Raw genomic sequence first — 69,671 nt, forward strand, 5'->3', positions numbered from 1 at the left:
CCCTGTTTCTGAGGATTGAGTTCAGTCCTCTGCTTTGCTTTCACTTTCTCTCTGCCTCTTCTTTAAAATTTTTTTTTTTAACGTTTATTTATTTTTGAGACCGAGAGAGACAGAGCGTGAACAGGGGAGGGGCAGAGAGAGAGGGCTCTCTGCCTCTTCTTATCTCTGTCTCTGAGTTCTTGTGTCTGCCATTATCTGTCTCTTACTGTGTTCTTGGTTTTTATCACTGTGTGTCTGTCCTGCCTGGTGGTTTCTCTACCTCTGCTTTTGAGGGCAATGCAGTGGTCTTGTGTCTCAGGGTCTCTCCATATCAGAGGTCTCTTCCTGACAGGCTGTGGTGTTTCTAACTCTTAGGACCACCCCCTATAGCCAGCTAGGGGGATTTTCTGGCAGGAAACCCTTCCTCTTCGGCCATCAGGTGCCTCCAAGGTTATCGTGGGACAGTATGACCAGAACACCCAGCCCTGCTTCTGTCAAAAAACCTGGCCACATAGCTCTGTAGTGATACATCCATGGAAGATTCATGAAGAATAATGTAACAGAGATATGAATCAACCTTCTCTTTTTTATCCCTCCAGCTCTATCCATCTGGCACACAAGTATGAGCTCACAGATGGTTATTGGCATTTCTTCATCCTTTGGAAACAGTCTCTTTCAAAGAGAAAATCTCTTTCTCTAGTGTGAGAAACCTATTTCTATTTTTATTTCCACATGGGCAAGTAAGCTGGACGGCTGACCATTTTCCTATCCCCTACTTTATTTGCTGTTCTTGAAGTTCCCAACTCCTCCAGCCCATTGTCCTCCCCTGCTCCAGGAAGACATGACCATTTGATTGGATCTTCACTGGAAGAATCTAGCTTTACCTCCTGGGACACAAAGGGAGTGGTGGTGCTCCTTCAGGATCCCAGCAAGCCTCAGGACAGAAACCAAATGCTCCTTTGTTGAACAACGAGTTCCTGACTCTTCTGGAAATGAGAAACATCTTAGCAATTAGGGAACTATTTCCTTCCTCACTCTGAGTGAAGGCCGCACTGTCGTCAAAACCTCACATCTGTCCTGGGGACCTGCACAGATATTCCATCTAACTGGTTCAGGATCCCAGGAGATAGCTTGTGAGCTCTCACCCTGCGGGTGCACACGAAGCAAGCCTGAGGTGTGGGACCACCCACACCATCCCTGGAAATCCCAGCCCCTCCCACCTTCCCGGACACTCCTGGTTGTCATCCGGCTGCCCGGGGTGGGGGCTGGGGCGTGGCTCCAGCGTGTTCAGTGAATGGAAGGAGGTGGTGGGTGGAGAGCAGGTAGGCTTGTAGGCGAGCATGAGGGTGGGCTGAAGGAGGACGTCCTGGGTGCAGGATCCTGAGGCTGGAAAGGGAAGAACACACTGGGGAAGGACCAGCTCTTTAAAGGATCTAAGCAGAGGGACTTTCCTTCTGGAATCTGGGGAAAACATTCATTTGCCAGACTTTAATTTTTTGCCCTTCGCTGGTAAGATTTCCAGAAACATCGGTAAAAAATCCTGTGCGAGAGTGTTAGGGAGTTTGTAGGACCGTCAGTGAAGGGGAGGGTCCTTGGGTCCACGACCACCCCTCTCTGTGTGCCTGTAGAGAGGGGACATCACCTACTGCGTGCAGGTGACGGCAGCAGGGGCCACGTGCCACAGAAGAGCTGTGTGCTGGGAGGGCTCGGCCGTGACCCCCGTGCTTGAGGCCGCGGTGGTCCCGGCTCTGAATGCACAATGGTTTCACTCAGTCCCTTCACAGAAACAGCCAGGGATCCAGTCAGCTCCCGGGGGCGCCCGGGGCACAGTGAGTAAGTCTGAAAAGCTGCCGACACAGCGCTGGGAAGCGCAGCTCTCTAGAGCAAGATGATCTCTTGCGGGTGCGGACACCCACCTGCCTTAGGGACAGACCTCGCCTGGTGACTGCTGGCCATCTGCACAGCCCTCCCTGGGGCAAGACAGTGACAAGAATCAAGTGAAATATGCGGCTTTTCCAGCTCCTTCAGTCAAGCTCACCTGTGACAGGCCCCACGCCCAGCATGAAGCATCACCCGGAACACCTGGGTGTGTGAGTCACCGTGACTCTGCCCCCGGTGGGTCAGGCGGGTGGGAATTCCCAGAGCTCTGGGCGGGCACCAGCCTCCCCGCCTCCCCGCGTGGCCCCGCCTGCTGGGAAAGGGCTTGGCCTCTGCTCCCGGGCACCGGGCACCGTGTGAATTCGCATCCCTGGTGCCTCGGTTACCCTGCCGCCACTCCTCCCCGTCCTGCTGGCACCTGCGGGCTTGGCTCACCTGCAGGGGATGGTGGAGAGGGGCAGCTGCTCATTAGAGCAAGAAGGACGGGGAAGCACAGCCATGAGGGAAAGTCTTCCAGGACTTCGTCAGCTCCAGCAATCCGCCTGCCTTCAGGGGGCCACCCTGTGGGAGCCTGAGGGTCCTGGGTAGCCGGTGGCCCACCTGTGCCGCAGGGAAGGAGCCGGCTGGATGCGGGAATGGGGACAGCGCCCCTGAGCCCGCCCCACCTTCCAGTACGGGCTGGTCCAGTCCGCCTTCCAGAGGCCACGAGGTGGGTCCATCCTCCGTTTCCTTCCTCCCCGTGCGCCGGACACCTTCTCTCATTCAATTCCTGTCATTTCCTGTCACTGCCTTCCCTCTGCTTCCGGAGCTGTGGGAGGCCCCATCCCCCTGCTCACCTGGCTGGCCCCTCCCACCCGCCAGGTGGCGCCCTAGAGCTGCAGCCCTGCCTGGGCTGCCCTGGCGGGTGGTCCTTGTGATCAGCCCCACCCTCCCCCTGCACTGCTCCAGCTGCAGAGCGGACACCCACACCCGTGGGGTCCCAAGGTAAGAGAAGGTCTCCGACGGCCTCTGCTGCCGGCTCGAGCCACAGTCTCCGCGTCTCTAGCGCCGTTCAGGGCTCCAAGCGGAGAGCCACGAACACCGGATTCGAACCTCCCCCCCGGGCTCGGGTGGAAGGGTGAGGGCCCTCCTGCTACCACGGGACAGGGAGCGGGAGGCGGTTCAGGGTCAAGCCCGGGACTCACTTCCTCCTCTACCCGCGTCTAGAGATACGGGAGCCCGGGCAGAGCCCCGGACTCCTTCCTCACAGTCACCCCAAGGGCAGGAGACAAGGCAGGGGCTGCCGTCCCTTCCCGCCCCGTCGCTAGCTGTGTGGTCTTGGGCTGTTGTCTTCACTCAGGCGAGTTTCCGTTTCTTCCTCTGTAAAACCCGGGTAATCTCGAGCGTCGACTCTAAAAGGCCCTTGGTAACGCGTGGTCTTCTGCTGTCACTGCTACGGCCACCCTGATCCTCACAACTATTTATTAAGTTAGGGAGCCCTAGAAGGACACTGTGTGTGGACGCTGCTTCCTCTATATTTTATAGGATATCCTTTCCTCCGTCCTATAAAATGGGCGGGGAAAGGGTCACCATCAACCCGTCATCAACTTGCTACATGACCTCAGGCAAGACCTTCAAGTGGGGTGCATTTACCTCCTCCTGCTGCCTCCCGGGCAGATCTGAGCAGAACCTCCTCCCTTAGAGCTGTGTGGCTCTGGGTGAGTAGCTTCACACCTCTGAGCTGTAAGCGTCTCATCTGTTTGATGAACACACTGAAGCCTGCTGGTAGATGAACAGAGATAGAGCATGTGAAGCACTTAGCACAGGAGCTGGAGCCCGGGGAGCACCCAGCACCAAGTGCTGCCAGGCCGACCTTGAGAACAAACCTGGCTTCCTTGGCATTTAGCACTAGAATTCTGGACCTGGATCCCAGGCAGACCTAGCCCGAGTTGTGCATGCCCCAGGCCCCAAGCTGATGCTCTATGTACCCTCCCAGAGGCCTCGTCTGGGTGACCGCCGTGAGTGATCTCCACCTCCCAGACGGGCCCCTCCCCTGGGTGAATTCTCAGACTTAGCTGGGGCGGGCACGTGTTTCCTGTAGGTGAGACCCGTGATGGTCTCCTGTGTCGTCATCTAGGGAATAACCCGCAGGTACTGCGTACCGGGTGTCCCGCGAGGAGGAAGCCTGGAAAGCACAGGTTCACCTGGTGTCCGGCCGTGTTGAGCACCGGTGGCTTTGTAGACGTGCCTGCCTTTCAGGGCGTCTGAGTCTGGCGGATGCTTCCTTCTCCGGCAGTGAGGGACGGAGCCCCGGACCACGGGCTGGTTTCTGACACCCCCCAACCCCGGGGTTTGGGTTTCCTTGGCTGCTTCAGTTCATGATTGTGCTGCACTGGATTCTTTCTGAGTTTTTTTTGGAGGAGGATTCCAGAGGCAGTCCCCAAAGAGGAATGTTAATATGTTGAGCTATTGCAACACTGTTGTTTAACTGTATGGCCTGTGGCTTTCCAAAAGGGCTATTTTAAAGGATGTTCTTGTTTGTTTCCATCCTTTATGTTGCAGTGCCTCCCCTGGAGGTGATATTTGGATGGTAGATAATCACTCCGTAGGAGCTGTGCTGCCTGACTCTGCCCAGGGGGAGGGTGGGGGGTTTGGTCTGAGAAACTTTTAATGACATTTGCATGCTCATCGCCCCCTGCATGGTAATGTCACAGCACAAGACCTGGTGGCAGTCTCTCACCTCCAGAGGTAGTGATAAGACAATCTTCTCACCTTTCTCTGCAGCTTATCTGCACTGCTTGGCAGAGTTCTAGTGCTTTTCTATGCTAGTGGCTCTTTTTTTTTTTTTTTTTTAATGTTTATTTATTTATTTTGAGAGAGAGAGAGAGAGAGAGTGAGCTAGGGAGGGGTAGAGAGAGGAGGAGACAGAATTCCAAGCAGGCTCCACGCTGTCAGCACAGAGCCCCACATGGGGCTCGAACTCACAAACTGTGAGATCATAACGTGAGCCGAAATCAAGAATGGGTTGCTTAACTGACTGAGCCACCCAGGGGCCCTGCTAGTTGCCCTTTTAAACCATGGCTGCTGCTGCTGCTGCTGCTGCTGCTGCTGCTGCTGCTGCTTCCTCTTCCTCTTCCTCTCCTTCTCCTCCTTCTCCTCCTTCTCCTCCTTCTCCTCCTTCTCCTCCTTCTCCTCCTTCTCCTCCTTCTCCTCCTTCTCCTCCTTCTCCTCCTTCTCCTCCTCCTCCTCCTCCTCCTCCTCCTCCTCCTCCTCCTTCTCCTCCTTCTCCTCCTTCTTCTTTTTTATTTTTTTTTCTGTGCCCAAGGCAGAAGGATCTGTTCCGGGTCCCAACATTAATTTGGTGTGTTCCATGGAGGAGGTGAGCTCAGAGTCTGCCTATATCTTGAACTAAACCAAGCTCGGCTGTCTTGATTCTTCATTCCGGAGTCTTTCCATGCCAGCATGCTGCCTTTCAGAGGACATGGTTTTTGTTAAACGATCTCTTGGGCAACATCTCTGGTCTAAGATTCCATGACCGAGGGACAGGGGACAGTAGGCAAATGCTCCTTGTGGAGACTCAGGATCCAGGAGGACTCTGCCCCTCCAACCCCTGCTGCTTTACTCCTGCTGCCCCCCAGGGGGACATGTGTGATGTAGCGTGCTCCAGGGCCAGTGAGGGCTTTGCCACTCCCCAGCCGGGGGTGGGGGCGGTGATAAAAGAGACAAGGATGCAGACTTCAGGCTCTGAGGAGGGTGTGGCCACACAGTGGGTGTCCAGGTCCCCTGGTGGCCCCACGTTCAGCCCATGGATCAGAAAGGATGGTGGCAGTGGACAGAAGATGACCTGTGTTGGAGACGTGGATTCATTTCTCCAGGCTCTGTACCGGGCGTGGAGCCTGCTTAAGATTCTCTCTCTCCCTCTCTCTCCCTCCCTCCCTCTCTCTCCCTCTCTCTCCCTCTCTCTCCCTCTCTCTCCCACCCCCTCCCTCCCCCTACCCTGCTCACACTCTCTCTCTCCCCTCTCAAAAAAACACAAAAAAACAAAAAAACAAAAAAACTGCCAAGTATAAAACACTGGACCCTGTTCAACACAGGCTGGTTCCTCTGCCTTCCGCTGGCTCCCTGGGGCCCCCAACCACCAGGAAACTCAGTTCCCCCTTGTGTGGGTAGAGGGTTCATGCTTCCAGCACCAGTTTCACCAAGAGAAAAGGCATGCCAACGTCTTGGGTCTGCCCACACCTCCTCTAGGCTGCCCCTAGCTGTGTGATGCAGGTGCCTCAGAGCAAGGCCGGGGCAGGTGAATCCCCAGGTTGCAATAGATCTGGGACCCAGAGGCAGGATGCAGTGAAGTCCAGCACCCCTTTCTATTTGTATGTGCACTTACAATCCTACCCGAGTGGCTCCAATAAACCCTGGGGGAGGCAGTCTCGGAGCAGGCCTCCCACAGACCTGCAGTGGCACTCTAGGGCAGAAATGCGTGAGGCACTATAATTACTTAATGCCAAGAAATGCAGGCTAGAAGCGTTGGTAATCCAGGCTCCCTTTGTTCTCAGCCCGGGTTGGATTCCCACCTGCTGCTTTGTTGGAGCAGCTCAGACCCCTGATCAAAACCGGGTTTGCTCTCGCCTTGAGGGCGGCGGCGCGCCCTCTAGCGGTCATTCCTGGTATCGACAGGCTGCCCGCCTTGCCGAGGCCGGTTCTGGCTTTGCGAAATAGCGTTTGGTGGGGGTTCACATCATCTTAGAACGATTCCAGAGCTCTTTAGGAGCGTGTACAACTGGGCAATTTCAAAAAGTACCGCGGAGATGAGGCAGTTTGTTCAACATTTCAGAGGCCCGCCTGGGGCTCCACGCTGAGGATGCAGAGCCTGCTTGGGATTCTCTCTCCCCCTCTCTGTGCTCCTCCCCTTCTGGGGCTCGCTCTCTCTCTCTCTCTCTCTCTCTCTCAAAATAAATAAATTAAAAAAAAAAAAAAAAACAAAGATAACGTTTTTCACACCGAAGGCCAGACCAGGCCCAATGTCCACTAGAAAATGTTTTCATTAGGAAAATGTTAACAGCCCGGTTTAGGGCTTTGGGCAACCCCCCTGCTGGCCAGTCCTGGACTCGTCTGTGGGTTCCCATCAGGCTCTGCGGTGACAATACTGCAGAGGAAGTTAGGGGAGGTGGGTCCTCTGTCCTTGCTTCACTTGATGGAGACCCCGCACCCCAGGATCATGGGTGAAGTAACAATTCTACCCTCAGACAGGGGTGAGATGTGATGAGGTCTCAGAGGTCTATGGCAGCTCCTTTATTTTATTTTTGAGGGAAAGGAGACCAAGAAAAGAAACTAGCTGGCTAATGGTACTTGCTCAGTGCGTGGGGTGGAACCAGACCCCAGTTCCCCAGTGTTCTGGGCACTGGCCCGTTCCTTCATTTATGTATTTATTATTTGGGTGCTTTCTGGTGGCCAAGTTTTGGGCACAGAGTGATGGTGCTCTTGGCAGAGTGCGTCTTCTGAAGCATGAAGCTTTGCTGTGTTTCACGGGAGCAAAATCTAACTGTGGAGTCCACATCCTTCCTAGGCAGGCATTGACACCAGGCCTGGAAAAGGTCCTCAGCCCCCTGGGGAGAAAGGTCCTCAGTCCCCCCTGAGTCAAGAGATGCCTGTAGTCAAGAGAGGTTCCTACAAGTCTGTCTGGTGAGTTTAGAAGAGCCTGGGGAGAGGCCCGAAGCATTACATGAAATGTTCATGGGAACTTGACCGGGGAATCGAGACAGGGACCCCTAAGTTTATTTTCCAGGCAACTCTTCAAGTTCTGTGTATTCATGAGCAGACTGGATTCAGGCTGTGAGCAGGAAATCCCAAACAAAGGAACTTGTTAAGCTATTAGTCTGGAAAAGCTTGGCACAGGGTCTCCTACACCAGCACATTTGTCTTTATTATCTTCTGACATTTCCTGCGTGTAATTAATAGTCACTACTCTTGGGATGGCTGGCTCAGAGATGTGGTATAGACAACGCATGTGAGCAGGATCCAGAGAAGAGCGAAGGGCTGTGAGTTGTAGGAATCTTCGCGGACAGAAGCTCTACCTTGCCGCAGGTGCTCAGAAATAGGTTCTTTAGAAGTAACACGGCGCAGTGAGCGTTTGCTGGGCTGGGCATGTCAGAATCCCTCTTAGGAAATGCCGACCTGGGCAATCTGCTTAACCTTCTGGCTTTCATTTCCCTTCCATCCCCCAAATGGAGCTGCTCATACATAACTCCGTAAGGTTGTTGGTTAATCAAGTGGGATAACCTAAGGGTAAGTGTTGAGTTTAGTTCTTACAAACTAAACTCCTATTTACATATCACCTATTGTGATTATTACGTGAGATTAGGAGAAGGGGATGAGGCTTGTCAGAGCCTGGGAATATGTAAGTTGAGGCAGGTGCTGGGTTTGATGAGAAGGCACATGGCCTTTGGTGGGAAAGAGGCCAGTAGGTTGACTGCATTCCTGTCCCTCTGAGGATGAGATTAGTTTGGAGCATGGTTTCTGGTTCACCCTTGTCTGTGGGTCAGTGAGAGACACTCCCGGGAAGAGAAGCAGGAGGTATGCTAGGACAAATTTCTGAGACTCTTTAAGAAAAAAACAAGAGAAGGTAAAGTGGACAAGATTTTAGGAAAATTCTTTTATCAGACCTTCACCCTTGCTGCTGGATTCATTCAACAAACTTTTATTGAGCACCTTCGATAAGCCACACATTCTTCTGAGCCCTTGAGATACTTCAAGAGCCCTCCTGCCTTCCAGAAGCTGACACATGAGGTCTCAGGGTTCTCTTTTTTTGCCAACCGTCTCCGGTTTATTACTTATTTCTGCCTCTGTACTTGGTACACAGCACCTGTTCCAGGGATTGGAGCAGATCTCGGCCTTTTTCTCACCAAAATGGCAGAAAAAAAGTCTGCAGGTTCCGTGTTGTGTAAGGCAGATAACATCTCTAATTCCAGGTGGAATATCCCCTAGTGGTAAATAGAATAGACATGGAATTCATATAAGCCAGAGAATAAAAGAAGACCCCAGCCCACAGCCCAACCCTGAATATTTACTGTATTTTTCCAAAGTGAAGTGTCTTTGGACAAATGGCAGTTTAATGGAGTTTTGGTTTCTTAGCTTTAAAACAGGAACAGTCTACCTACACCTCGGAATGTTTCCAGGAGGGTGTGTGTTTTATCCTCTATTCTTATAAAAGGGCTCTCAAGCTTCCTGGTGACAGATAGGAGTAGCACATTCGGAGAAAGGAAAGGAAGCTTCAGAAAACAGAATGGAATAATGGAGGCATGGGTCTTGGCCTCTCGGAAGAGCAGAATAGTTCTGATGCTCAGCTTGTGGCCCCGTTTTTAGTTTCGTATTTTCCAATGAAAAAAAGGAAAAAAAGCCTTTTTCTTCACCACGACTTGTGAACTTGTACATCAAGCACCACCACCCCGTATGGAAAGTTTTTTCTCTTTGTCACAAGAAAAACAAATTGTAAGTGTGTGTGGTGAGGGATGTTAACTAGGCTTCTGGCGGTGGTCATTTCACAACATATATAAACAAGGACTCATTGTACTGTACACCCGAAACTCGTATCTCATCACGTATCAATTGTATCTCAATAAAATAAAAAAAAGGAAGCACTTCTTGTTTGGGAACGAGTGGTTGAAGGAAAGTTCTCATTAGATACTACTTGTCATGACTAAAAAAACCAAACAAAACCCACAACATGCCCACAGTGTTGTACGATTTACAAATCAGCCTGGTGCAATATCTCAGCAACAATGGGGGCCCACCCCACGACCCTGTGTCGCCTCAGCTCTGTCGTGGTGAATAGAGGGGCCCCACATCAGTGAAGGTTAGAAGAACCATGAGCCTAGGGAGCTGGAGATGTGCATTCTAGTCTCACCTGCTCCAGTAACTGATTATTTCTCCCAGGAGTGTGTGCTTGACCAGCTCTGTGTCAGTGTCGTCATGGAGAACAGGCCCTGGGGAAGCAGGAGGGACACTGGCATGGGTGTGAGTGACGGCCCAGACCGTAGCTGGTGAGGGCACAGCCACACTCTGTGGCTTTCCTCGGTGCTCGCTTTCCCCTCCCTGTGGAGTGCAGTCCTGCCACGGAAGATCCACAGTCCCTTCCAGCTGTGAATTCATGTGGCTGTCATTTCCTTCTGGAAACCTTCCCCAGACTGCAGTGAATGCTTCCAGTTCGTATCAGAGCAAAGGTGCCCCTTTGTCTTGTGTGATAGGACCCGTATTGTACAGGGAGGATCCAAGCATCCAGAGCTGAGCCCCAGGGGGCGCACCTGCACCCATTAACAACCCACCGACACACCAGCCCTCCACACGCCTCCCCCTCATCCACGGGATTCCTGCCCTACCTTCCCTGGTCCCCTCTACTAGCCTGGAGCAGCCTTCTGCACTGTCCAGGAGACATTTACCTGAGTTAACTTGGACCAGATAGAAGAGAACAGCAAAAAGAAAGAGGACCTTCGTGTTCTGAGGTTCCCTCGGCTCTCCCACCTCTCCTCTGCAGGAAAGCAAAGCCGATGAAACAGTGGAGTGGAGGGGAGAGGACACAAAAATGGGACATTTATAGGTTTGGGGGAACAATGCTTATCAGGAATGAGCACATTTATCTGGTCTACTGAGTAAAGCTGTGGGCAGAGGGTACTGGATACTCTTCCTTTCTGCCTAAAAATAGACAGGCTTCTTGGTATTGGGAGAAGCGGGGCTTGACCAATGACCTGGTACACCGAGGGTGCCCTGGAAAGAGAATCACGAATGGCGAGCGGTTACTAGGCAGCAGGTGCTGCGCCGGGTGACAGAGGTGGGGATGTGCGAACACGTTTCCTGCCTTTGAGAAGCTTTTGTCTGGGCGGTTGGACGCGTGAGTTGGACACACGAATGCACTCTCAGGTGTATCCCCAACAGACGCAGCCCCGTGTGCACCAAGAGACACGTACGAGAACGTTCAGTGTAGCCTCGTCATTGCAACTGTCGACAGAAGACAGCCCAAATAGTGTATTACAGCGCAGTAATAAAGCAAATACTGCATTCCCTCACAGCGACGAGCATACAACAGCCACAGATGATTACAACATGGATGTGCCTCACAAACGTGCTGAATGAAAAAAAATTAAGCCAGATACCACGTACGGTATTGTTGTTTTAAATGGGGCAAGTCTAACTGATGTGTTAAAAGTCAGGAAGTTGTCTACCCTGGGTAAAGAAGGTAGACTCTTTTCTCATTCCGCGAAGCTGTCTTGACTTGAAGAGCAAGCAGCCTAGGGGCACCCGGGTGGCTCAGTCGGTTAAGCATCCAACTCTTGATACAGGCTCGGGTCATGATCTCAAGGTTGGTGAGTTCCAGCCCCGCATCGGGCTGTGGCTGTGCACCAACAGCACGGGGCCTGCCTGGGATTCTCTCTCTCCGTCTCTCTCTCTCTGCCCCTCCCTCCTCCCCTTTCTCTCTCTCTCTCTCTCTCTCTCTCTCAAACAAACTTAAAAAAAAGAGGGGGCAGCCTAGCAGGAGACACAGGGATTCCCCCCGCTGCCGATGGCTATACTGGCCTGTGCGGGGAAGCTGTGCCTCACCTGAGGGGAGTCTTTATAAGGAGGATGGCATTAGAGGCGGCCCTGAAGGACAGCTCTCCACACAGCTTTTTGTAACTGATGATGCTAAAATGTCCAGTTACCGCAGCTACTAATTCTTTTTTTCTTTTTAATGCTTTTTGGAATCCTCAACATTTAAAAAAAACTTTTTTGAATGTTTATTGATTTTTGAAAGAGAAAGAGAAAGATAGAGTGTGAATGGGGGAGGGGCAGAGAGAGAGGGAGACACAGAATCCGAAGCAGGCTCCAGGTAGCTGTCGGCACAGAGCCTGACGTGGGGCTTGAACTCACCAACCACAAGACCATGACCTGAACTGAAGTCGGACGCTTAACTGACTGAGCCCCCCCCCCCCCCCCCCCCCCGCCCCAGGCATCCCTGCAATCACTCATTCTGCACCTACTTGACTTAGGTCCCAGTATCACTTGGGCTTATTTCCCTTAAAATTCACTTACCAAGAAATGAAAAGGAAGTCTTCCCATCTTCTTCCCCCTCCCAGGCTTTCATGACAGCTGTTACCAGTTTCTTCTCCACCCTTCCAGAGATGTTGCATGTATACATAAACAGAGATGCGTCTATATGCCCCTTCTTGGATAAACATCATGACAGACTATACTTTTTACTCTGCACTTGCCTTTTCTATATGATGTACCTTGGAGATTTTTTTTAACTAGGTGTGTGGAGAGTTTCCTGATTTTTTTTATAACAGCTGCATGTATGATTTCTTTTAGGTGGCCTCCCACCTGACTTAAGCCATTCACCACAATATCTGAACACGCATCTTACTCAGAAAATGGATTTTGATGAGAAGTCAGGTGGTGGCCTGGGACTTCTGGACGTGAGCAAGGGTACCAGTGAGCCATGCAGGTGCACAGAAGAGGTGAGGACCCGGAGGTCACTTTGGACATTCCAGAACTAGAAAGATTAAGCAAAGACAGTACAGTGGGTCCTGACAAAGGATACCCTGATTCACTGGCCTTTCTGTACCTTGTAAAAACACCTATGAAAATAGGAGTTAAGGAGGAATTATTTGGGAGCTAAAAGGTCCTTTTCTGTCTTTGCCAACAAAAGGGTCACCCTATAGCTGACTGACTGAAGCAATCATGAAAGAGATACCAAGATGGGTATGTGTGAGGGTCAAACATAAATAAGAAATCTGTCAAAATCTGTAATACTTTTTCTCTGGAGCATTTGTTCTGAACACATCTCTGGATTTTCCCATTGTAAAAAAAGCACAAGCATCTCAATTCTGTCCTTGAGAAGACTGGCTTCCACACCAAGAACACAGGCTAAGTTGAAGACTTCCAATGAATGATTGTAATTCTGAATCCACCTCTGTGGATGGACAAAGTGTAGCTACAAGATACAAGAATTACTGTTTAATACAGATTCTATCATGTATATATCCAAATGTATGGGTCATTTTTTAAAAGTCACCTTGGTAGGTGAAACCATGAAAAGTATGTTTTCTTTTTGCTGTTGAGGTTTACCTGATTTAGAAAAGATTTAAGGTATGTGGATGGTATATTTTTTCTAGCAGCCCGGCCAGCTTTGAAATTGCCGTGAAATTATAGTTTGGAAATTGTTTTCTGTATAGTTCGGAACTTTTATGAGCTATGTTGGAAAGTTAGCTCATTTTGGAGAGAAATAAATGAATCGTATCAGAGTTTATTACCCACCTCTTCCTTTATATGTAGATCTGTGTTTTCCAAGTCACAGACTCAGATGCAACCTTTAAGGAAGAATTTCGTGAATAGCGTTGGAGAATCAGACATGCCATTCCAACAGAAGACCAACTAGAAAATCAAACTCATTGAACAATCTCATTAATCTGGTCATAGGCTCATTGGTTCTTATAATCATAGGGTTGAAAGGACATGAAGGTCAGTTTGTCCCAATACAGAAGATAATTATTCTGGCGTGCATGGTACCCACATAATAGAAGATGGCCTTAAGGACAGATGAAAGTTGCTCATGGATTTGAAAACATTTGAGAGTGGTAAAACATTTTTATCTATTAAAAACCTTGATACAATTGCATAATGATTAGACAAACCATCAAATATAAAAATGGGCAGAGAACTTGAATAAACATTTCTCCAGAGAGGAAAGTGCGAATGTCCAACAAACACATGGAAAATGCTCACCGTCATTAATCATTAGGGAAATGCAATCCAAACCACAGAGACACCACTTCCCATGCACTAGGATGGCCACTGAAAATAATAATAACAATAATAATAATAATAATAATAATAATAATAATAATGATAACCATGGCAAAGTGGTGTTGCTTCCTGACGAGTCGTAGAGTTTGGATTTACCATTTCAGTCTATTTCACGAAACAAAGTACTAGATAGAATTCGGCCAGGAATCCCATCCATCGGCCATCCAGGTGACTCTGAAATAGGGTTCCACTGCTCTCGAATAGTGAGTGACGCTGTTTACTCTTTGCACTGTCTTATTTATCCCATGAGAGTGTAAGTTTCATTCAGGCAGGGTTTTGTGCGGTTGGTTCTTTATTTTTAGGACCTAGAATGGTGTTGTCATACAATAGAAGCTCAGTGAATTGCTGTTGAATGAATTCACCTGTTTTCCAGGAGAGAGAGAATTGAAATCAACACAAAGTGTAAGAAAAAAAAACCTACAAAATAAAGATATGGGAATATTATTGGGAAGATAAGCAAGACAGCCGTTTCAGGAAAAGATTCACTGCAGGAATCAGATGACATTTCTGTCTCATATATTGAAAAAAAAAACAAAAAGCCTTAGCATCTACTAATTAGAAGCAAGGGTCTCTAGGGACCAAACAAGGTGAAATAGAATGGCAGGCTAAGATGAAAAAAAAAAAAAATGAATTGGAAGAGTAAAGAAAAGTTTATGGTGGTGACGCAAAGTTGATACTTTGGAAGTTGAATTAATGGTGTGAGAGTCAAATGTGAGTTGGCATTCCAGGCAGAGGGGGAAAAAAGACAGGCAGGAAAGCTATCAGAGGAGATGAGGCACCACAGAAAGGCAAATGGGCCGACCTCATGGCTATGTGATCCCTGAAAGGAAAACAGAAATTTTTCAAAGAAGAAATTATGTGGAATGGTAACTATGGGAGGTTGGAGGGAGGGAGAAATGGGGGTTAATTAATGATCAATAGGTATGAAGTTTTGGTTAAGCACAATAAATCAACTCTAGAGATCTGCTGTACAACGTTATACCTAGAGTCAACATTAATGTACTCTTAAAATTTGTTGAGAGGCATGTGAAGTGTTCTTATGACAATATAATTAAAATTTTTTTTAACTTATGTTTTTAATGTTTATTTTTGCAAGAGACAGAGCACGCAAGCAGGAGAGGGGCAGAGAGAGAGAGAGAGAGAGAGAGAGAGAGAGAGAGAGAGAATCCCAAGCAGGATCTGTTCTGTCAGCATGGAGCCTACATGGGGCTCAAACTCATGAACCATGAGATCATGACCTGAGCCAAAACCAAGAGTCAGACACCTAACCGACTGAGCCACAGGCACCCCTGATTAAAAGATTTTTAAAGGCAAATTAATTTTTAGTGAGAAATGTATGGGGGAAACCAGCAGAATGAAGTGACTCTTACTGAATTATTATTGCATGCTTGCTTAGCCCTGGGCTCAATGTTTTATTCCCTAACAATTGTTAGTGTCTTATCGTCAAATTCTTTCCTGCCTCAGTACATTTACAATTGATTTTGACCATATGGTTCACCACTTTCCATAGCTTTATTTTTAAAATAAAAAAAAATTTCTTGATATTTTTATTTAAAAATATTTTAATTCCAGTATAGTTAACATATAGTGTTATAATAGTTTCGTGTGCAGGTGATTCAGCAATCCCATATGTTCATCGTGATAAGTGAATTCTTAATTCCTTTGCCTATTTGTCCCATCCCCCCCACCCACCTTCCCCTTCTTTAAAAGAACTAATGTTAAAATACAATTTTAAAATTGTTTATAAATTAGAAAATTATCAGAATAAGCCAGTTAGTAGGGCTTACAAATTTTTCAGATGAAATGAGAATTGCAGTATTTAAATAAAATGTTTGAGGAATAAAGGAAAAAAAAAAAAACTACAAAAAAGCAGGCATCCTGCAAAAGAACAAAAACAGACCTGTCTCGTGTATTTTAGTCCACACTAGATGTCAGATGGGGAAAGACACCTTTGAGATTTTAAGGGAAAAACTGTGTTGAAAGGATTTGGTTTCATGGCTGATTATCTTGCGTGGGAAAAGGAGAAAATCACCCTGAAATATTCAGGGAGTCAGAAAATATTTCATCCAAATGCTGGTCCTGAAAAGATGATAAAATTTACGTTTGTTTCCGTACTACTTTGCCTTTTTTTTCCCCAAGAAGAATGGCAGATGTCAGTTTCTTCCTTTCAATTTGCTGTGTTCAGACCCACGTTCATATGTCCTGGGGGCCAAAGCATGGCTGTGCCCTTTAAAGGTCAAGATTCTATGTCTTTGCAATTCTGTGGATTCCAGAAGTTCCATCCCCTAGCGAAGAGCAGACAGCAGTTGGCTGATTCACCTTCCCCTCTCAAAGTTGTACTTATGTTCGTACTTAATGTTTCCTTGGACCAGACAGGCTCCTTACCTTTATAGAAGCATTTCTTCCTCTCCATGTGTCTGTTTAACCATGTACTGTGATTCATGTCCTCCTTTTTATTCCTGGAGATATAAAACAGAATTTTCAGCATCCACTATCCCAGTGGGATCATCTCATGCTCCCCTAAAAGCAATAGGGGAGTGTCTTGATTGTCCAATTTGGGATCACTGTTCATCAGAGGCCTCACCAAGTGCCTGGTTTCCAACCACTTGAATGTCAACCCAGCCCTTGGGTTTAGACCAAGGGAAAAAATAAGTGGGGTCTCCACCACCCGATTTGGGCTGGGGTAATGGTTCTTATTCTTTGGTTAATGATTCTTACCACAGTACCCCCTTGAAATGATCTTCCCACTGACTTCCTCTTATCCAAGAATCCTCATGGGCTCTTCCTCACGTGTCTTCCTTTTGTCTTTATTCCTGTAGCTTCAAATAAAGAGAAAAGATGATTGATCAGCATCACCAGCCTCCTTTCCTTCTGGCACTAGCAACTCCTTTGGGGATTTATTTCCATTGTCCTAAATCAATTATTTACTTACTTCCTATGATCCTCTATATTAGAGCCCTCTGTGCAGCTAACAATCTCAGATCCTTGGCTAAGACAGGGAGAACATTCGTCATTTTCCCAGAGTCCTACACCAAACTCTCATCTTGTTGACTTCATAGGTCTTTTTTTCTTTTCCAGGCTCACCATAAATTCATCACAGGAGAGAGACCAACCTCCTGCAATCACATCTTTGTCTACTGAGGTACTGTACTTACAGAAATAGCTCTCGGTTTCCCTTCATGTGAACATTCTAATTTTAACTTTTGTTCTTACAAATACAGTTAATTGATTGTCACAAAGAGCTTGGGTTTAGAAGGACACGTTTGCCCCCTGTACTCATCAGGAGTTGCACAAAGCGTCAACACAATTATTGACTAGAGTCGGGTCTAGAACCCAAGTATCAGCATTCCTGGTGAGTGTGATTTCCTCTGCTCGCACACCCACGTCTGTTGGCATCTGGGACTCACAGAGTCACATGCCTTTGCAAGGAAAGTGCCTTTCCCCAGAGCTTGAGCCCCTGTCCTGGCCAGTGTCCATCTTTCTGAGGTTGTGGCCAAGAAGACATTCTGAGAAACAAAGGTGTGTTCTCTTAGAAATGTAAGTGTCGTGTAAGACAAAAAAAAAAAAAGCCCACACTTGGACTTTTCTGGCTTGAAGCGAACTCGGTTAGCAACCTGGATATGTTGTCTGATCGCCATTTGGGTTGGATCACTTAACTTTCTATGCTTATTTTGTCTTAAATGAAATAGGAATCATAACGTGCCCATTACAGGTGCCTTGGATAGATAGGTAGGAGGCAGCAGTGATTCTCGAAGGATGTTCTCAGAGCCCCCAGAGAAAAGAAGAGCAGAGTGGAGGCAAATCACAGAGGGGGTCCATAGGAAGCAGACAGAAGGGGGAAAACAGACTGACACTTCCCTGCTCTCCTGAAAGCCTCATGCCTAACTGCAGCGTCCACTGCCTGGCTGGCTCAGTCGGTAGAGCACGAGAGTTGCATTTAGACCTAACAGAGACATTTTTTCAGACCCCTCTGCCTCCCACCTGGGCTTGATGTCATTTCCCCACAGCCAGGATACAGCCCTATCCCTGCTGTCCTCATAGGTAATGCTAATGTTAGTCATCTGACCCCCGGGAATTGTTTTGGTCTATCAAGAAAGAGGCAGACACAGTGTTAATGATCTCAGTTTCCCTTCATTTGGACATACTAATTTTAATTTTTGTTTTTACAACAAGGGGACTCCCTGGGTCTAGTAAGGTACTTTCCTGTAACCCAAGAGATAAACTGAGTCAGTCCAAGCCTGCAAGGTGTAGTGACCACCACCCGCGTGGACAGGTAGAAAAAACTAGGTGTGGCTGTTATTAAAGTCAAGGAAGCGAAATGGGGATTTGATTGACTGAGCCTGTCCACCTGGCCCCCGCCCCAGCAGACCAGGGGTATGGAGGAGAAAATAGATTCCTCCATGAAGGGTCACCCCGGGGGGATGGATGGGTCACAGGGATCAAAGCTCTTGGAAGGTCCGGAGGTGCAGTGCGAGGCAGGACACTGTGTGTGGAAGGTGGGCGTGGAGGGCAGACATGGAGGCAGCCAGGCGTGGTATGACTGGCCCTGTAAGGACCTAAAGCAATTTCTGGCTAAAGGGTCTCTTCCCACCAGGGGTACAGCTGGTGTCCATAAAGCCTCCCATCCTCAGCATCCTGCATTAAGCAGACTTCTGTGAAAAGAACAAAGCAAGTGTGACAGAGCTGCTGACTGGAACTTGCCTTGAGGGGCCACGGGGCTCATTCCGTTGTCTCCAAGGGGGACTGTAAAAATTACCACACATGGTAGAAAAATATCAGTTGTGACCTTATTCTTCTGAATCCCAAGATCTCTTTGGGTAACATGCTTGAATGTTTTATAGTCTTAATACCCAGAAGTTCTTTCTTATGTTAGATTTAGGACTTTCTTGATGCAACGTCTTTGCCTACAATCAAAGTATGCCTTCATTTATATACATACATATTTATCCTTAGGCACATTTATTTGTCTTTTTGAATGCATATTTAAAATGTAAGAGTTCGGGGCGCCTGGGTGGCGCAGTCGGTTAAGCGTCCGACTTCAGCCAGGTCACGATCTCGCGGTCCGTGAGTTCGAGCCACGCGTCAGGCTCTGGGCTGATGGCTCGGAGCCTGGAGCCTGTTTCCGATTCTGTGTCTCCCTCTCTCTCTGCCCCTCCTCCGTTCATGCTCTGTCTCTCTCTGTCCCAAAAATAAATAAAAAACGTTGAAAAAAAAAATTTAAAAAAATAAAAATAAAAAAATAAAATTTAAGAGTTATGCAGTAACTTGACAGGGTATTTTCAAAGATAAAGTAATTAAAAATCTCCAATAATCTTAACATTGGAACCTAAAATCTTTTGTTTTCTTTCAGACATACTTTGGCCAATTAATTTTACATCAGATATATGAAAATTTGTATCTTGTATTTTCCAAGATAGAAAATTGCCTTGAAATCTTTATCTTATGCATTTTATGTTTTTTATTTGCTTTTGTGTTTATTATACCTAAGGGATATATAACATCCCTTAAGTAGATATACCGTAGTTTGATAAGTGCTCTAGTTTGAAATTTAGATTTATTTAAAAAATTTTCCCAAAACATTTTTGTTATTTCTTGAGAACATTTACCTTTTCTCAACTGAGATAAGAACACTCACCATGAGACATACTCCTATTAAGAAATGTTTAAGTGCACAATACAGTATTTTAACCACAGGCACAATGTTGTACAGCAGATCTCTAGGACTTACTCATTTTGCATAACTATAACTTTGCACCCATCGAAGAGTCAGTTGTTTCTGAGAAGCAGAATAACTGAGTCACTGAGTCAATGGCAATGCTTCCGGGTTTGTATGTAAGTACTAGTTTTCACCATACATGCCCTGTCCCTGAGTATCAGCCTCGTGTGAGTGTGTCTGTGTGTGAGTTAAGTATGGAATACGTTTATCCAGAAAGAAGTCTGGAAAGGCAGCACTCTGGGAGGAGGTCTATGCACCACTCAATGCACCGCTGGGAATTCGGTGGTCTATATGAGCTGTGGAATCTTTATTGTAACCCAGCTGGAACCCAGACACAACAATCTTGCAAAGGATTTTCTTTTTAATTTTTTAATGTTTGTTTATTTTTGAGAGAGAGAGACAGAGTGCGAGCAGGGGAGGGTCAGAGACAGAAGGAGACACGGAATCCGAAGCAGGCTCTGGGCTCTGAGCTGTCAGCACAGAGCCCCATGGGGGGCTTGAACTCGTGAACTGAGATCATGACCTGAGCTGAAGTTGGACGCTCAACTGACTGAGCCTCCCAAGTGCTCCAAAGGATTTTTTTTTGAGGACATAGCATCTCCTTTCTTTGTTTTCTTGTTTTATTGAGATATCATTGACATCAGAAATGATGATCTTTTTTTCTCCCTCTTTCTAGTTTTGAGACATAAGTGATAGAGAGCACTGTGTAAATTTAAGGTGTACAGCATAATGATCTGACTTGCATATACCATAAAATAATTACCACAAGTTTAGTTAACATCCATCATCTCATATAGACAACTCCCCCCACCCACCCAAAAAAAGGAGATAGAAAAGGAATAAAATGGGTTTTTCCTTGTGATGAGCAGAGAGGACTCTTGACTCATAAAAGGTAAAGAAAGGTATAGAAGGAATGATGGATTCAAAATTTTGTAACATGGGTTATAAACAGTTTACTAATAATCACCTTGAGCCCAAAAATAATCACCACTTAGGCATATTTCATGGCAAATTCTGCTATTGCCTCACTATGAATCTAGTGAGTAGAGATTTTTTTTTTTAAGTTCCCATTATTCGGGGAATGATTAGAAGCCCCCAGAGCAGAATCCCAGTGAGGACCAAGGGTAAAGGACCAGGTGTGGGGACTCCTGCCATCCACCAATACCCACGTGACAAATGAAAATTTGGAAAGGTCATAATAAACATACTTCTGAGCCACCAGCAGTAGGCACAGGCAGTAGACTCCCAGGACACAGTAGGTCTTCATGCAGGGTGACTTTCACTCAACCAAAGGGGACAGAAAATACTGTTTGCACATTTTCGTCTCATGAGATTGAAGAGAGTTGTAAGTTCATTTTCCCAGGAAAGCCCAGGTCTGACGCTGACCCTTTATTCCCAGTGGTGTTAATAAAATGCTCTTATAAGTACAGAAACACGACGAAGCAAACTGCAGATGGCCTCCTATCTTCCTCAAAGAGAAAGCCCAAATCTTGCTGGGACCCCTGGGTTCGTTACCACTCTGGCCTCACAGCCGACTGTAGCTCCCTAGTTCTCTTTGCTGCAGTCACACTGGCCTCGTCCTGCTGCTCCACAAACACATACAGCATCTTGCCTCCCTGGGGCACTGGCACTGTCCTCTCTTCCCCCTGGGATGCCTTCCACCCACCAAATGCAGAGGGCCTGCCCCCCCACCCCCCGCCACTCTCTGCCTGTACCCAGGGAGGCTCCCCCACCTCCCGCACCCAGCCCCAAGCCCCTGCCTGACAAGGTGTCATCCCTTCCTGGATTTTTCTTATTCCATGTCATTTATCACTTTAATACATCATACATTTTACTCACCTGTCATGCTTATTGTCTGTCCCTCTTGGTAGAGTGTGGGCAGAGATTTTGTTCATCGCTGGACTTCTGGTACCCAAAACAATGCCTGGGCTGCTGTGGATGCTTACTAGATATGTGTTGAATGGACGAGTGAGTGAGTGAGTGAGTGAATGAATTAATGGATGAGTGAACGAATTAATGAATGGATGAGTGAACAAATGGATGAGTGAACGAACTAATGGATGGATGAGTGAATGAATGAGTAAATGAATGAATGGATGGATGGATGAGTGAATGGATAAGTGAATGGATGAGTGAGTGAATGAGTGAATGGATGAGTGAATGAATGAATGAGTGAATGAGTGAATGGAAACAGCGGCCCCAGTAGAGAGATTTAAGGAGAAAGGTGACACGCTAGACGTGTATTTGCAGGGAGGGCACCAACGCTCCCTATCTCCCTCTCAGCCACCCCAACATTCTGTTTCCTTTACAAACTCCTCACACATACACCTTCCCCCCTTCTCGATTTTATACTTAATCACTATTCTGTCTCTTACGCCAAAGGCAAAAATGAAAGGCTCCTTGAGTAAATGTTTGCTCTCACTGCTTAGGAGACGCTGGCATTAAATACCCGAGGCTGTGTTCCTAGTGGAGTCCCATCTCCGGCCCATGTCCCTCAACCGGACGGAACGGAGACAACGTGGAGGCAGAGGCATCCTTGCCTTTGTTCCGGGGTCCCTGCTTGTTGTCCGGGCCCACCTTCCTTTGCAGGACGACCCACCCCCTTTCCCGTGCTCATCTTCTAGACCCACGCTGTCTCACGTCCCCTCCCAGAGCCCCCGCCGAGTGCTGCAGTGGTTCCCCCATTCTGTGCCTCCCTGAACTGTTAGCATCACTCAGCCAGGTCCTTCTGCTGCCCCGAAAGCTGCCCCTCACGAAGGATTGCTAGCCTTCCACTCGGATTTCTTGTCTCCCTGCCTCTCCCGGAATCCGCATGGGTCCCTTCACGCCCCTGCGGGGTGTCCTGAATGCCTGATCCAGTACAACGTGTCCAGAGCCAACCTGGTCTTGTCCATGTCCCTCCTGCTCTCTCTTGTCCTGTGTGAGCTGCCTCAGTTAACCGTTCTTTTCTGTCCCATGCCCTTCCTTCTTCTCTGTCACCAAACCTGAGAACCCCACGTCATCGGGGACCCAGTTCTTTCCCCTTCCTAGCCATCATCTCCACCTTGGTCGCTGAATGGCTGTTCTGGATGTCCACAGTTGCCATCAGCCCTTACCTGGTATTCCTGCTTCTGGTCTCATGCATTTCTAATCCACCCCCAAGTCTTTCATTAGAAGGAACATTCTAAAATTGAAACTATGATGGCGTCACTCCTCTGGAGGTACCTGATAACCCCCTCTTGTTTAGCAGCTGAGATCTGGAGCATCATATTTATTTTCTTTGACAACTTCTCACCATTTTCCTGCACGCTCCTCATTTGAGACTTGTAATCAATCCGTCTCTTTCATAGTGATGCTGAACTTCTCACCATTTGCTTAGCAAACCATTCTTTCACACCTTCATGCCTCTCTGCAAACTGTACCCCTTGCCTGGGAATCTCTGCCTCTCTCTTTTGCTTAACAAACTCCTACTCATCCTCCAAAACCCTGCTCGAATTTCCCCAGGAATCCTTTCTTAAATCTCTTATATTTATCTGCTCCACATATTGCCTTGGATATATTTACATGATAAAATGTGTGGCATTTTATTTTTTAAGTTTATTTTGCTGTGTTTCTCACATATTCATGTTTCCAATTTGTTACATTTCTCAGTGCCCAGGAACAAAATAGGTACTCAAAAATATTTTTCTCTTTTTTAAAAAAATTTTTTAATGTTTAATTTTGAAAAAGAGAGAGAGAGAGTGATCATGAGCAAGGGAGGGGCAGAGAGGGAGGGAGACCCAGAATCTGAAGCAGGCTCCAGGCTCCAAGCTGTCAGTGCAGAGCCTGATGTGGGATTTGAACTCATGGAACCATGAGATCATGACCTGAGCCAAAATCGAGAGTCGGACGCTTAACCAACTGAGCCACCCAGGCGCCCCTTCTCTCTCTTTTTTAAATGTTTATTTATTTATTTATTTTTTGAGAGGGGGTAACGGGTAGAGAGAGGGAGAGAGAATCCCAAGCAGTCTCTGCATTGTCAGGGCTGAGCCCGATGCGGGGCTGGAATCATGATCCATGATGTCATGACCTGAGCCAAAATTAAGAGTCAGATGCTTAACTGACTGAGCCACACAGGCGCTCCTCAAAAAATATTTTTATTTTTATTTTATTTTTAATTTCTTTTTACTGTTTATTTTTGAGAGAGAGACAGAGTGAGAGCAGGGGAGGGACAGACAGGGAGACAGAACCTGAAGCAGGCTCCAGGCTCCAGGCTCCAAGCTGTCAGCACAGAGCCCGATGCGGGGCTTGAACCCATGAACTGTGAGATCATGACCTGAGATGAAGTCATGGCTTAACCGACTGAGCCACCCGGGCGCCCCCTCAAAAAAAATTTTTTTTTAAACAAGAGAAGGAATGACTTGAATGCTTTCTTGTGAAAGTTTATTACATCCACATCTACTAGCAAAAACCATTGATTTTTGAGGATTTTGTCCACATCAGGCTAAGTCACTTTCTCTAAGGGCAGGTGTAGTGGGTTTTCATCTCTCTTTTAGTTGGAATAACGTGCCGAAACTCTCCAGCTCAGATGACAACACCTCAGCTAGCCCATGCTCAGTCCTTTCTCCAAAAACTCCTATGTCTGCGTTAGGGACAGGACCCAGAGAGCTGGCGAGGGGACCAAACTCTGGCTTCTGTGTCAGCAAGTTCAGTTCTGATGTAAACAGCAGGCGTATTTCTTTTTAAAGCAGTAACCCACTTGTGTTTCCATATAATTACAGTATTCTTGACAGTAGCCTTCACTTTTCTTGCAGTTGACCACTTTGAAATCCGGTTCCGGTTCTGTATAAAGAGAGATCCGACATTAGCCTCTTAAGACCATCTCCAGACTCGAACAGGGATCATCTGAGTCCAAAGGGACACGGCGGAGGTTGCCCGTAGGTAGGAAACAGGTTTGTTTTGTATGTGAGCGCTCACAGTTCCCTGTAGTCAGCCTGAGAGTGTACAAATCAGATCCTCGATTCTGGCTTGAAAGCCACCTCTACTCTCCCTGAGACACAAGCTGCCGGGTCAGAGGCAGTTGGAAAGAGACATGGTAAGAGATGTATCACGATATAAATGTTCCACTTTCAACAATATAGGATGTTATGCAAGGGGACACGGAAGGGCTCTGCGAGGCTGACTGACGAGTGACACAGCCCTCCCAAGTGCAGACTTCAGTGGGATGGTCCTGCGAGGAGGGTGGGAGCCATCTCTGTAAGGGAGATGAGAGGTAGCCAAGGGCAGATTTTGAAAGTGAAAATGACTTCTAGTTCCGCCTCATTCTGGGGAAGCACCTGGAAGACTGTCTTGTGCCTCTGAGATGTGCCGGTTTACTTGAGGAATGTGAACTTGCTCCCTCACTCTACGTTTCAAGCCCTGCGGTTAGTAAAGATGAATTTTTGTCTTAAATTATATATTATGAAGACGATTGATAGAAAAGGCAAGGGGCAAGTGTTAGGAAGAAAAAGTGGGGCGCCTGGGTGCCTCAGTCGGATAAGCACCCGGCTCTGGTTTTCAGCTCAGGTCATGATCTCACGGTTCGTGAGTTTGAGCCCTGCATCGGGCTCTGCACTGACAGTGTGGAGCCTGCTTGGGATTCTCTCTCTCTCCCTCTCTCTCTCTGCCCCTTCCCCCGCTCACACTCGTGAATTTGAGTCCCGTGTCAGGCTCTGTGCTGACAGTTTGGAGCCTGGAGCCTGCTTCAGATTCTGTGTCTCCCCCCCCCTCTCTCTCTCTGTCCTTCCCCAGCTCTCTCTCTGTCTCTCTCTCAAAAAATAAGTAAACGTTAAAAAAAAAATTAAAAAAAAAAAAGAAACCCATGGCTCCATTTGGGAGCAAGACCCCCAGCCCTTTGCCCTCTGGAGAAGGAGTGGCCTCTCCATGTGCCAGTCACCCTGGGATTTAAGGCTCGTGTCGCTGCATTTTGGTTACCTCCTCTGTGCAGAGTGGTCTGCCTCCCGACTCACTAGTACCTTGAATCCCAGCTGAAAATCCTATTTTTGTACTTTGTTAAACATGCCGTTATATACAGAAATTTAATAACTTTTGAGAGAGAAAGGGGGTAATCTTAGAAAGAGAGAAAGACAAAAATAGAACAGATGGGGGGCCCTACAGATGTTTATTCACTCGGTAAATTAACTCACTTGCTCATTCCTTCAAGGCTGAATGATGTAGGACATTTTAGTGTGCCATAACAGGGTCAGGGGAGGGGGGCATTCTCTGAATCAGCTGGGAAACAAACACGTAACCATGTATTTAAATTCAGTATAATCCATCCACAGTCGAGTCTGCACAGAGTGATTTGGGAACGTAGAGAACAGCCAAATAAGGTCACAGAGATTATCAATTTTAAATGGGTGTTAAATGTAGCGTCGAAATGGGGTCTTGAACTAAAGCTAGCTGTGCTCCACAGGGTTGTGCGAGGACACGAAAGAGCAGAGCATTTTCTAGGAGTCACCTCATGGCTTGGGGACCACAGCGGTGTAATGGTGGAAAATGTGGGTTAACCCAGCGTAGTGCCAGACCAACACAGACTTGTACAGCTGGGTGAGCATTTTAGGGTGTATTCTCTTAGTTGTTTATTTTTCAGGCATACTTTTGAGATACTGCATTTCTAGACACAGATTGAGGTATAATGTTAATACAGGAAGTAATGAGAGTCCTTCCCCAATTCAGAGGAGAAGCCATTAGGGAGAGAATTTTCTTCATAAAGAGTATTTCTCCAGTAGACTCAAATGCAATAGGAAGTAGAAAAAACAGTAGGAAAATAAAAATGCTTCGGAAAATTGTGTTGCAAAAATACTTATTATGGAGGAAATTCTCTGTCTTCATTGCTTCTTCTCTGAATTGGGGAATGAGATGGCAGTGGTCAGTGATGCCCGGTCACAAGGTTGCACTCTGTGTGGGGCACTGGGATGGAGCAGATGCCCATCAGGGCCAGTCTGAACATAGGGAGGCTGCGCGCTAAGGACGGAAATCACAGGTGGGGAAGGCAAGAAAAAATTCAAGAGTGATGCACACGGAGAAGCGTAGGCAGGAAGCGAGGGCAGGGTTTCGGGGAGAAAGAAACAGGTATGTCTTAAAAGGAGTGGACTGAGACCTCTTCCTGGACAACAGCCCTGGAAGTCTTGCTTATATTCTTGAAGTTTCCACTCTTGACTGCCATTTGCCAGCCGCACAATCTTAGACACGTTATTTTGGACAAATGTGGACCAATCTCCCCAACGCCCTCATGAATCAAATGGGAATGACCCCGTGTCATAGATCTACAGTTAGGATAAGTGACACACACCTCGTGTTGTTTATATTGTTGTGCAAGCACCATTTTGTCTTTTCACCTTCCCTTGGGAGGAGAACCTGGGAGTGGGTCCCCTGGGAGCCCAGAGCCCCCCTCCAAAGGGATTGAAGAGAGGAGAGGACGATGCAGGGAATAATGTCGCAGGATCTGAATTCCTGGCTTCCGTCTGCCAACACCCTCATGTGTTCCCTGCTCTTGCCCACTGAGTGTCCAGCCTCTTGTTCCCTGACTCAGGGTCAGGAAAGAGTTTGGGACTAAGGAAGCATCTTAGAAATGACGGTCTTCTCTAGGTCCTTCCAGATTGCTTTCAGGCTCCACGTGGGGGTTGAGGACCGACCAGAAAGGCGGCTGAGGGCTCTTTGGCTTTGTCATGCCTGTGTTCCTCAGACCAGTGCCCCATCCTCCGCACACCCCACCCTGGGGCATTCCCTGTGAGCTCACAGGTCACCCCGCCCTCTTCGCAGGTATTCAGTAAATGCCTAGATTGAAGGAACTCGAGGCCAAGAGAGTGGGCACGAGGGTGTCTTACTCAATGTCATATCCTCCGGGTCTCAGGTTTGGGTGAAGCTCTCCCCTACCCCACAGGCACAGACCCCTTCCCATCTCTTCATTCACTGAACATTCCTGGAGTCACCTACCCTCATAAGGGGGAGTACGCGGTAAGATGTGGCGTTTCTCTTGGTGGTGTAGCAAATGAGACCCGTTTGTTCTTTGTCCAGGAGACTCTTCCCTGGGTTCTCTGGGACCCTCAGTGCCTTGAAGGTCCTCATTTCTGGCTCCGGATAGTCCTGTTTCCGAGTAAATATGCAGCATTTTTAGAACTCTCTCTCTTTTGAGAGGACCCATGAGGATGAGGTCCTTTACTGTAGGGGTGGGTAAAATGGAGGGTTGGGGGGAGACTGGGAGTCCCTGCTGCTCAATGGGTACAAAGTTTCAGTCCTGTAACATGGCCGCAGTCCAGAGATCTGCTGTGAAGCACTGTGCCTACAGGTAGCAGTATGGTATTGTGCACTTCAAAGTTTGTTCAGAGGATAGATCTTTTAAGTGTTCTCATCACAAAATAACACCACCATAAAGGGACAGAAGAAAACTTTGGGAGGGGTTGCGGGTGGCTCTTACCTTGGCTATAGTGTTGGTACCTGGAGTGTTTGCAAATGTCCAAACTCATCAAACTGTTCACAGTAACTATGTGTGGGTTTTGGTATAATAAGTGTACCTCAGTAAAGCTGTAAAGAAAGAGAGTGAGCAAATAGAGAATGGCATGGAATGGGTTGGAAGCAGGGCAAATGTGTGTGTGTGTGTGTAGGGGGGGAGGGAGAGAGGGAGAGGGAGAGTATGAGAGATAGACTGAAAGAGAGAAGGAGAGGGAGAGAGAAAGGGAGAGAGAGAGAAGGAGAGGGAGAGAGAAAGGGAGAGAGAGAGGAGAGGGAGAGGTGAGTGAGGACTGAAGAGGGCCGGCAGTGGAGGCCACCTGGAAGCCAATGAGTGTCCCCAATGAGTGTGCCCCAATATAGTTGTTGAGTGAGACTCCCTAACAGGATCATTTATGATGCAGGCTGCCTTCTCTGTAAGGAGCAGGTGAATATTAAAAGGCTGAGGAAGTGTGGTCAGGGTCAGGACCCTGTCTTCTGGGGAGCCAGGGCCATCAGCACATTCAAGGGGTCACTGACAAACCCATCAAGAGACTGCTGCCTGAGAACCCCACCAGGAAATGCACCTGTGGGCTTAGTGTCTCACGCCCCACCTGGACGCCCTGCCTGGTCGCCCCGCCTGAAGTGACCGTTGCAGAGAGTCTCAGTCCCCAGGACGAGGTCACATTTCCCATTTACCTGGAAACAGCAGAGCCACAAGGAGGAAGCTGGGGAATACAGAGAGGGATGGCTTCATGTCACCAAGGGGACAGCTGTCTGAGGAGGTCCCGGGGCTGGCAGCAGGGCTCCCTTTATAGCCCTGAGTTGCAGGGCGGGGGCCTGTAGGTGGGAAGAGCTGAAATCCGGAACGGTGTTCTCGGCACCGAGAACAGTCAGTGTGTTATTTTCCCATGGGCAGCGGAACAAACATGGGAGGCATTTTCCTCAGGAAGTAAAAAGTATGCCTGAATGCCCTGGGTGGGTTTGGTGACTAAGAGAGGACGGAACGAAGAGAAGAGGAGCAGAAGGAGGAAAGAGAGAGAACAAACGTCATTAACACAAAAAACCAACTTCCTCAAGAGTCTATTAAAGCGCTGGTGCGCATTGAAATGGTGACATAAATATGGCTGTCGTCCGGCTTCTACCCTGGCTTCTGAATGTATTTATTTCAGTGTAAAAAATCAGGCAGGAAAACGTCAGGCATTTCAGGGATGGCCTGATTTTTCACAACTGTCATTTCCTGAAGTTGTGTGGGTCGTTCAAAGTCATTCCAGATTTCATTTCTGTTCTTTTCTCCCCGCGTTCCTTGGCTTCCTCTGCTTCTCCTTCATCTCTGTGTCCTCCCCATTTTGATTTTAATTCATCTGACTCTTCATTTTTCCCTCCTCTTTTAATTCTTGTCTTTTCCTCAGAAATTATTGATGCCATTGGGTCCAATTCAATTCTGCTTTTAAAAAAATCTGTGATTGAGTCTGAATTTTCTCGTCTTGTAATAACTTTTTAAAGTTTATTTATTTTGAGAGAGACAGAGCAAGTAGGGGAGGGGCAGAAAGAGGGAGAGAGAGAGAAGCCCAAGCAAGCTCTGCACTGTTAGCACAGAGCCCGATGCAGGGCTTGAACTCACAAACTGTGAGATCATGACCTGAGCTTAAACCAAGAGTTGGACGCTTAACCAACTGAGCCACCCAGGCGCCCCTATTCTTTTTTTTTTTTTTTTAATTTTTTTAAAATATTTTTATTTATTTTTGAGACAGAGAGACAGAGCATGATCAGGGGAGGGGCGGAGAGAGAGGGAGACACAGAATCCGAAGCAGGCTCCAGGCTCTGAGCTGTCAGCACAGAGCCCAACACGCGGCTCAAACTTACGGACTGTGAGATCATGACCTGAGCTGATGTCAGACACTTAACCAACTGAGCCACCCAGGCATCCCAGGTGCCCCATTCTTGTTTATTTGAGTGGGGCTCTTGACATTCACAGGCTAGGCCATTATTTCCCTAGGGGTTTGCAAAATAGTGATATTCTCTTGATGTTATCATTCTTTGTTATCATTCATTTATTAGCTGGGCTAACATTTGGAAGAAAAAGGGAAGTCAAATGTTTTAGGGCTCCCCTTTCCTTACCAGATTTCAGGACAGTGGGTCTGTGGGGGGGGGGGCAGATCAGCTCTGTGCCATGTCTGCAGGATGTGACCCTCCACAGACATCCATGTGGGCCAGTCCCTTGTCGTCACATAACATTTCTTTAGTCTTGCTCCCTGGAGGTCTATGCCTTGAATTAGAGTGTTTGCTAAATGAATTGCACTTAATATTGATTTCTTTCCTGTTTTAATTAATAAAAGACATTACTAACTGCTGAGCAAAACTGATCAGAAGAGAACACTCATGCTAGCAAGCTCACCTGATGCAGTTCAGGCCAAAAATATAAAAGAAGTTCACTTAGGGGGCGCCTGGGTGGCTAGTCGGTTAAGTGTCCGACTTTGGCTCAGGGTTTGTGAGTTTGAGCCTGGCATCAGGCTCTGTGCTGACAGCTCGGAGCCTGGAGCCTGCTTCAGATTCCGTGACTCCCTCTCTCTCTATCCCTCCCCTGCTCATGCAGTCTCTCTCTCTCTCTCTCAAAAATAAATAAACATTAAAAAAAAAAACTAAAAAAAATAAATAAAAGAAGTTCACTTAGGCTTGTGGCTGATTAGCTGTATTTTTTGGTTTGGCTGTTATGTTGAAACACTCACTTAACCCACTTTGCTTTCTCCCTTATCCCAACTATGCAAGGCCATTTTGAGGCTCCCCTACACGCTCTCCACTGAGTGAAGGCACTTAGCAAATTCTTGTGACAGTAAAACCTTGGTTTGCGAGCGTAATTTGTTCCACAAACAGGCTTGTCATCCAAAGCACTTGTATATCAAAGCGAATTTCAAGGACCATTGGCTCAGCTGTGATCATGTGACATTGGGCGTCACGTACTACTCCTATTGCAAGACCTCACTTTTTATCAAGTTAAAATTTATTAGAAATATTTGCTCATCTTGTGGAACACTCTCAGGAACAAGTTACTCGCAATCCAAGGTTTTAGCACAATTGGATTAGCTGCAGCCACTGGGAACGTTCCAGCCGTGAGGGGACTCAGGAAGTGAAGGCTCAGAGTTCCAGCTGCTGCAAGGACCCGGCCCCACCGGGTTTCAGTACGTCAGAGGAATGGGTCGGTTGGCATTCCGCGTTTTCAGACAGCAGGGGTAGATGTTGGGACAAGTTCCAATGAAGAATTCCCCTGTTTTACAGCGCCTCCGGCAGCGGGCGGTCCCATAGCCGCATATCTTGTCTGTGTCAAATTCATTTCTCACTAAATAACAGAATAAATCAGTGCGATTATCATGCCTGAAGACCAGGAGGCGGGACTTTGGCAGTGGTTTCGCGGGGATAGTGAGTGAACTGACTTGAGAGAATACCCTGGAACCCTGGTGGAACAGACTTCCCAAGCCACCTCCTCCCTCTGCTCTCCTAGCTGATGGACCCCACCATCTGATTCTCTTCCAGATGAGAAGAGAATTTTAAACATTAAAATTAAACATTAATTGGCTCTTGTCACATCTCTTCTCAAAATCCCTACAATAAAATGCCTGCTATCACTTTTTGGTTGAATCCAAGCAAGCCCTTTACCATGAGCTTCCAGCAGCCCTGGCCTCTGTTCAGGGCCCAACGCTCTTCTCCCTGGAATACTCCCCCCTCCTCCCACCAATGACCTCCTGGAATCTCCATGTCACAACGATGGGGGATCTCTCCCTGTTCTTCCCATGTGCCCAAGCGCCCTGGAAGTTTTTTATTCCTTCACGACATCTTTCCCAAGTTGTAATTACATGATGTTTTCAGTGACTTGGTCTTCCTGATTGAATTCTAAGTTCCCCAAGTGGGAGACGATGTTCATGTTCCATTCACAAATTACGGGCTCGCCCAGTGCCCAACATGTGCTTAAAAACCAACCACCTGTTGAGTGAATGTTGGGACAGAGAGGACGAGCATAAAGCAGAAGCGACCTGAGCAGGGGAGAGCGGAACAGACAGAGGAGAGGAGATACCTACTGGGTTCACTGGGCTGAACCCTGGGACTTTGGTTTCAGCCTTTACATGTGAAAAACCTGAAAGTCTCCACTCCCACCCTTAAGGTAAGAAAAACTCTGAACAAACTCAAAATCGATGATTTTTCTTGGACCCATCAGAGAACTTAGGTCACAGGGCAAACCACCGCTCCCAAATTTGGAGAGAGTCACAGCAGAGATGGGCTAACCTGGGGCAGAAGCCTCTGGAGCCTTAAAAGGGTAGGAACACTGTGGTCATGTTGACAAATTTCCAGAGGATGAGTGAGGGCAAGCCTGAATCAAACGACTGAGGGCCACAGGGGAAGGGACCCCACTGCTTCCTGGGTTTTAACTCCAGGACGCCCATGAGGTAATCACGGTGAAAAGCCAAGAAGTAATCCCCGGTGGCCCTGGCAAGGAAAAGGGAAAGTAATTATGTGAAATGTGTCCAGAGAGTTTTCTACAACAAGAGCTGACTCTCCCAGGAAAATGATTTTACTAAAGCTTTATCTGGAGGAAGGACATGCCCCCTACACCAGCCCACCCAGCTTCCTCGCTCAAATGAATGGGACACCCTAGGACGTATTTGTGAAGGTCACATTGCAGGGACACCAGCCAGGAACAGACTGGTGTTTCTTTCAGTATGGTGGAGTCCTGATCATGAATATTTATTATATACTCATGGATATCTATTTTATACCAACACTACTTAATTTCTTTTTCCCTAAATGAATTCAATTTTTGTGTTCTTTTGGCACACCTGTGTCATTGTTTGTTTGAAGTTCTTCCACATGTTCTGGCACTACAAAGTTGCTCTGGGTTTATCTTGTACGTTCTCTGCTCCCGTCTTAGAATCACCCACTTCTCCAAGGATCCCTGACTCCTTCCATTGGTGAATGGAATTAAAAAACAGTATTTGAGTGCCAGGTGTGCTCATAGTTGCTGGAATGTTCTTGCTTCCGGGACCTCTAAGCTGACAGAGCAAGGACGTACATATTTGTTTAATAACACACACACACACACACCAATAAATATTTGTATATGTAACCATCTGTATGCAAGCCAGGTCTCCACCTGTCATCCATCCCCAGGTGGGTCATTCTATCTTTTCCCTGCTTATCTATAAACTCCCTCTCCAAACCTGGCTCCCACATCTGCAAGCCCGGTACTTAATTGTTCAGTTCCGGCTATAAGTGCATAGCAAGATCTGAATTGCTAAGCTTGTGTTACCTAACAAATACATCATCGGCTAGAGTGCCATGCTCTTGTGCATTGTACTAGATTATAGACTTCTTTTGTAACTGCCCACGTTACCCAGGCCGGCATCCCCTTCCCCCTGGCCTGCAGGAAAGTTGTTTTATACATTTATGATACAATTAGATCTGCATTTCACCCTGGGGTAGCCCTGACTTCCAATTAACTCTGTTAATTTGCACAGTGAACCTTAGTTCACCCTTTGGGCTGCTTGGTTCTCAGGGTTTAACAAAGGCAGAGCATCATGCAGAAGTTTAATATTCTGCCCTAGCACATTCCCTGTGTTTCACCCCTGGCCGACCCCCTGGCAACCGGGGCAAAAGATCACTTCTTTTCACGATCCCTAGTTTTCCCCTTTCCAGAACGCCATATACATGGAATCATGCCGTCTATAACATTTTTAGACTGGCTTCTTTCACACAGCAATATGCACTTAAGGTTATTCTGTGTCTTTTGGTGACTTGACAGCTTACCTGTTTTTTATTCCTGAATAATATTCCATTAGTTGGATGAACCACAGTTTGTTCTCAGCTCATCTACTGAGGGACATCTTGGTTGCTCCCGGTTTGGGGTGATTATAAACAAAGGTGCTATAAACATTCCAGGTAGGAGTTTGTTTGGACCTAAGTCTCTAATGTTTGACAAGGTTGCAACAGTAAATCCAATGGAGGAAAGACAGCCTTTTGAACAAATGCTGGAGCAACTGAACACCCACAGCCAAAACAGAAATGAGAACAACATTGACCATCTTCACAGCTTTTAGAAAAATTAACTCAGAATGGTTACATGGATGTGTAACTGTGAAACCATTAAGCTTTTAGAAAAGCACATAGGAGGGGCGCCTGGCTGGCGCAGTCGGTTGAGCGTCCGACTTCGGCTCAGATCACGATCTCGCGGTCCGTGAGTTTGAGCCCCGCGTCAGGCTCTGGGCTGATGGCTCGGAGCCTGGAGCCTGTTTCCGATTCTGTGTCTCCCTCTCTCTCTGCCCCTCCCCCGTTCATGCTCTGTCTCTCTCTGTCCCAAAAAAAAAAAAAAAAAAGTTGAAAAAAAAAGAAAAGCACATAGGAGAAAATCATCTAAGACTACACAAAAAGATCTGAGACTTGACTCCCAAAGAAACCATGATCCATAGAAACCATGATCCATAGAAACCATGATCCATAGAAAGAAGCTGGACTTTAAAAAAATTGCTGCTCAAAAGATCTATTAAGAGGTTAAAAATGCAATGAGTATTGGGGGGAAATATTTGGAAATTGCATATCCAACACATGACCCATTTCAAGAATATATCAAGGACTCTCAGAGCTCAACAGTGAAAACAAGAAAAAATCCAATTAGAAAATAAGTGTGAGCCATCCATCTCGCTGAAGGTACAAAGGTGGCAAAAACAAAAAACGAAACAAAACAAAAAAACAAAACCACAGGATAAGGTGTTAAACATCATGAGATTTTAGAGAAAATCAAACTAAAATGACATATAAGCTGTTGATGACAAAAACAAAAAAATCGTGGCAACTTTTTGCAGCAGATGCTAGCTAGGGTGTGGATAAGCTAGGTCACACTTACGTTCCTGGTGGGAGCGTAAAAACGGTACAGCTACTCTGGGAAACAGTTTGGCATTCTTTTGTGAAAACTAAACCTGCAACCATATGACTTGGCAAGTGCATGTTGGGACACTTGTCTCAGAGTAATGACAAGTTGTGTTTGCTCAAACATCTATAAACGTAAAAGTTTACAACACCGTTACTTGTCATAGTACCAAACTGGAAAGAACCCGGCTGTCCTCCAGCAGGTGAATGGTTCAATGAATCCTGGTACATCCACCCGGTGGACTACCATGCAGGGACAAAAAGGGAAGACCTACTGAGACACGCACCAAACATGGAGAGTCTCCAGACCACTACAGTGAGTGAGAAGTCCCCCAGAAGTTACCTACTGTAGGATTCCATTTATTTTATTTTTAAATTCATTTATATTGAGGGACACAGAAAGCGCATGCAAGCAGGGGAGGGGAAGACAGAGAAGGAGAGAGAGAATCCCAAACAGGCTCCTCACTGTCAGTGCAGAGCCTGAAGCCGGGCTTGAACTCACAAACCGTGAGATCATGACCTGAGCCGAAACTAAGCCGGTCGCTGAACTGATTGAGCCACCCAAGTACCCCTGTAGGATTCCATTTATATGACATTCCTGAAAGACAAGTTGTAGAAGTGGAGAGCAGATAAGTAGTACCCGGAATTAAGGTGGAGGCGGACGCAGGAGGGAAGAGGGTGTGGCCCTGAAAGGGCAACATGGCGGGGGTGGGTGGGGGCAGGGATCTCTGTGGTGATGGACTTGCTTTGTATCCATGTCAGTATCTGGTGTTCGTATTGTATTGCCCTCTGGTTGTGCTATTAGGAAAACTGCATTAAACGGTAGAGATGTATCTGTATTATATTTTACAACTGTGCATGACTCTGTAATTATCTCAAAACAGAAAAATGTCATTAAAAAAGGTTGTTGCTTCAACAGAATTAAGTGTGTTGACCTTGGGGAATCAAGAGGGAAATAAGGCAAGATTTCTGACCCAACAGGGAACCAAGGCTGGATCTTAGGCCTGGGGAACATGACCAGGAATCCTTACTTGAACTGGGTAATATGAAAGCTTAGAGTCAGAAAGTGATTTGGCAAATAATAGAAAGTCATTCGGGGACCTGAATCCAGTAATTGTCTCCAATTAAAGCCATGGAGTCAAGATGATTAACTTATATATGTGTATGACACATGAGAATCCTTAATAAGTAAATTTATCTACTTATCCTTAATATGTTCATTTCTCCACTTACCCATTTATCTATCATCTGTCTCAACAGGTGGTTGGGGCTGACTGCCTGAGGGCAAGTGAGAGGTTTGTTGATGTATAGTCTTTAGCAGTCCCCTTTAAAAAGAAATATCAGATCATTTGGGGAAAGTTCCCTTATCAAAAAATTATAGAAAAAGAAGGCAAGTAGGCAGGGACCATCAGGGTTAACTACTCACATTTCCTTTCTAAGTGAAGCACTTGACAAATTGATAAAAGATAGTCATTTATTTTTATTGAGGTGTCTTCTCACTGAAGAGACCAGAGTAAAAAGAAGACAAAATGAGGTCATTTATGTCACTCTGGAATGCCAGAGACTTCAGATTTAATCATTTGTATTCTTCCAACATGGCTGGAGGGTCAGGCAGCATTTCAGAGACTTCTGGCAGAGAGCAACAAGTTCTTCATTTTTCTGACAAGAATTCACGCACCTCCCTTGAAGCTTGGAGCATTTCTCGTCAAAAAACGCGTTCCTGGCTATGTAAGGGAAGGAGCCACTGGGATTAATTCTCCTCTCAGATACATCCAGTTACCAGGTACAGTCTTGTAACTAGTTAGGAAAGATTTCTTTACAAGCTGCCATGGTCTCATGCTGCCGGTAGATGAGATCGTAGGGAGATATTTTCTGTCTAATTTTTCTGTCTTTTTGTTTTAGGGGGTTAAAGACCAGGAAGAATACGTTTGTCTTGACATTTGGGGTTAGGCTGTGGGGGCTTTGGGAAGCAGAAGCTATTGTTCTTTTATCAGAATCTGTTAGCAGTACGTAATGATCACCTTGTCCTTGTAAACCCCTCCAGGGCAGGTAACTCCCCAACTCAGTGTCAAAGTGTTACACCCTGAGAATTGAGCAGGTCTGAGGCTGGGGACATGGCCCACGACTGGAGTAATAAACAGGGATAAATATATAGAAAGGGAAAAGTTTACTCTTGTGGGTGGAAGGGAAAAGATTGCTTAGAAAGGCTCATCAGATTTCTTTGCCACATTTCATAAAACGTGTTCAAGGGCCAGTAGGGGCATGTGTTGGGAGTGGTTCCCCAGGACTCCTCTTGTCTATTCTGTGCAGAATATAGTGGCTTTGGCCTTAGTACTTTATCAGTAGCCGTCCTAAGAGCAGCCCACTTCAAGTTAAGGAGAGACAGACATCTTACTGGAATCAACATTTTAGATTACCTAATCCAGGTATATTTAAGGACAGGCATCAGATGTACACAAGTTGAAATTAATGTCAACAAACAAAGGTGACTAATTCACATATATGTAAAACTAAAACCAGGCGGATTGGTATTAGCATGTGTACTAATCATTTCTAGTATCTGCATATAAGTTCATAAGTATCAATACTCCGGTGTTTCAAAGCTCAGTGAACTTTGCCCCCCACTGCAGGGGACAGTACTCTATCCCCCCTCCTAATATTGTAAGGTCATCCCAGGCTGGAGGCACTGGACCTCACTCTTCACAAGGGTCCTTGTATTATATCCAGTTAACAGTGATGGTCCAGAAAGAGAGAGCCTCTGCAAAGAGAGAGCATCTGTGTCTACAAGGATTCGGATGGATCATCACACACACCCATCTAGAGGTTAATGTAACTCTGTGTGTGTGTGCGTGTGTGCAAATGCAGATTAATAGGTCAGTTCCATCTGCTTATATAATTTTATATTGCCTTATTTTATATTGTGTTAACTAAATTATATAATAAACCTGACTGATCTGAAAAGGGGGCCTTGGTCAGTTTCCAATGTGTACATCGAGGTCAGTGGAATGAACAGCTCACCATAGGTCCCGGATCCCGGTGCACTTGGCACACAATCGAACCACACAGGCTCACTGCAAAACAGACCGGCAACACATACAGCTGGTGTGAGAATTCTGAGCCTCCTAAGGAGACATCTATAGCATCTGGCACAATTTGGACTTGTTGCAGGCTCTGAAAAGCCCTTTCTCTAGCTCTCTGGAAACTGGGATGAGTCTAGTCTTGGATTTTATTTTGAGGAAGATCTGACTGGAGCCACTAGAGGTTCCCAGGAGCCAGAGGATGTGGCAGGAGTCCTGCTGTGAACTCTCAGGTCCTGGCTTCATTCCCGCTTATCTGTATGACTTTGAGAAGCCGCCTAGCCCATCTGAGGCTCAGTTTCTGCATCTGAAAAATATCTATAAAGCAAACCTTCCAAGCCTGAAGTGTTGGTCTGAAATCACTCAATTCGAAGTAGGGCAGAGTTTTCTTAAAGGTCCTGGCACTGGAGAACCGCATGCATTTTGTGGTGTGAAGTGTTCCTCACAAGTGCCCAGCTTCATGGTGTTGTGACGAAGGAGCAGCAGTTTGACACGTACATTTGACCTGCGCCATGGCCGGTGTGAACGCGGTGTCCGAGCTCTGTCCCTTTCCTCGTCCCTTTTTGCCTTTTTCTGGCTCTCTTTCTTACCTGTCTCATCTCTATCACGACTATTTTTTACAAGAGCCACAGATGCCAACCCTAGCTTTTACATTTTTTCCCCAATTTTTTGTTTTTGTTAGTGAGCACGGAGCTGGGGACCAAAGGGCATCTTTCCTGGCATATCTTTATTTCCTCAACCCCGTGATACCCCATCTTAGACAATCAGGGAAGATGCAATGGATTCATAGAAGAGACATTGGTCACCTCCCATAGTAAATGCTCCCCTGCAGGGCCACCGGGCTGACCACACCAAGGTGCTCACTGAAGCAGACTCTTTCTCTGGGCCACCACCTCTAGAACCTTCCCTACAAAGACGTTCATTTTACCTGGGGCCAGAAGGAAGAGAACAGCAAAGAGAAAGAGGAATGTCCTCATGGCTCGAAGGGTCTTGAGAGATCAGCACAGTGTCCATGATAAAAGAGCAGCAAACACCCACATTTATACATTTCTCTGGACCAGAGAACATCTTGATCAGCGAGGCATGCCAGAAATGAGGACGTTTCCATGCTTTGCCAAGCCGAGCCCACATCTCAGTGGGTGTCACTCTGTCCGCAGCTCACTGCTTTTCTGATACTGGAAAGTTCCTAAGAAGGACAATGGGGAAGAAGGGAAGACAGAGTAGAGGGTTCCTTGATGATCAGGGGCAGATATATGCACCAGTAGGAAGAAAGATCTGGAATCTGGCAGTTTGGATTTCTAATCCTGACTATGCTCCTTAATAGCTTTGGTTCACTCGTATGTAAAATCAGAGTAACTACATAATATCATGATGGAGTCAGTGGGGTCTGAATTCCAGCTCCAATATTTGTGAGCTGTGTACATTCGGCAAGTGCTTTACTGAAACATATGTTTTATTGTTTATTTTTTAAAAAGTGCTGATACTTTAAATACTATATACATCATTTTATTTAATCTGCAAACAGCTCCCTGGATAGTTATGAGCATATGGGATATTTGATATTTGATTAAGACTACAGATACATCAAATATCCATATACTCTGACCACAGGCTGCCACTAATTTGATTATCTCTTTTTCCTAATCTGAAGTAAATCAGCTAAGTGGATGGAGAGAAAGGCCTGAATTACCCACTCTAATTCTTCCCTGTTGGGAAATACCTCTCTTTAATGTGACATTAGGGAGATGAGCCTCCCTCATCATCATTCTCCCTATTATTATTGCTACTGAAAATTGAAATATCTTAAAATATTATTAAAATAATCACAAACTCCCGAAAAGCAACCAAATGCTCACTGTGTAACTGAAAACACGGTTTGTGAATGTGATCTGGATAAGACCATCAATTTACTTCCTCCTGCCATAGTAATGTCAATAAATGATTGAACGCACAAATAACTGTGATAAAAGGGACACATTTTTAACAGAAGAATTGCAGATGGTCCCAGTAGACACCTCCCTCCAGGAGGTGAGGCTTGAGTCCTCCAACTTGAATGAAGGCGATTAATTCCAAAGAATGTGGGGAGGCAAGAGCGTCCCTTTAGCGCGGACAAAGCTGGCACCTTAAATGAGTGGCCAGGGTTAACATCAGGGGTGGCCAGGCATGTCCCCAGCACATTCCCTGACATGAGGGACAAGGCGAGGAGCCTCAACCCTGTGTTATTCTTCTCCCAGACCCCAAACCCCAGTCCGGTTGTGAGAAAACCTCAGACAAACTCGAAATCTTTAAGTTAGTCAGTAGGAATATGACATACCAATGATAATTTCTTGGTTTTGACAAACGCATCGTGGTCATACTATTAATAATTATTAGCATGAATGTTAACATCAGGGGCAGCTGGGGGAGGGGTATGTGAGAACTCTTCACTGTGCAGATTTTCTAAATTATTCTAAATTAAACAATTTGCTTAAAATAACTATGCGGGAATGTTCCATGTATCCTTAGCCTCAGTCACCATGAGATTTTTGTGAGGTGTGTGTAGTATGTATGCGTACGTGTGTGTGTGTTGATTATATATTCGTATATGAAAAATCCAGTGAAGAATGGTAGGTTGAGAGTCACCTGGGTGGCTTTGCTTAAGCCTCAGACTTCGGCTCAGGTCATGATTTCATACTTTGTGGATTCGAGCCCCGTGTCGGGCTCTGTGCTGACAGCTCAGAGCCTGGAGTCTGCTTTGGATTCTGTGTCTCCCTCTCTCTCTGCCCCTCCCCGCTCACACTCTGTCTCTCTCTTGCTCTGAAAAATAAATAAAACATTAAAAAAAAAAGAATGATAAGCTGAATATACAAATTTTTTCTATTCCCTTCCAATCCTCACTTAAAAAAATTTAGGAGAGCCTGAGTGGCTCAGTTGGTTAAGTGTCAGACTCTTGATTTCTCCTCAGGTCATGATCTCATGGTTTGTGAGATCGAGCCCTGCATCAGGCTCTGGGCTGGCAGCACGGATCCTGCTTGGGATTCTTTGTCTTCCTCTCAGCGTATGGTGTCTCAGTCTGTTTGAGCTGCTATAAGAAAACACCCCAGACTCAGTAGCTTATGAACAACATTTATCACAGTTCTGGAAGCTGCAATACAAGACCGGGCACCAGCATGGCCGGGTGCTGGTGAGGACCCTCTTCTGGGTTGCAGATGGCTAACTTCTCACTGTGTCCTCCTTTGGGGGATTGGGACAGGGAGCTCTCAGGGGCCCCTTTTATAAAGGTGTTAATCCCATTCATGAGGGCTCCGTTCTCATGACCTAATCACATCCCAAAGGCTCATCTCCAAACATCATCACCGTGAGGATTAGGTTTCAACATGAATGTTGGGGGGACACAGACATTCAGAGCATGGCATATGTGATTTTGTCTGAGCACTCACAAATAGCCAACTAACTCTCCCAAGGGACGTGCAACATTGTAAGAGCTAAGATGTGTCCTACTCACACCTCACTGTGAGGAGGGCAGATAACTTTGGGCGAATTCCAAGGATGGGGTGTGGTGAGTCCCAGGGTTTGAGGGCTGCTCAGGGAAGAGGTAGAACCATGAGAGGTGTTAATCAGGTGGTACGTGGACAGGGTTGCATGAGGGGATGGGCCTCCCAGAGAAGGTAGCATGAGGCGCCCACCCCAAAGGGCCATGGAACTCCCAGGGGAGAGGGGTGCTAGACAGGGGCTCATAAGTCTAGATGACACCTCTCACCAGCAAGGTGAGAAGTCTTGGGATCAAAGCCCTAGAAGGCTGTCAGCAATTTGGAGTCTTACAGCTCTGGGATTTGTCTTATCTATGTTAGCAGATGTTGGGGGCACTTTTGTGGGGGTGTACAAAGCAGGTAGGCTCTAAATGGCTAAACAAATGATGATTTGTACCATATTCAAAGCAATTGGATATGGAAGGATTTGAGTTTGGAACAGGAGGCTTTGAGCTACAGAAGTGAGCATGGTAGGGACCACTCTATAGGGGCATCTCTGGCCTCATGATGGAGCAAGGAGGCCATCCAATCCCCATGACAAGGACTAGCCCTTTAATTTGAAAGTTTCTAGAGTCATCTTGTTTTCCTAAGACTAGAAGTTCACTCCAGGTCAAGATCAGCTACATAACGTGCAAGGGCCCATGTTCAAGAAGTAGGAAAAAGGCGCCATTAAAGGTATCTAGTTCTCTCAACCTGTCATAGTAATGCTTCTTTGCTATTTAATGTCACAATCTCCCAGGCACAAAGATACTTGAAGGACACTTGCAGATGCTCACACTGCCTGGGGATCCCCACATTGCCACTGCACATACGTGTGTGGTCCACCATCAGCCACTGCTGGACCGGCGTGTCTTGCTCCAGAGAGAGTCAAGCCAGGTGTTTCCCCCATGAGCCTGCCACTGCCATCTATGGTGGCCGGGCAGCTCTCAAGGATATGTCAATATCTGCTGCAAGCAATCCGTATTGAATTGTGGGCTGGAGAGAGGTCTGCTCCTGCCAGGTTGCCCGCCTACACCACGGCACGGTCATGGCATGGGAGGGTTTGATGGCATGCTGGGCCCTAAGACACTGCCATCACATCTCTAGATACATCTCCACTCAGTACGAGCTGGGGGTCTGTGGTGGCAGTGTTTCTGGGAGGGATAGGAAAGGAGGAGGCTGGGTGGGGCCGCCAGGGCCGGGGGCCAGGAACCCCCAAGAAGGTGAGGAGGGGAAGGAAGGCAGATCATATGGGGACTGAGTCTCTAAGGTCCCAGACTTGCTCCTATTCCAACCAGATTTGATTTACAGAGCACATATTCAAAGATAAAATTGTTAAGAATTGCAATACAGTGAGTGCTGAGCATTAAACCCCAAGGTAAGAACAGGGGTGTGCAGCTGCCCTCCTCATACTTGGCCTGGCTCCAGGTTATTACAAATGCCTGAAAGCTGAAGGCTGAGGCTGTTAGGCTCAGCTCTCGTCCCCTAGTACCTACGTATTGCCTTATGTTCATGAAGCTGCCTTGTTTGAAGGCCACAGAAACAAATGTGCAGATATCAGCATGGCTGCACTTTCCAGGCCAGAAAAAGTTCACTGTGAGTTGGTGTAGTTGAAAAAGAATTTACATAAAAGTTGGACGCAAAGCAGGATAGACAGACATGTGAATGTAAGGCTGGTAATAATAGCCAGACACACTGATAGCCACTTAATACTCATTTCAGTGAGTCCTTTTAAATATCCTATGAAGTATGTACCTTTATTCCGTCCCCATTGTAAGATGAAGAGACAAGTTCAACAAAGTAAGCCACCTGCCCGAGGTCATACATCTGCTAACCCGCTCTGTCTGACCTCAGCCTGCCTTGTTCAGTTATCCTATTTTGCATTCCCAAGATGAAGAACAGAGACTTGCAGAAGCATGGACAACAGGATGGGGCTTATTTGGGGGTGCAGGGATATAAGTAGTAATTTTGATACCTGTGTTCTTGATGAATGAAAAGGATGTGGAAATTCTGCCTTTGGGCTGCTAGTTGACATTGTCACAGGCTCGGGGATTCAGAGCTAAGTTGGTAAAATGACTACCACCCCCCCCGCCTTTTCTCACAGACCACCATAAAATTGAGATTAACCACCCCCCTTTCTTGTATGAAGGTAGTACAAATGAAAACCAGGGCAGTAACAGTGCACATTGCTTGGGCTTTTCTTACAGGGCACCAGGCTTCTTTCTAAGCACTTCCCTATGTTCCAAGCACATCCATATCCTCATCCCTACAGCTTGACAACAACCCTAAGAGACTGGCAGAGGAGCTGTGGGCTTCAAAGAACCAAGTGGATAGGCACAGCCATCCCCATCCCCCCAGCAAGCTTCAGCACAAAGCAAGCAGCAATTAGCATGAACACAAACAGTTCTTGGGTTGGTGCTCAGAAGTTAGGTGGGCAACCTGAGAAGATCCAGCCTCAAGGTGATGGAACGCAGCTCAGGAATGGACCAGCTCTGGGCATGTTGCGTCTGTCAATCACTATGGCTGCTCCTTAGTCAATGGAAGAGACAATGGAGCTGGGAGAGAGAAGGGGCTAGCAGGCTCCTACATCCTGCATCAGTAGGATCAGTGCGTGGCTCCTGGTTTTCCAGCTCCTGGCCTCGTGTTCCTTCCACTGCCCCAGCCAGAATTCCCAGAATACAGGTCCTCCCATCATGTCAGTCCTTGATCCTAGGAAATGGAGCATGTCAATGTGCTTTCTTTATTGATTCACTTCATTGACCAAGTGTATTCCCCATTACTTTCAAATATAAGTGAGCCTCCTGTCCTCTCGCAGAGGTCCCAGACCTCTGCTCTGAAGAGTCTTCCCCAGAAATGACCCTGACCAGGAAGATGTCTTATATTGTCTTTGCCTTTTTCTTCATTTTCGCCCAGTTTCCATCAGGTAATTGCAAATGGATGGGATTGTGATGGGGGCAGCTCTTAAAGCCTGATGGTTCTTCTGTGGGCCACCGTAAAATTGAGATTAACAGTCAGCTCCCGACTGAAGTCCTCACGGGAATTTCTTGAATCTACAGTGGCATTTTCTCAGCAAACTACAATTCCCTCTCCCACCTACCCCCAACCTTTTTATTAAACTTCTTACTGGTTACCCAGAGTGCTAGCCTTCAGAAATAGAATAAAGATACAGCCTCTGTGATCTGCTGACCTTTGACAGCAGATGTGTGGAGCCAGGAATGTTGTTTTGTACAGCGTTATTTCCTGCACTGACTTTAAAATCCAAAATGTGCTATTTTGAATTTAGGGTGCCAGGCAGGACTCGAGTATTCCAAGCCACTTCCAGGAGGTAAGTTGAATCCCCTGTGTATAATTTCTACTTTTAAGACCTCTGACCTGTCAGCTCCCTCTGACTTCTGGAGGCAAGGTGTGATAGAAATAATCAGAAGAATAGAGTTGCCTGAAACCCCAGATTTCTGCCTCTTGTAGCCAGCATCATATCTGGGTTTGCTATCTCACAGGGAAATCTCTTAGTTACTGAATTGGAATTTTGGCTACAGAGATTTGGACCTGGTAATGACCTATTGTCATTAGCTTGTGGTGCTAATGAAAGCAAGGTTACAGGATCAGGCTTGTACTGGCCAAGAAGCACTGCTCTGAGAACATGCTCGCCCACGTCTTACAGGCTCTGCCCCTAAACCCAGTAAAAGGTGTCCCAGCCTATGCTACTGGTCTCAGAAGGATCAAATAAAGGAGTGGTGAAATCTCACCGCCAATACAGAAGAGCTGTGCCCATTGAAGCACCCCCTGATCTCTCTGTATACTTATCTTCTGCAGGAAGAATGCGTATTATAAACAGAACCGAAAGAAATATCTCCGGAGAGTTGCAAACAGAATTTAAAAGTGTTTAGACAGCATTTGGAGGGAGAAACAATTTACGTTCTACTCATCACTGAGCACTTCCCGTGCACCAGGCAGTCTATTAACTTTATGTGGATTATGTCATTTAACCTTCAAAACGTCCCTAGGATGTGGGTGCTATTGTAACTGCTGTCTTATACAAGACGATGAAGCTGGGACATGGATGAGACGTTAAATAATTGTCCCCGGGTGACAGAATGACAAGTGGTAAGCTAGGCTTCCAACTCAGGATGCCAGAGTCACAAAGTCTGAATTCTGTGATTCCCAACCAGGTAGGAAAGCGCCCAGCAATAGCCTTGAGCAGAGGTGGCATACAAAATCCTCAACAGACGGCAAGGCACTGAACGGTCAGACCACACCCTGCCTGAAAAGAGCAGATGCTGTCAAATAATCACTCCGCCCATTGCTTGTAAGCCCTGCATATAAACACAGCCAGAGCGGGTTAGCAGGAGAATGGGTGTTCTAATTTGGCAGCAAATGGGCATCTAGAGACACTCCCTGGCATTCCAAAGCGTAGGTCAGATTAGAAACACAACATAAATCCATATCCTACCCGGTTCCAGGGCTGAAAATGCTGATTCCTCCCTGCCTCGGTAATGCAAGGCTCAGGAGGTAAGACGGGCTGGGGCATCATCTGAGTGAAGACGGGTGGAACTCACATAAGCTGGGAAGACAAGGTGGATGGCTGCTCACCCAGAAGTTCCCAGGTAAGGAAGAAGATTGGAACTCAGAAGGAGAAAACGATAAAATCAGCAGCTAGACACGAACAAGGAGTTGAATTGTTTTGTGGCGAGGAAGCAGGGCACTCGTTTTTCAGTGTTCTCAGGAAGCCTTCAGTAGAATGTTAGCTTGTGTCTGCCCTTGCCCCCAATCAAAGCAGGTTGGAATAAAAGTCATCGGGGGCTTTGTTTCAGAGCCAGTAGGAATTCTTATCACAAGTTGTGATGAGTGCACTGCATCTGACAGAAGAGATATGTGATGCGGACTTGGGCTTTACTAGAGCGAAGCCTGAGGAACAGATCTGACTCTAATGGTGGACTTCGTAGAACCAACTGGATAGTCACAGCCATCCCCATGCCCCCCGGGCAAGCTTCAGCACAAAGCAAGCAGCAATTAGCATGAGCACAAACAGCTCTTGGGTTTGTGTTCAGAAGTCAGGTGGGCAACCTGAGGAGATCCAGCATCAAGGTGATGTAATGCAGTCCAGGAATGGACCAACTCTGAACATGTCACTGAGCCATGATGTGAGAGGGAAGGAGAGGGAGGAAACGTCTTCTTTGATGAGACAGGGAACATAAAATCCTAAATAGCCACTGAGGATGGGGAAATAAGTTGTCAAGGAGCCCAGTGAGTGGTTGTTGTAGTGAGACCAACCTGTAAGATTCCATGTAGCTCTGGGTTACTGACAAGAAGGTAGTTAATAGGAAAGAAAATAAGGGGTTGCAACATAAAGGTTGCCGCTGGAGAACCAGACCAGCAAATAAAGGACTCTTGGCTGGCAAAGGCACTACCTCCCTGGTCCATGAAAGTTATCCTGAAAAAATTTTTTGTGATCATGTAAAAAAGCTTTTGCTTAGAGTAACAACAGCAAAAAACAGCTAATTGACTAAATAGTGTTTGGCAAAATGTTCTCACATGAATTACTCCATTTGACCACTAAAAGAATTTACAGTGTAGACAAGTGTTTCTAGAATGTTCATTTGACAAATGAGAAAGTTGAGATCAGGCAGTTTGCAGAGGACACACACCATTTCCAGACCCCCCAAAAAAACCGCACCGAACTTCACCTCTACCTTCAAGGATCTTTTCAAACCACAAGATAGCCCTCTAATCTTTATCCTGTAACCTTTACAGAAGTATCAGGTATGTATTTTTATGCTTCTGTAATATACATGACACTTGGCCCCACTGTGCTTACTTGTGACACAGGCCAGGTTATAAACACATGAAGAACAAAGAATGTGCCGACCTCTTGCTTCAAAATTAAGTCTCCCCATCTCCATCCTGAGAAAAGCAGAGCTCTTTGAAAAATCAGGGCTGGCTCTTAAAAACACTCTTTATGACCATATAAACCCTCCCTTATTTGGGTGGCCTTTGATGTTCTCCCCACATCCGGGGAGTCCCTGGACAGGTGTGTCAGCAGATCTTTCTGGTGTAGGTGACTTTGCTGCTTGTGAGCCATGCAGGCTCGGCCGGGGCAAGTGCAGAAAGATGTGTACTGAGGATGAGAAGCCTGTTGGACATTGCAAGCTGAACTTTTTCTGTTGCCGACGGAAGGTCAGCTGAACCCAATCGGCCCTCCTCCAGTCTTGGAAGCAGGCCTGGACTTTCAAAGGAGGGCAAGAGAAATTGGGTGGCTTTACCCAAGAAACACCATGAGTGAGTCTCAGAATCATTCCGGTTTCTTTCTCCCCTTGTTTTGTTTCTTTGCTTATTTTTTATTGATTTTAAAATCAAGATTCGAAGGTGCCTAAGAGCCTAATCAGATACTACCACTACAAATTTGTGGAGTACCTTGTCATTTGTGAGTACTTCCCCCATACTTTCCTCAGAGAACTCAATATAACCTTATGAAGTAGATTTTATTATCTCTATTTATATTTGAAGAAATTGAGACCCAGAGAAGCTGTCACTTCCTCAAGGTCATAGCCTGGGAGCCAGAAACGGACGTGTATACCCCCGTCATGTTCTGTGTATCTATCTATGTGTACCAATTTTAACAAAATAGAGAAACAGAAAGGACATCGCATTTGTGTCAGTGGACTTATAATTGTATAGAATACAAGAAATTATCCACGTCATTTCTTGGTATATCCATACATTGTCATTCTTCTAGAACTTATGGTGTATTTTTTAAGCAACCCATACCTACTCAATTAATGTCTGTGGCACCAATTTCTCACTTCTTTTCTTGCCTATAAATGAAAATGCCAGAGATTGACTTACAATGCTCAGCCTAGACTAAGCATGGATGGTTGACTATATAACTTTTTGCCTCATGAAACAAAATTTGTAGCTTCATACAATAAAGGTCAAAATCATTCATCCTTATGAGCAGCTACTCAAATTTGATCACTCAGTTTTTACATGTGAGACGAACAGTATTTTGCTTAATGTTTGAGCTACCGTCGTACGATTGGTCATTTTGCACTCCAGTACATCTTTTGGTCTCTCCTTGGTGGGAGAATGGTGGATGGGAGGAAGGGGTTCTCTCCCCCACCTCTCCAGCAGTGGCTGCCTCTCCCAGGTGCCCACACTTCAAAGTGTCTACAGGCAAAGAGCTCCTACTGGAGTTGTGCACCATGGCAGGACAGAAAAGTCAGCACTGGAGTGGACTGCACTCTCGAGATTAGGGAGGGCAAAGGGGCGTGGCTTCCACAGACCCAGTGAATGCTACTCAAGGTCACTGGGCTGAAACCATCCTAAAGGGAAAATTCCCAAATAATGTGGCCTGCTAGAGCAAGGGAAACGTAGTAAGTGGTTTAAGATAGAGACCTGGGAGGTTAGGTTTAAGATAAGTTCATAAGATGGACCAGAAACAATATCAAACATTCAGGACACAGTAGAGTGCCGTGGGCCACACGGGAGCCTTGAAAGAACACAGAAATATGCTTTCCAAAAGGAGATTTATCTTGGAACATTGCGGTATCCGTTTCTTTCACTGTACAACAAAGCACCACAAAAGTTAGCAGCTTAAACAGCACACGTTATCTCTCAGGCTTCCATGGGTCCAAAGTCTGGGCACAGGGTAGCTAGACTCCCTGCTCAGGGTTTCATAAGACTGACAGCATGGTGTTGGCCCAGATTTGGATCTAATCCAAGGCAAGAGATCTACTTGCACACCCCTGGGGCCGCTGGGAAAATTCTTCACTTGGGGTCCTAGGCCTGGGGTGGGTGGCTGTTGTCTTGCAGGCTGTCAGCATCGGGCTGTCCTGAGCGAGCCGAGGCTGCTTTCTTTTTCCTGCCCAATGGCTCTTCCCATAGAACAGCAGTTTCTCCTTCAAGGCCAGTGAGAGGCTCTCATCCTTCAAAACTCCAATTTCTTTCTAATCAGAACAAAAGAAAGGGGGAGAAAACCAAGCTTCACAGAATAACGTTTTTGTTCACCATTGGAATCAAATTAGTATTGATCCAAACTAGATTGTTTAAAGTTTATTTATATTTGAAAGAGAGAGAGAGAGTGAGCAGGGTAGGGGAAGAGAGGGAGACACAGAATCCAAGCAGGCTCCAGGCTCTGAGCAGAGAGTCTGACGTGGGACTCCAACCCATGAACCCAGAGATCATGACCTGAGCTGAAGTCAGACACTTAACCAACTGAACCACCCAGGCGGTGGGTGGTTGTAAACAAACTAGATTGTTTAAAATTAATTGCAACCCCCAAGTCATTTATAATATCACTCAAACATGGATTGCAAGATAAATGACAGGGAATTCAAATGGTACCTCAGGAAATATCTGTTTAACACAAAAGTAGTCAGTAATGCAGGAACAGAGTGGGGAAAGAGGCATAACGTTTAGAAAACAAATAGCAAATGGCAGATGTAAATCTTACCTCATCAATTATGGCATTAAATGCAAATGGACTAAACACTCCAGTTAGAACCTAGCAGAATGGAGTGTGTAAAGAAGATGCAACTCTATGCTGTGTGCCAGAGACACAGTTTAGATTCAAGGAACTAAAGAGATCAAAACGGATGGAAAAAGATATAGCCAAAGGCAAGAGAACTTTGTACAATGGTAGATGGGTGAAAGCCTCATGAGTCAACATGACAATTATAAGTGTATATAAACCTCACAGGAGTCACAAAATACACGAAGTGAGAACTGACACATCGCAGGGAGAAACCGATAATTCAACAAAAATATTGGAGGACTTTAATATTTAATAAGGAAATAGATCTGAAGACACTGTGAACCAGTTGGACATCTATGGCACACTCCAGCCAACAACAGCAAAATACACATTCTTCTCAAGGTCCCATGAGACGTTCTGTAGACGTTCTTCCAAAATATCTGCAGAATAGGCCATATGGTAAGCCAAAAATCCAGCCTCAATGATTTCAAAGGATCGAAATCATACCAAGTATGCTCTCTGACCAAAAAGGAATAACAAGAGAAAACTTGGGAAAGTCACAAAGATGTGGAAATGAACAACATGCTCCTAGATCAGCAATGGGTCAAGGAAGAAATCAAAAGAGAAATTAGAAAATATTAGGTGAATGAAAATTGAAAACAAAGCAAAACAAGACTTAGGGGATGCAGCTAAAGGAATGCTTAGAGGAAAATTTATAGTTGTAAATGTCTCCATTTAAAAAGAGGAAAGATCCCAAATCAGTGAACTAATCTTCCAATTTAGGAAGCTAAAACTTCAAGAGCTGACTAGTCCCTCGAAGGGTATCCTGTTCCCTTGGATCTGTTCCAAACATTTTAATGTCTATAGGATTTGCTCTTTCATTCATTCTATGTACTTGGGCTCCCCTTGTCCTCCATTTTTAAAATTTTTTAAATGAAATTTTAAGTCATAAGTGTAGACATTTCTCATTGTTTAAAATAAGCATTTGGACACAAATTTCTGTGATTCTTTTGCTGGGTCCCACAAAACTTGACAGTTTGGTTTTTGTTTTTTTTTTTTAGTTTATTTATTTTGAGAGAGAGAGTGTGTGAGTGGAGGAGGGGCAGAGAGAGAGGGAAAGAGAGAGAATCCCAAGCAGGCTCCACACTGCCAGTGCAGAGCCAGATGTGGGTGGGGAACTCACGAACTATGAGATCATGATTTGAGCTGAAATCAAGAGCCAGACGCTTAACCAACTGAGCCACCCAGGCACTCAGATATATTGGTATTTCTTTATGTGCAATGTGAAATGTTTTCTAATTTGTTCTTTGATGCATACACAATTTAGAATTATGTTTTTTTTTTATTTTCAAATATTAGGAAATTTCCTAAATGGGTTATTGTTATAAACTTCCAATTTATTTTTATTAAAAAATTTTTTTTAATGTTTATTTATTTTTGAGAGAGAGAGAGACAGAGTGTGAGCAGGGGAGGGGCAGAGAGAGAGGAAGACAGAATCCAAAGCAGGCTCTAGGCTCCAAGCTGTCAGCGCAGAGCCCAGCTCGGGGCTCAAACTCACAAACCATGAAATCATGACCTGAGCTGAATCAAGAGTCAGCTGCTTAACCGACTGAACCACCCAGGCACCTCTGATATTTATCATTTCTGATGTTTTTTATTCTCCTTGAAAATCAAGTTTCCTTCTTGCATTTCCCTTCAGCCTGAAGAACTTCCTTTAGGGAATCTCTGGTAGAGAAAACTTTCAGTTTTCTTCGCCCTGAAAATATGTTTATTCTATTTTCCCCTTTTAAAGGAGTTCTTCCTGCAGGTGGATTTTGGGGCAGGCAGCTTCTTCTTGTTTTCCTTCAGCACAGCAGGGTGTGCCCCCCCCCGCCACCTTACTTACCTCTTTCCTTTCTGAGGAGAAGCTGATGGTAATTCAATTGCGGTTTCCCTGAACTCAAAGTGTTACTTTTCTCTGGATGCTTTCACGATTCTCTCCCTTTTTTTGGATTTCAGAAGTTTGACTGTGTTGTGCCTAAGCATGGTTTTTATGTTTCTTGCAATTCGCTGAGCTTCCTGGTTTTGTCATTTTGTGTCTTTCACCGCATTTGGGAATTTTCAGCCATTATTTCCTTGAACTACTTTTTACCCCATTATGGTTCTGTCCTCATTCTGGGACTCCAACGACCTGTCTGCTTTAGCTTTTGATGTTATCCATCAGACCCTTGAAGGCCTATTTCTCTCAATCTTTTTTTCTCTCTGATCTACAGATTGCATAGTTTTTATTGATTCAGTGACTCTTGATCCTGTCATATTTTCGGTGCTATCAAATCTATTCAGTTAATTTTGTTCAGATATTGTATTTTTTAGTATCAATTTTTTTTTTATATTTTCTGTTCTCTAATGAGACTTCCTGAGTTCAAATTGATTGCATGTGTATTTTCTTTACTACTTGGAGTGTGTTAAAATGGATATATTAAGGTCCTTGTCTGATTATTTCAACAAGATTGATGTCCAGGACGCTGTGAATGTTGTGTTGAAAAGGATCTGAAGACTGGTACATCTTCTGAAGAATGCTGATGCTTTGATTTGACAGGAAAGCGACTCTATTAAACTCAATTTGCAGATATCACCTCATATGTAATGGGCAGCGGCTCAAGTCTCAGGGGTGTTTGTGTGTCTGTTTCATTTTATCTTAACAAGGTGAATGCGTGGTTCAGGGGTTAGCAAGAGTTATGGGCAGAGTTCACATATAGAACCTGAGCTCCCTTTTCTGGGTTTTCATTTCCAGAAGCTGTGGTGCTTCTCCCTTAGCTCTATCTTTGTGTTCTAAGTTTAGAAAGAGGGTGGATATCTTGTTTGTTTTGTTTTAGCTTCTCCATGCCACACTGCAGTCAGAGAGAACATACTCTGGGCTGTTCCATTTTTCCAACTTTTGACTTTTATCCAAAATATGCCTGTATTTATTTCAACTTTCATATTCTTCGGGTAGTTTTTTTGTGGGTTTGTTTTATTTCGTTTTGTTTTGTTCCCCCAGAGTTTTACTTGTCATCGGTGGGAGGGTCCACCTGTTAGAAGCTCACTCTGCTTTATTCAAAATGGAATTACTCATTCGAGTTTTAATCTTTCAAGTAACTCCCCTACCTAAAATCCTTCAATAACTTTCCTTTGATTTTAGGATAAAGTTCAAATTTTTTAGTAACATATAAATACACCTGGTAGTTCTCCAACCTGTATTTGTTGAATGAAAGCTATTCCCATAACATATGAGATATGGTCATATTTAATCATAATGCCCTTATCCTTAATAATATCTTACAGGGTTGCCTGGGTGGCTTAGTTGGTTAAGTATCTGACTCCTGATCTCAGTTTAGGTCTTGATTTCTGCCCCATGTTGGGCTCCATGTTGGGTATGAAGCCTACTTAAAATCATCATCATCATCATCTTAAGATGAAAAACTTTGAACATTTAATAATTTCTACATTAATTAGTTGACTATTCATGAGTTCTTCTAACTAGACAGCTATTAATAAGTCAAAGAACATGTATTTTGAATATCTACTGCTGCAAAGCTCTGTCATGAGGAGTGAATGGAAAGGACAGGATGGAGGGAGAGTGGTTTTCATTTGTGGAGTTTATAGTTGAATTGGACAGATAAAAAAATTTTCATATACTATAATTTTGGAAAAGTAATTATACCAGGCACCCATTAATAACAGCTGGGTCCTCTTATAAGAGAGTAAGTTGTGTGTAATATCTTAGAGAAGAAGAAAAGGAATGGGGACTATGGATCTTCTGGAAGGGAAGGTACCCGAGATGGGGCTTGAGGGAAAAAAGAGACGTCTAGGCAGAGACATAGGCTGGAGGGATCCTGGCTGGAGGACAGGTTGTTTGTTTTACTCTCCTGTAAACCTCATTTAGGTAATACCTGACCCAGAGGCCCACACGCTATTCAGTAGAGCATGAAAAATAGTTTCTTCCTAATGAACATTACAAACCAAAGTTGACTTCCAGCCCTTTCAGAGCTGTAGAACCTGTTTTAATCAACTTCTCTTGGTAAAAGAGCTGGATTTTAGCAACTGTCCCTCCTTTGTCCTCTCTCCACTGATGTCTGGAGCCATGAGAATCTTTTTCTTAATTTTTGCTGCTCTCATTCTCCTTGCTGGCATTTTCTCAGGTAAAAGGAAATCCTAATAGATGTAAGGGTGGCAATCTGTCTTTTAAGAAGAAAGCTGAGGGTTTAGAAATATGTATGACTCATTCCTGTGTTCTTAAAAGGTCCCGGGACAAACCAGTTATTGGAAATCTTTCATTTTATTTCTTGTTTTTATTTTATTTTATTTGAGAGAGAGAGAGAGAGTAGGGGAGCAGGGCAGAGGGAGAGAGAATCTTTTTTTTTTCTTTTAAATATAATTTATTGTCAAGTTAGCTAGCATACAATGTATACAGTGTGCTCTTGGCTTCGGGGGTAGATTCCTGTGATTTATTACTTACATACAACACCCAGTGCTCATCCCAACAAGTGCCTTCCTCAATGCCTATCATGCATTTTCCCCTTCCCCCCTCCTCTATCCCCCCCATCAACTCTCAGTTTGTTCTCTGTATTTAAGAGTCTCTTATGGTTTGCCTCCCTCTCTGTTTGAAACTACTTTCTCCCCTTCCCTTCCCCCATGGTCTTCTGTTAAGTTTCTCAAGTTCCACATATGAGTGGAAACATATGTTATCTGTGTTTCTCAGACTGACTTATTTCACTTCGCGTAATACCCTCCAGTTCCATCCACGTTGCTGCAAATGACAGGATTTCATTCTTTCTCATTGCCAAGTAGTATTCCCTTGTATATATAAACCACATCTTCTTTATCCATTCATCAGTTGATGGACATTTGGACTCTTTCCATGATTTGGCTACTGTTGAAAGTGCTGCTGTAAACATTGGGGTACATGTGCCCCTGTGCATCAGCACTCCTGTATCCTTTGGATAAATTCCTAGTAATGCTATTGCTGGGTCGTAGGGTAGTTCTATTTTTAATTTTTTGAGGAACCTCCACACTGTTTTCCAGAGCGACTGCACCAGTTTGCTTTCCCACCAACAGTGTAAGCAGGCTACATGCTCAGCATGGAGCCTGAGGCGGGGCTCGATCATATGACCCTGGGATTACGACCTGAGCCGAAATCTAGAGGCAGACACTTAACTGACTGAACCATTCAGGCATCCCTGGAAATCTTTTCTTGAGTTTAGACAAAAAAACAATGGGACCACACAGAGCCAGACTAACTCCAAACAGAGAAGTATCTGGTTAATTTCCCTAAAAGCTCCACCAAGGGGTTTCAGACTTCTCTTTATGTTTAGATCTTTCCTTCTTCTGTAATATTCAGCACAGCTTTAGCATATGTCAAAGTGATTGCTCTAAAATGAGAGGAAATTTCAGAGGCAAAGTCCAAATACATTTGTTAATTTAGAGAAGTATAGCTTTTGTAACCTAAATGAAACTAAACTCAAAAGGTTCTTAGTCTATTTTTTTATGTCTTACTAGTTGGTCCAAATCTCCTAATCTTAGATTATTTAGAATTTCTTTCTAGTTCTCACATACTGATGTGAGAAATTATATCATTTAAGCAAGTAGCATCTTGATTAGTTTGCTTTTCAATCTTTGACACCTTTGAAATAGTTTCTTTTTGTTTAGGTACAGCCAAGACTATCCCTAAAAAATTTTTATTCTATCCTTCCTCAACTGTCTTTCATTCCTCCTGTTATGAAGTCATTTCTAATGGGGACTCCCTATGTATTGTGAAACACTGTTCTTCATGGTTCCTGGATTTCTACACTTAACTATTACACAATCAGGCCTCAGTAAGCCTACCAAACCAATAGATATGAAATGTGTTCCTACCACTTAATGAGAAATTGTTTGGGCATTATATCAAAAGTAAGTAAAATGGAGATCAAAAATGTAATAGAGCATGGTCTTCACCCTTAATTTGCTTGAAGTTTATTATTTTATTATTTCTTTGTTGGTCAAAAGCAGGTTGTCCAGAATAATAAATAGGCAATTTGATAAATTTCAAATGTGTAAATAGGTGAATGGATGAGACAGGAAGATACACAAATAGCTATAGTAAAAAACAGTTCTCATAAGTGCCATAAGAGATACAGATGACAAAGAGAAGCTTGGTTTTCTAACTGGAGAATCAGGAGGGGCTTCCTGGGATGTGGTATTTACATTGCACTTTTGAAAACAGGCATAAAAACATGCCCTCATGTTTCAAAGTCTCACTTAATCAAATCACTTACTTAGCTTCTGCCCCACTCTCTTTCTTCAGAGGTCAGACAATGGATCCAAGTAGAGAAACACATGTTAAGCTGTCTTCTCCATCCCCAATCATCAGGCCTCTGACTCATTAATTAAGGGCTCCCTGTCTTCAGATTCAGCTCAGACACATTTGAATCCTAACAACAAGCACAGGATGGGCTCCAGTTGGGACCACCACCACTACCATCACAACTACACAGAATCTTAGAGCTGGAAGTGAGTTCAATGGTCAATACAAGAGGTAACAACAGACTATCATGCCAAGACATTGGAGGTTGGATCTCAGTTCCAATCCTTATAAACTGTATGAACTCTTGTGCTTCAATTTTCTTTCTATAAATGGTAATAATAATAGGATGGTTTTAAAGATTAAGGCATTTTTTGAGGCACGTGGGTGGCTCAGTTGGTTGAGCGTCCAACTCTTGGTCTTGGCTCAGGTAATGATCTCATGGTTCTTAGGTTTAAGTCCTGTGTCAGGCTCTGCGCTGACAGTGCAGAGCCTGCTTGGGCTTCTCTCCCTCCCTCTCTCTCTACCCCTCCCTGCTTGCTCTCTGTCCTCCCCCCCAACAAATAAATAAACATTTAAAATATATTTAAAAATATAAAATATTAAGACATTTGTTATATTAGGGTAGAGGCTAACTTGTTTTATCAAAGAAACTTAAACAGATAGTAAATTAAAAAGGATAGTTTATTTGTTTCTCATGTAAAAGTCCAAAAATAGGTAAGTTGACCAGTGTGGGTAGAAGGAAGATTCTTCTCCATTAAGTCATGTTGAGACCAGAGAGGAAGGTCAACCTTGCATCCTAAACATGGGACTGTTTTATCTGGTTCTAAAGATGCTCTAATGGAAAGGGCTGAAAAACAAGTCAAGAGCATGGTCAAACACATTGCACAGAACCAGCCATTGGTCCAAACTCGTCCATGTGGCCATACAGGGACACAGGGCCAGGAGCTGACTCCTTATGCTAAGTATCCACGTGTCCGGCTAAAAACCAGAGGATCCATTACTCATTGTCTGAAGGGGAAAACTAACTGCTTGAGGAAAGTTTAACAATCCCTCTGTATAAACCGCTTAAACAAAGCCAGGCACGCCCTCTGTTCTCTGAGAAAGTTCACTGTTGCTATTGTTTTGATGTCACTGTTCTTATCATCATTCCTGTTCTTATGATCTGCCCTGATACGTATTCCATGTTAGTTGATTGCCCAGAAGCGTGATGAATTTCACTTGTTCTGTAACTCAGACTATTCCCAGTTCAGCATGGGACTATTGAAAAAATTTCCTCTAACTGTGAACAGAAATCTAAGGCCATGCAATTCCTTTCCATTGGTCTGCGTCCTAACTGGGCATGGCGTCAGTGTCTCTTCAGCATGGCAGTATCTCAGTTGTATGGCAGCTAATGTGTAGTCTGTTCCCCCTCTCCCAGTGCTGTACTTTCCAAGAATAAGTTCCTTTTGAGAGCAACTGCCAGTTCCTTCTATCACTTCTCCTGAGAACCCACACCACAAGAAATTTTTTCATTCATTCCTCTCAAAATATCTTTACTCTCCTCAGCTTACTCTTTGCTCCGAAGGAAAAGCCACGGCCGAGGCCACTCTAAATTTGCCTGCCAGAGTTAAATCCATTATTCCATTGATGTTTTTTACAGTGTGGACCAGCACCATGTTTCTTTAACTTTGCACCTAAAATTGTCCGCAACTGCACGACAGTGCATTTGGTCTCTCATCAGTCTGCCTACAGTGTAAACAGCACAGTCTTTACCTTTCACTGTATATCGGAGCCTATTGATTTTGGAGACATGAAAAAAGATCATTTATTGGAAAGGACTGTTTATTGGGATTAGAAAGTGTACTGTCTCCCTCCCAGGAAGAAATACTCTGCTTCTAGATATCCTAGAAATGATTGTGTCAGAGGGAAGTGAATATCAAGTAAGGACCCTGTGTATACTGTGCAGCGAGTCTAAACTCCGATGAAGCCGTTCAGGAGGCATCTTTTTTTTTCTGACCTCTAGATTTATACTTTGTGTCTGCAGGAGATTCGCTAATGGGGAATTGTGGGTGAGGCCCAGGTGATGTCATGTTGCTTTCTGGTCACGGATTCCTGGATAACTGAAGTCTTGCTTTCTTCACTTAGCTAGCGGAGGGATGCACAGAGAGCCACGTTGTCTGAAACCGGACGGTCACCGTGAAGCCGAGTGCCTTTCCTTTGAGGTTAAGATTGGGGGCTGTAGAACTGAACTGACACCACTCTGTTGAAGAAGAAGGAAGAACAAGTACAAGCCAAGCCACAGCTGCAAAAAAAGAGAGGCGAAGATACTCTGGCTGTGAGCTCCGTGCGGCAAAGCTCTGGGTTTTCTCTCTTGCCCTCTAAAGTTTGCATTTTTTGGATGAAGCCATCAGTCCAGCTTCTGACACTGCAGGGAAATGCCTGCCCCAGGCCCTGAGCTTCCTGAGGGAAGGCACTGAGTCTTGTTCACCTTTGCACCCCCACTTGCTGGCATAGGGCCCATTCACTATTTTATTGACTGATGAAGTCAGTGAGGGAGTGAATGAACAGGTAAAACAGAATGGAAAGGTGGGACCATGGTTCAGATGGGTTCTGAAGTGACAGTCCTGGCTTCAGACACATGTGTGACCCTGGCTTTTGCTGTTCAGACTCTGGGATCCGTGCTATAAGAAGAGTCAACCACCTAGTAAATAGACCACCTGCTGGACACCAATTATGGCTGCCTTCGCGGCACTGCTGACAAGTACCCCTCCATCTCCTTCACAGGTAAGAGTTGCTAGAATGTCCTCCACACTCTGTCCAATCTGGGACATGAAGTGACCCAAAGAAACTGGCCCGTGTCAAAGTTCAGGTTGGCCAAAGTTGGGTAGCATCTTCCTTCTGGCCACTTGCCGCGAGAATTGATCCCGTCGTGGCCTATTCAAGTCCCAGGTGCCTAGAGATAATCTAATTCAATGCTCTTATTACAGATGAGGAGGTAAAGGCCCAGGAAGATCCCACAGGTACTAGCTTAGTTATATCCATATCTAGACTTTGGCTTTTTGGTCCTGTGTTCTTAGCATGTGTACAAAATGGTGTGCCAGATGAGGACAGAAGCCTATGGCTGAAACAGCTTTTAAATCTTTTTTTTTAACTTTTTTTAAATGTTTATTCTTGAGAGAGAGAGAGAGAGAGAGAGCACATGTGCATGCATGAACAGAGGAGGGTCAGAGAGAGAGGGAGACAGAATCTGAAGCAGGTTCTAGGCTCTGAGCTGACAGCACAGAGCCTGACACGGGGCTCGAACCCACCAACTGTGAGATCATGACCTGAGCTGAAGTTGGACGCTCAACCCACTGAGCTACCCAGGCGCCCCGGCTGGAACACCTTTTAGCAGCTCAGTGAGCAGCTGGTGGAGGAAGCAGCTGAAATCAGCTGCAGAAAAATTAGACACTTTGCAAAATTCCTTCTGTGACCCTGAGATCTTTGCTTTTGGGGCTGATGGTAATGGTAAACTGAGGTTTGCTTCTGCCCTGATTTGCCAAAATTTGGAGTCCCCGCTTTCGGGCAGAGAAAGATACAGTTCACAGGCTGTTTTCATCACAGATTTACAGCACACCCTTCCAGAACAGAAGAAACAAATCCCCTCAGCTCTGCTCTGGAGAGTTTTCTTACCTATTCGATGAAGGCCTGCTTCCTGCAGAGATGCAAATAAGAGAGCAAAATAAAACACGATGTCCTGGGACAAGACAATTTGTAAAAAGCTGTAAAATAAGAAATAAAAATGTGTTTTTAAAAAAAGTGTTCTGGTGCTGCTACATACCTTTATGGTTAATCGGCTGAATTTTTTGATCTGAAAGCTACGTAAGAGACGAGCGGGCAGATAAAGCTGTCTGTTGTAATCAGAGGAACTTGCTCAGGTCCTGGGCTTTTCCCCAAAATTCTTTCCCACGGTCTCAGATAAAACTAACTGCCTTTCAGAACCTAAATGTACTTAGATCTCTTCCCCCTTTCCTTCCTTTTTTCTCCCTTTCCTTGCAAAATTAACCGTAGTGTGTATATGGTCTCCCTCTTTGCTTCTCAACTTACAGAAATGTCCTCTGCCATCCTCATGCCGCTGGGATTTCTCATAATAAGGAGCCAGTGACCTCTCAGACACGTCCTGACCACTGTCCTCTTAGTAAAGATTCCAGGGCCAACCCCAGTGACCCACGGCCAGTATTTATTCAATCTGGGTTCTTTCACAAACATTTCACAATGAGGTCTGTCTCCTTCATTTCTGTCTCCTCTGCCCATGAGGACCTAAGCGTTCGGCTATTTTCTTTCTCTTCCTCCCTGGCTCTCCTTTGTTCCCTCTTTGCTGGGCTTGCACGCACCCTGGTTTCATCCACCTTGTTATACGTTCTCTCTAAATAACCCCACATGCTCCCGTGGTTCAAGGTCTCACCTACTGCCACGGCACCGTCTGCTTACCAGCATTTCCGGGCTCCAAGCCCCTCTTCTGTGTTGCACTCTAGGGCAGTGTGTGGACACCCTGCACGCTGCATCTGCCAGACCCTGTGGCCAGCTGGCTTCCTGTCAGTGCATTGGCAGTAGACGGGAAATGAAGGCGAAAGGTGAAGACACCTGCTTCCATTTGCTGCTCCAGCCACCGGCACCCCAACAGCAGCAGATGGTTGGCTCCAGGTGCCCGCTTCTTTTGGCTTTCTCAGCAGCCCGACAAGATCTCTCGAAAGAACCAGCAGCACCCAGCGTCTGTCCCCTTGGTAGTTAAGAGGGCCAGTTGAGCCACGACCGGCTTTGCCGTGTACCCTGGCTCTCCACGCCCGTTTGGCTACTTCTCCTTCTCAGAAGTGTGAACCCTGGCTGCAGGTTGCCTCCACCCTGTTTGTCTGAGCCCCAATCACGGAGCCCTCCTTCCTCAAGTCTTAAGCCACACCCACGTGCTGCTCCCCACTTAAGAGGTCTGAGCACCAGCTCAGATGTAGGTGTCCCGTACTCACACATCCGGTCTCCAGCTGTAGGCTGCTTACCGCAGGTTTCCAGCTCCTGCCCCTTATAACCCCTTTCCCTTCTGCTCTTCTGGGCCTGTAGTTGTTAATCTCCGTGACTTTTCAGCCACCCACCACCTGTGTAACCAATTTCCTGCATTAAATTTCCTGTTTTAAATATCCAGTATGATTTCTGTTGTCCCGAATGGGCCTTGTCTGACAAAAATCCTACACTATATTTCAAACTCTAACATCTTGCTAAAGTTTTTTAGGGCATTGGTCTTCCCCAACTGGATTTCTGGTAGGCACCCCAAAGGAACTTGTTTTCGTTGCAATTTATCACTTTCTTTCCAAAACTGATCTTCATTCACTATTCTAGATCTTGGTAAATATTGTTACCATCTACCCAGACACTCGGGCTAAAAACAGCTTCCTCAGGAGCACTTAGGTTCCCTCACAAATCACCCAATTTACTCATTACATAAATCTACATAGATTACTCACAAATATGTGCAAATGTGTTGTGACACTTCTTCACCCCCGTCTTTTCACTGGCATTGTTCTCAGTTACCTAGAATTTGGGGATTGGGTTTTGCACGGGATGAGGAGTAGTTCCATGTTTCCTGCTGCATATGTGTGCATGCATGCAGACATGTGCACACGCATACCCCAGCTGTGTCATTCAACCATAAAACTAAGTGTAAGTGTCACACTCGAATTGTGAGAGCATGAAAATATTACAGCTAGAAGTGCCCTTGGAGATAATATAAGTCGATGTTTCCAGAACCACACTGATTCTAGTTACCTAGAATATTTTTGAATATTCAGAGGTCTGTCCTCACTTTAATGCTTTCATATTGGGAACTCTTAATTTTTTCTTTAATGTTTACTTACTTTTGAGAGAGAGAGAGAGAGGGTGAGGGACAGAGAGGGAGACACAGAATCCAAAGCAGGCTCTAGGCTCTGAGCTGTCAGCACAGAGCCCAAAGCAGGGCTCGAACTCACAAACTGTGACATCATGACCTGAGCTGAAGTCGGACGCTTAACTGACTGAGCCACCCAGGTGCCCCCATATTGGGAACCCTTAAGCTAAGAATTTGAATTTTTAAAATCACTTTTCCAATCAAGTCTGCTATGTAGTGAAGTTTGGCAACTACACATCATTGACCAGAGGAGCATCCAAGATTCAAAGATGACCCTTGTTCTGTGTCCCACACCTCTAGTTAGAAACCAAGATGGAGTTTCAAAACTCAAATCCAGAAGCCTTGCCTTCAGGTCCAGTGGTATTTCACTGTGATGCACTTTTTGAAAAGGAGATATTGAGAGGAACTAAACAAAATCTTCACCTCCTTGCTCAACTAGGGGAACAGATGGTCAGACTTTAATGGGAAGATGAATATATGTCCAGCAAAGTAACATACAACATGGCAGTTTCCGTGCCTCATGGGAGGCCTGAGGGGAGCTCAGGGTAGGATGATTGAGTATGACCTGAGTTAGTGGAGTCTGGAACAAGTTCACAGGCAAAATACCCTGTCGTCACTATTCAGACCAATTGCTTCGTCAATCTAGCCTAAATCACTATGACTGAACTGAAGGACTTTTGTTCCATTCTATTGCCAATGTATTGGTAGCTTATGTTCCCATTTGGCATTTTTTTTCCCCATTCAATAATTCCCATTTTCATCATTCTGGGTAACTGAGCATCCAAAATAACAAGGACCCTCTGTCCTCCTCTGAAGGCCATTCTGCTCTCAAGGGACACCTATGTCCCTAGGTATCCTCATGGAAGTATTGAAATGTCCTCATTATCCAAACTGATCTGTCCTACTGGTCCTAGTGAGCTGCTGACTGAAATGAAGCCATTTTCCACTGTATGGACACCTTCACCCATGAGGACTACTGTCATTTTCTTATGCCATTCTCTTCTTTTTCCAACCAAGTCTCCCCACGGATCAAACAACTTAGGTAAGACCTGATAAGTTTGAGAATCTGAGTGCTTGAGAGAATCCTGCACACAGGACAAAAGCCCCACTACCTACACACAGAGCACACCGAGAAGGGGCCCCATGGGAAAGTGGATATCTGAGAGAACCGTGGTCGTCTCACCTCTGAATAACCTCTTCTGATTGTGTGCACCACATCCTAGGTTGTGTAAAGACCGACTTAGAAATGAAGAGTGGTCAAAGGCTTTCCCGGTGTCTAGAACCATCTGTGCCTCATCACTGAAACTGAACAGGGTCTGAGTAACAGAAAATGGGGCATTTTCCTAATCATTTTTTGTCTCCAAGCCTCCTCTGCTTGTGTTCTCCAAGAGTTAGGGATTCTAAGATAGTGGCATGACAGAGCCATGATAAAGCTCTTGGATGCAGGCAAAGGGGAGTGATAGGGACCTGCTTGTAAGGATAACTGAGTCTAAGAAAACTAGCTCCATACTGCTGATCGTTTGGGCTCCACTCTGTCCCTAGAGCTTTATTCCACCCTTGGCTCTCCTTGTTCCCTTTCAACCCTGGTCTCTTTGAACAGAACCTGCACACGGAGATTCCAGCTGACTCCCAAACAGAGTGTACCCTTCTACATTCAGGGTAGAAACAGGGACTAGAGATCTTAACCATCCTGCCCAGACATGCCTTACCGCAGCCTGCGCCAGCTTTTGGCCAAGGAAATGACCAAAAGCATAAAAGAGAAGAGCCAGTACCTAAAACTCCTGGCCAAGTATATTCAAGGAGAAATAAGCAATATTACTACACTTGAAGTAGGATATTTATTTGTTTGTTTTGAAGAACAGGAACCTTAGGATTTGCTGAAGGGTAGGGAGTGGACACAGAGGTAACAATAGTGCCTAATTACTAAGGGCAGTAAATCCAAATGGGAGTGGGGGGAGGGGAGGATAAGGATGAAGAGGGGGCTGGTGCTGGTGATGTTTATTATGTACCGGGCATTGAGAACATATGGACAAATGAGGTACAGTCTCTGTTCTCAAGGATCCTACCAGATCTTCAATGACACAACTCTGACAAATCACTTCTCTATTTTCTCCATTTATCATTTCACTCTGCAAAGTCATTGGACTTATAAAGGGCTAAGGCCAACTGTGAACACTGCAGGGAAGTGTTTTCATCAGATGAGACAAAGGAGTGTGTAAGAAACAGATCCCTTAATAGACAGGGGTGTCCCCAGTGAGATGCCACTCTGAAACCATCAAAATGGCTCATTTTGGACTTTAGGCCTCCAAACCTGTAAAAAAAGAAATACATTTCTGTTGTTTTCAGACATTAAGGTGATGGTAATTCGTGACAGCGACAATAGGGAACCAACACAACGTGGGAACAGGAGACTCAGGAGAGCACTCCTGTGGGAATCCCAGGAAGAGAATGAAGGGCCCCCTCAACATGGCAGTGAGCAACACGCACAGCTGGCAACAACGTTGATTGGGACACCTCAGACATCTCTAGGAGACAGTTCTACAAGATGATGAGATTGATAGACATACCTGATCAGAATAAACTTTTAAAGACGAGGTTCAGGCAATGGGCAGAAAGTTTAGGATTGAATTAGAAAGGAGTACATCTAAAATCAGATACGTGAAAAACGAGACGATAATGAGCCCTGGGGAGAATATAAAGTTGGGCAGGAAAGGAATTCCGTAGCACTTTCTGAACAGTGTGACGATCATCATAAAGTAAGCACTGACTACTGATGTGCCAGAACTCTGAGGGTGTAAGGACAGGGGCAGGGCTGTCCTTGTGTACCCTGAGAGTCAGGACTGACTGGCCCTGTGCAAGGATCTCAGGTTTCCTCCCCACCTACCTCTATCTTCTCTTTTCATCTACTCCAGGCTCCTGCTCCATATTCTCACATTGGACTGGGTCTGGTGTTCCCTCTGAACCTTTTCCTGGAAACCCTCTCCACATAGCAAGCTGGGGCAATTTCCAGGCATCTTTGGTCCACTAGAACCACCACAAAGTTTTCTAAGAATATTTGGGAGCCCAGGGATCACTCTTGTCTTCCTGAAAACGATTAAGAGTTTCCCACTGCTGAAGTATTCTCAGAATTGTCTACTTCAGTTCAGACCCTGCGAAATGACAGTGCTAAAACTCGAGATGCAACCAGGGTTCCCATGACCTGGCGGAGGCTCTAATAAAATTTACGAGCCCCCCCTCCCCCCACCGATTTCCCAAAGCCCCAGATAAGTCTTGTGATGAGCTAGAAGACATAGGGATTTTGTTCTTGGATGGCCAGAGTCATCAAAATGTTTTCTAGGTCTACTTGGGGGCCAAGGAACAGCTCTTGCCTTCCTGGAGAGGTTGGAGAAAGAGTTGATGCTTGCCTGAGTATCCTTAGAATTTTCTACCTCAACTCAGAGTCAGGGAACCACCACTGGGCAATCTCAGCCAACCTGAGCCCCTGAAAATGTTTGAAGCCCCCTCATTGATTTAAGTTTTTGAGTGATGGGGGGTTCATGGGGTCTGGAGCTGACAGCCAAAAAAGAACTCTTGAAGACATCTTTGGTGCAAAAAGGTGATTTTATTAAACATGGGGACAAGACTCACGGGCAGGAAGAGCCGCATGGGGTCGTGATGGGTAACCCATTATACATCCTCAGGTTGGGAGGGGGTCAGGGATAGAGTAAGTCTGTAAGGTATTTTGGAAGCAAAGTTTCCAGGGCCTTGAGGGGCTAGCTGGTTCTAGGGAAATGTCACTTACTACCATTTATTAAAACCTCACTCATGAGACCCTCCAGATGTCTACAGGGGGGCCAATAAGCTTGGAGTCTGATTGCCAGCATATATCTTGGAGCAGTTGAGATAAAGGAAGTAGACTTACAGGATCTTTGAGATTGGGATAATGTTAAGCTAAGCTTCTCTTTTGCCCCAGCAAAGTGCCATCATCAAGGCAGCTGAGCTCCTAGAGGGAGGTAACTCTGCCAGTTTCAAGGACTTGTCAATGGGCTGTAGGCAGTAAGGAAATTTAATTTTTCATTTGCCTTAGTTTCCCACATTACCATTGCAAACACTCAAACCCTTTCCTTTTGTTCTTGGGTAGCTGGGAATGTCCCAGGAATATTACACAGATCCTGCCTGGGGTCGGGGTGGGGGGTGCTAGCTTGTGCTTTGCCCCTCAGCCTGCCTCATGCTCCCTCATTATTTGCTCCAGAAAAAGGCTGGTGCAGCACTGGAAGGCACAGGCTGGTGACTGCCCCCCCTACTCCAGAAACTTCAGCACTTTCTAGGTCCTCCCAAAAGCAGTGTAAGGCTCCCATGCTGGCCTTTGTCACCCTCTGCTGGTTGGTTGACAGAGGCTCGCATTCCAACAGCCCAGAGCCTTGATATGCAAATAAAGTTACCTGGACCTCCAGGGGTTTGATGGAAGAGGTGATAGTGATGAGGTTTTGGGGGTGATGGGAGGGTGTTTGTGGGGTTCAGAGCTGATGGCAATTAAAGAATTCATGAAGAAACCTTTGGTGCAAAATGTGATTTTATTAAAGCACAGAGACAGGCCCCATGGGCAGAAAGAGCCGCCCTGGGGTCATGAAGAGTGGCTCCTTAGGTACTATGAAGTTGGGAAGGTAAAGTCAAAAGGAGGCCTTCAGTGAGACTTTGATGGACAAGAACTCCTAGGATAACAGAGGCCTTGCTAGTATCCAGCTAAGGTTGTCTTCTCTCTAGTAAGGCATTAACATCAGGCCAGTAGGGTGTTCCTGGAGAAATGTTCTACTCTTTATTTGTCTCAAGTATTTGTCAGTGGGCTGCGGGTTATGAGGACATTTAACTTTACCTGCCATTTCCTTCTTGCCTTTGTTCCCCATATCGCTATGGAGGGGTGATGTTGTAATTTACCAAGACATTTGTAAACTGGTAGACACTCAGGTCGTGTATGACTGTGATCACTCTCAGTTAGCCACTTGTTTTCTTCCCTTCCCTTTGTCCCTGGGCAGCCAGGAGTGCCTGAGGAATGTCACACACATCCCATCTAGGGTAGGGGGGGTTGCTAACTTTTGCTCCCCCCTCAGCTTGCCTGATGGTCCGTCATCATTTCCGCCCTGAACAATTTTGACCCTTAAATCTTTAAGGTTGCTGAAGGTGGAAGGTCTCATCTTCTGTAGCTTCTTCTTGCTGACTAGGGCTGTAGAGTTGTCCTTACCTACGGGTCAATACTGATCAGCTGGGGAACATATAGCGGCGTTACAAAAAGTGGAGGCAGCTGAATCCAACGTGGACAACATACATGATCCTCCTCGAATAGAAAGGATCATCCGTTGGCTTGAAGTTATAGTAGTGATATAGTTTTGCACCAGGCAGAGAGACATGGGAGAAAACAGCAAAGCATAATTAGCATAACTAGAAAGAAGCCCTAATAAAAGTCTTTGGTAGTTGACAAAAGCCTCCACTCAAGAGTTTAACCAATCACTAAAAGAAAGAGAGGGATTGTTTAAAGCACCAATTTGAGTATTCATGTCGGTTAGAAATCCAGAAATACTTTCATGGTAATCTGGAATGTATGCACAGCATTGTTTTTATGAGAGCACAAATGCCACCTTGTGCAGCAGCCAAAACATCTAATGCCATTCTATTTTGTAGAACTGTTTTGCACATCTGTGCGACTTCAGTGTTGAGTAAGGAGATGCTATTTTGTGAGTCACTGAGTGCCCTTATGATGTATTTGTTAAGGGCTTTCACATGCCAAATTACACTTTTTAACCCCATGGATGAGCAAAAATGGATGCCAAACGATCATATCGTGTCTATGTTTGTTTTACATTTGGGAAGTTAGCTGGGGCAGTGATTGTTTTAATAATGCATCCATGAATCCAGGCAAATCCTAAGGGGCAGTGACCTACCTATCCCAGAGAAAGCCAGGGCCATAGGTTAGTTTCACATATCCAGTGGGTTCCGTTTGGGGCTAGCCATCTGATTCCAGGTTGCTTTATTCAATCAGTAGCAAGCCAGTCGGTAGCCTGAAGTACGCCTGTTTGGGAGCACGTTTCTATAGCTACCCTGGATATTGTATCATATGTATGTCTGGGTATCATTATGTATGATTTCTTTGTTTCCAGCATAAAATTGCCTTTTTGACTGAGCCGACCAATGGTGGGTGTGAACCATAAATATGCATCCCCAATTTGATACATCCCATCCTCAGTACAGTGATAAGTAGGGTTTTGTAACTTAGGCACTCATTGGCAGGTATTAACTTGTGGATTTGTAAAATCAGTTCTTAACAGTTTGAGGGTATGAAAAAGTCCAGTTATGTCCTGGTAAATGCCAAGTCTTATTGATCATGGGCCAAGAAGAAACATTTTGATCAGTGATAGACTTATCCCCAAACATGTTATCTTTATATATTATTTTTGACATATAAGTACCTAGAGGTTGCCAATCAGTACCTTGTAAAGGGGAAACGCACCAGGATAATTCAGATGTGCTTGACATGGGTGAAACTGCACATCTCCAGCAAGCTGTCTGATTTTATAGTTTGGCATAATGCTGTGTCCATTATAGAAAGGAATTGTTAGTATAAATTGGAGGAAGGAGAATGAAAAAGAAAGATACCACCATCATAAGAGAAGTATGACACTCACAAGAATGAGAAGGCACATTTGTCTGCTAGTTGATTTTTTGTGAAGGTGGTACAGGTTTTATTTTAGACATAGGAACCCATGAAGAACGCCTCTCTATCTTTACCGCAATGGGAGTATTTAATACGACCTGGTAGGGACCCTTCCATTTTGGAGTTAGTTCCATTCTGTATTAGAATGTCATTCTTTTAAATAAACGAAGTCTTTGGGTTTTTATGGAGTGGGTTTCTAGGAACTGTCAGTTCAGGTTTAGGGAGGATATGGTTTGCATATTTAGAGATTTATGAATTAACCTAGCCTCAAGTGAATGATTTAATAAAGCACTATAGTCTTTATCTATTGATAGGTCTACAGTGAGAAAAGTTTTTTTATATACAATTGTTGGGGGAATCCATCCCCTTTCCAGTTGTTTAAGTAATATACCCATGGGGTCCTGTTACTATCCCCACAGAATAACCAGCAAGAAGATTGTCTATACCTATGCTATTTGTGACAATTTTTCTGAAGTTTACCTCAAGTTGTCTAGTTTAGGCAAACAACATTTAAAGACAATCAGAACTAGAATTTAACATCCATAAAGATGCAATTATTGAGGCAGTCTTTTTCTACCTAAGAACCCTCATCTCCAGAGATAACCAAATTAAGGCTAATTCGCTTGTTAAACAAGTTCAGTTTAATAAATTTGGCCTAATTATTTACATAAGTTCAGCAAGAACAGCGATTGGTCATATAGATATTTTAAAATTTGCTTTGTTGGAACTTTTTATAAGGAATCTCTAGACTGAACTATTAGAAGTTCTCCAGGACAGAAGCCAAGCCAAGTAGTTGCCATAAGGCATGCCCGCAATGCCTCTTGATTTGGGCAAATTCCTCTTTTCAAGGTCCCCAAGATAGGCTGAGGTTCCTGCACTTGCCAGGAATTGACATTCTTTACTCAGCCGGTAAGGCTGCTGGGAACTCTGTAAGCAAGCTATCAGGCCAACATTTCTGAGGGGCTATATGGCTCCATGTTTCATAAGGTCAGTATCAGTTCTTTAGAGCTGTATAGTCATATCTGAGTCTATGC

At 45.4% G+C, this 69,671-nt stretch overlaps 5 protein-coding genes and 1 long non-coding RNA gene across 6 annotated transcripts in view; 2 read left to right on the forward strand and 4 right to left on the reverse strand.

Moving 5' to 3' along the window:
• Positions 1-910, reverse strand: part of LOC122216828 — a 7,414-nt gene extending 6,504 nt beyond the window's left edge. The window contains exon 1 of the long non-coding RNA XR_006201142.1: positions 864-910. This is a non-coding gene — a long non-coding RNA (uncharacterized LOC122216828). The remainder of the gene's footprint in view (positions 1-863) is intronic.
• Positions 911-8,622: 7,712 nt separating this feature from the next.
• LOC122217283 (sperm-associated antigen 11-like) lies at positions 8,623-21,279 on the reverse strand. The gene is made up of 3 exons (XM_042934087.1): positions 21,224-21,279; positions 10,269-10,357; positions 8,623-8,813 (listed from the first exon to the last, which is right to left on the reverse strand). The coding sequence occupies exons 1-3, from the start codon at positions 21,277-21,279 to the stop codon at positions 8,623-8,625; spliced, it is 336 nt and encodes a 111-aa protein (XP_042790021.1).
• Positions 21,280-23,893: 2,614 nt separating this feature from the next.
• LOC122216829 (sperm-associated antigen 11-like) lies at positions 23,894-28,643 on the reverse strand. Its single transcript, XM_042933822.1, has 3 exons — positions 28,511-28,643; positions 27,320-27,469; positions 23,894-24,184 (listed from the first exon to the last, which is right to left on the reverse strand). Exons 1-3 carry the CDS (start codon positions 28,566-28,568, stop codon positions 24,051-24,053), a joined length of 342 nt encoding a protein of 113 aa, XP_042789756.1. The 5' UTR covers positions 28,569-28,643; the 3' UTR covers positions 23,894-24,050.
• Positions 28,644-36,295: 7,652 nt separating this feature from the next.
• Positions 36,296-38,777, reverse strand: LOC122216830 (beta-defensin 106A-like). The gene is made up of 2 exons (XM_042933823.1): positions 38,729-38,777; positions 36,296-36,447 (listed from the first exon to the last, which is right to left on the reverse strand). Exons 1-2 carry the CDS (start codon positions 38,775-38,777, stop codon positions 36,296-36,298), a joined length of 201 nt encoding a protein of 66 aa, XP_042789757.1.
• A 5,364-nt stretch (positions 38,778-44,141) lies between these two features.
• Positions 44,142-47,471, forward strand: LOC122216831 (beta-defensin 105-like). Its single transcript, XM_042933824.1, has 3 exons — positions 44,142-44,211; positions 44,572-44,613; positions 47,344-47,471. The coding sequence occupies exons 1-3, from the start codon at positions 44,142-44,144 to the stop codon at positions 47,469-47,471; spliced, it is 240 nt and encodes a 79-aa protein (XP_042789758.1).
• Positions 47,472-53,848: 6,377 nt separating this feature from the next.
• LOC122217284 (beta-defensin 107A-like) lies at positions 53,849-58,308 on the forward strand. Its single transcript, XM_042934089.1, has 3 exons — positions 53,849-53,918; positions 57,920-57,981; positions 58,168-58,308. Exons 1-3 carry the CDS (start codon positions 53,849-53,851, stop codon positions 58,306-58,308), a joined length of 273 nt encoding a protein of 90 aa, XP_042790023.1.
• Positions 58,309-69,671: the final 11,363 nt, after the last annotated feature.

The sequence above is a fragment of the Panthera leo genome, chromosome B1, assembly GCF_018350215.1.
Source record: "Panthera leo isolate Ple1 chromosome B1, P.leo_Ple1_pat1.1, whole genome shotgun sequence".
Classification (NCBI taxonomy): Eukaryota; Metazoa; Chordata; class Mammalia; order Carnivora; family Felidae; genus Panthera; species Panthera leo.

Excerpts from the sequence above, each read along its gene's own strand:
- LOC122217283 (XM_042934087.1), bottom strand. The coding sequence starts at position 21,279 with ATGAACAAAATCTCTGCCCACACTCTACCAAGAGGGACAGACAATAAG. Across the intron at positions 10,358-21,223 it reads ACAGACAATAAGCATGACAG|AGGAGAGGTGGGAGAGCCGA; the intron begins GTGAGTAAAATG and ends GCTTTCCTGCAG. Across the intron at positions 8,814-10,268 it reads TCTGGTCCAAGTTAACTCAG|GGGATATTCCACCTGGAATT; the intron begins GTAAATGTCTCC and ends ATTTACCACTAG.
- LOC122216831 (XM_042933824.1), top strand. The coding sequence starts at position 44,142 with ATGACCCTGACCAGGAAGATGTCTTATATTGTCTTTGCCTTTTTCTTC. Across the intron at positions 44,212-44,571 it reads TTTCGCCCAGTTTCCATCAG|GGTGCCAGGCAGGACTCGAG; the intron begins GTAATTGCAAAT and ends TTTTGAATTTAG. Across the intron at positions 44,614-47,343 it reads TTCCAAGCCACTTCCAGGAG|GTGACTTTGCTGCTTGTGAG; the intron begins GTAAGTTGAATC and ends TTTCTGGTGTAG.
- LOC122217284 (XM_042934089.1), top strand. The coding sequence starts at position 53,849 with ATGTCTGGAGCCATGAGAATCTTTTTCTTAATTTTTGCTGCTCTCATT. Across the intron at positions 53,919-57,919 it reads CCTTGCTGGCATTTTCTCAG|GAAGAAATACTCTGCTTCTA; the intron begins GTAAAAGGAAAT and ends TCTCCCTCCCAG. Across the intron at positions 57,982-58,167 it reads CAGAGGGAAGTGAATATCAA|TCTTGCTTTCTTCACTTAGC; the intron begins GTAAGGACCCTG and ends GGATAACTGAAG.
- LOC122216829 (XM_042933822.1), bottom strand. The coding sequence starts at position 28,568 with ATGAAGCCATCCCTCTCTGTATTCCCCAGCTTCCTCCTTGTGGCTCTG. Across the intron at positions 27,470-28,510 it reads TGTGGCTCTGCTGTTTCCAG|GACTATCCGGAGCCAGAAAT; the intron begins GTAAATGGGAAA and ends ACTCGGAAACAG. Across the intron at positions 24,185-27,319 it reads GCGTACTCCCCCTTATGAGG|AACCGGAACCGGATTTCAAA; the intron begins GTAGGTGACTCC and ends CTCTTTATACAG.
- LOC122216830 (XM_042933823.1), bottom strand. The coding sequence starts at position 38,777 with ATGAGGACATTCCTCTTTCTCTTTGCTGTTCTCTTCCTTCTGGCCCCA. Across the intron at positions 36,448-38,728 it reads TCTCTTCCTTCTGGCCCCAG|CCAGGAACGCGTTTTTTGAC; the intron begins GTAAAATGAACG and ends TCCCTTACATAG.